This window comes from Mesocricetus auratus, unplaced genomic scaffold (genome assembly GCF_017639785.1).
Source record: "Mesocricetus auratus isolate SY011 unplaced genomic scaffold, BCM_Maur_2.0 Super-Scaffold_100018, whole genome shotgun sequence".
NCBI lineage: Eukaryota > Metazoa > Chordata > Mammalia > Rodentia > Cricetidae > Mesocricetus > Mesocricetus auratus.
In genome coordinates this window covers 26,798,922-26,871,010 of record NW_024429199.1, presented here as the reverse complement: position 1 = coordinate 26,871,010, position 72,089 = coordinate 26,798,922, and the positions used below count along the sequence as shown (strand labels likewise).

Here is a 72,089-nt window from a genome sequence, read left to right as displayed (position 1 = left end):
AAGCAGGTGGGGGAAAGGTTTTTAAAGATGAATACCACAATTACTCCACCTCTGTGGAATTTACAACTATATGAGAAATTGCCCCACTCCCCACCTCACCCCAAAGGAACTGTCTCACTCCCCTGTTCCACCAGAAATTGTCGTTCCTCCTGCCAAATACTTGTGTTTATAGAGGACAGAGCAAGTGGTTAATCATTTCACAACAGTTACACCGCTTAGGGGAGGTAGGCAAAAGGTTAGGAATTTAGGTCAGAGGCCCAAGGCTACCAAAGTCGACCTGGAATGAAATGAAATTTCCCCAGCCATCACGAATGTGTGCTACACACATTAATAACCCTGTTTGTTTATCTCAGGTCCATCTGTCTGTTGTTACAGGGATCCATCCCAAATAAGAACTCACGGAGGCTGTAGAAAAATTACATTTTCTCCATGACATGCCCCGTGTGACTTCTCATCACCTTCCAGCTGCCTCGCGTACTCAGGAGTTACTTCAGAACATTTTCCTCTCTGACCCCTTTCTAGCCTGGGTTTCCCTCAATGTGTTATCTTCTACACGATCCTGCAATCGTGTGCACAACAATGCATCTTGTACATTAGACTTTTACCAGAGACATTTTAACTCATCATTATAGCCAGGAGAACCCATAAACTATTTGACTAATGACTTTATTGACAAAGGATGGTGAATAATTAAACTACAAAATGCATCTGGATAAGAAAAAAAATGGCAACCATCATGGCAAGGATGAATGTGGTAGACAGAACAGTGTCTCTCTCTCTCTTTCTCTCTCTTTCTCTCTCTTTCTCTCTCTTTCTCTCTCTCTCTCTTTCTCTCTCTCTCTCTCTCTCACTCTCTCTCTCTCTCTCTCTCCCTCCCTCTCACACACACACACACACTAATGCTTAGAATCTTTTTCCTTACTTTTGCAGATGTTGACTCAGGGGAGGTAGAAAGATCAGGTGACTCCAAGAGAACTGCATCTTCAATACACAACAAGGATGATGCACTTACAATTGAACTCACAATGACAACAAGTGTCACGGGCTATAGCAGCCACACTCCAGGCAGGTCTCATGCCCAGGAGTGGGGTTTTTTAGTTTGCTTTGATTTTTGTTGTTCTATTTTTGTTTTTGTTTTGTTTTGGTTTGTTTTGAGAGAGAGAAAGAACCTGAAATTGAATGGTTTAGAGAGGTGAGTAAGATCTAGGAGGAGTTGGGGGAGGTAAAAGAATTTGATCAAAATACACGAAAAGACATTTTAAGAAAAAAATGAATTAACTACAAAAATAAGGCTAAAGAGAAAAGAACCCTGAGGTGGGAATATTATTATTAATTGCTCAAGTGGATCCAGTGCTGCCACAATTAACCTTAAAAATAAAAGAGAGAGAGGAAAGGGAATGAGGGAATCACACTGTGAATGGGATTAGATCAGGATTTAAGTATGAACGACCAGGCTAGACCACACAGCAGGGGAATGTTAGCAGTAACAAGGAGTTGAAGATGCTAAGAAACAGATTCTCCCCAGGGCTTGCCTAACCCCAGTGAGGTCCAGGTCAGACTTGCCTTTCAGAACCACCAGATTATAAACTGGCATCCTTGTAAACTTCCGTATTTGCAGCAACTTGTCAGAGCAGCAAAAGGAAATTAATGTGGTAGTGTTCGGAAGAGGAAGAGTTAAGAGAAGGAGAAAATATGTTTGAGTTGGGAGTGCTCAGAGCTGGGGTCCCAGGATCCAACAGCTCAGAGGGTGGCTAAGGAAGCAGGACAAGGACACCCACATTAACTCCATGGTCGAGGGTGCAAATGGGGTTTTGGCTTTAGTTATGTCTCACTGTGTTTCTTTTTACTTGACGTACCTTATACAGCTAATAAACTTGATTGTTTTACTCCTGTCAGTCTGAATGCATAAGCATCCCAACAAGCAGACAGATAGGGAAAGAAGCCACTTGTAGGAGGAAGCCTGTATGCCACCATTGACCATGTGACTTACTAGAGGCGCATACAGATGAGGTAAGAGTGGCTTACCACACCGCTAACCACACCCACTTTAGGCATGACTAAAGACGTATACGTACGTAGGCGGTGAACTACATCACTAGCCAGGCCCACTTTTGGGCATGGCTGGGGGCGTTACGGGGGAAGGCATAAAAGACAGCACACAAGAAGTCTTGGTCTCTTTTCCCGGAGTTCGGCTTCCGGTTCGGCAGCGGGAAAACTACTTGGCTCATCTGGGTTACTTGTTTGGTATCTTGTGAGTAATTTCTACAATAAATACTTAGTTTTACTTTCAGTAAGTGTGCTGTTTATCATTACAGCGTCATTTGGAGCCTCGGCCACTGGTAAATAAGATGGCAAATTTCTAATTTCTTCACCTAGGACAAAGAAATAGCAGGCTTCCCCCACCTGCCCAGGCACACCCAAGACCAATTCTGGATGTATCTCAGCTTGCATGAAGGGGTTGGGCATGTTGGGTTCTCTCCTCTTTGTTTAAGATGACCAATCAGAAATAAGAAAGGAAGATCTAAGCTGGGAGTTGATGGTGCAAGCCTTTAATCCCAGCACTCGGGAGGCAGAGGCAGGGGTATCTCTGTAAGTTCGAGGCCATCCTGGTCTACAGAGAAAGTTCCAGGACAGCCTCCAAAACAATACAGAGAAACCCTGTCTCGAAAAACAAAAAAAAAAAAAAAAGAAAAAAAGAAAAAAAAAAAAGAAAAGAAAGAAAGGAAGATCTACCTTATACACCCAAATCACTTTAAAGAGCCCAGGCGTCCTGGAATGAGGTGACGGGGAGCAGACAGCAGCTTCTGAGTGCCCCCTGCTCTTGTGGGGAATCTGCCTGTATGCATGAGCACATGTACTCCTTCACTTTTAGTAAAACCCATTGCCTGCTGTGTCTAAGAGTCTTTCTGATCAAGAGCCCTAGAAGGAACCAAGTTTATGTGTTGTGAAAGGTCTCCAGTATTTGTGATGTTCCTCAGGTGGAAAACAGTTGGACTACACTGGCTAGTGAGACCAAGACTAGACTATCTTTAAAGTTAACAAGTATCTAGCCTGTCACATGACTTAAACAAATATTTACAGTGTAACCCATAAAAGGATACTGGAACTATCAAAGGATAGCCTGACAAGACCAGAAGAAAATGTATTTTATGCAGTGTAAACAAAGCAAGTTGCATTATAACTGTATCCATACACGCAATGGAGAACCTTCATGCAGAGAAACTAGACATCTACTATCTGGTTCCTATTTAGGCTTTCAATATCAATGGGTAAGTTCTCAGTGATTTGATGCCCCCCCAAAGAATTACCTAACATATAGCTTTTATTCCAAGAACCATTTAAATCCCTTGGATGGAGCAATGAGAAGAAGAATTTTTAAAGACCTGTGATGTCAGGGACAGACCTGTAAAGCCAGAAGCTAATACAAAGTATTGGCATCTTGGTGAGGGTTCGGAGGATATGATGATTTCTCAAGAGAAAGCAGCGATTAAGCCATAGCTTAAAGGAGAATCAGGTATCTTTCAAATGGAGAAGATGAGGTAACCATTCCATGGACACTATAAAGCAAGAAGGTAGCGCTGGCAGCAGGTGTTTGTCCAGCCATGCTATCAGGGATGAGCTGACTCGGTCACAGGTATTCCACATTGTAGGCTCAGAATACAAGGGAAGGGTGAAGGGTTTGGAAGATGGAGACAGGACAGAGCAGCCTAGACTGCTGGGGCTTCATGTGCAGGCTGCCAACAGGACTCTGAAGGCTTTAAGCAAGAGAGAAACACAATCAGATGAGCACCTTGGGAAAGGCAAGCTGACAGGAGTGTCCACCAGAAGGCTGAGGAAGGTAAGGAGACTGTCAATGGTAGAATCTTCATGGGTGGGGAATGAAACTCATACGCTAGAGACATTAGGGAGGGTCACCTGGAGAGGTGAATGACTTAGAACTTGATTAGGGAAAGAATTAAGTACAAGGGGGAATCTCCACTCCTTCATTTAAATTTGATCTTCAGAAAGAACTCATTCATTATGCAATCAAGTCTCTATGGAGGGTGTTGCATACTAAGGACAATGACCCAGAAAAGCAAAGCCAGACTGACTTCTTACCTAATGCAAGTACAGTCTTACAAGTCCCCAAGAGTTTGCAAGGGCGGCTCTGAACACTTCTTCTTCCCATGCCCAGCTCAACAGTGTTCCGTCCCTGGCCAGTTGAAAGCCGCTTCTCTCTGGAGGACGGCAAGACTCCCCAGCCCTGGGTGTGGAACCCTCAGCTCTGAGCTGTGTTTCCTTTTGTTTCCCACCATATGGTAAACTACTTAAGGCAGATGTGTAACAGGCCTTTCTTTGGACGGCCAGCCCACAAATGATGACAAATGAGACATATTAATTATAAAAGCTTGGCCTTAGATTAGGCTTGTTTCCAACTAGCTCTTACAAACTAACAGTTTCTATCAATCTACATTTTGCCACGTGGATGTTTACCTCTCTTCCATTCTGTGCATCGGACTTGCTCCCTGTCTCACTGACAAAATCCTACCCCTCTTCTTCCCAGAGTTCCTCTCTCTCCCCAGAATTCCTGCCTAGCCCTTCTTGCCTGGCTATTGAATATACATATCTTTTTTTAAAGCAACAGAAGGTACCTAGGCAGGCAAGGTTAGACAGTGACACATTTTCATACAGTGTAATCAAACATCCTGCAGCACAGAAGATTTCCACTACCCTCCTGAGCTTACTGCAGCTTGCCACAATGCCTATTAAAAACCACTAGTAGGTGCTTAATTTCTATTAGTCTAATTTGCTTGTACATCTTGCAACAAACAGGTAGATGGTGAAACACCTTCACAATATGGAACATGCTGAGAGACATACAACAGGGCCAGGTATGCAACAACCCCATCTGAACGAGCCACACCCTCAAGGATTTCCAGGCTGTTAGCAGCATGGACTTTAATCAAATGCCCGTAATTGCATTTGTGATTCACAATCCAAAGGTCAGGGTTAGGTTTCTATCTCCCTAATAAGGAATTTGCCCAGCCTTGGAGGCTCAGGAAGGTAAGCCCGAGGAAGGGATGTTGTCCGCTGGGATCTCAAAGGATACTGAGGGATGTTGTGCACTGGGATCTGAAAGGATACTGACAGTTAAACAAGACAGTGGAGATCATGCCTGCTAAGCTGTGCCCCACATGCAGTAGTCTTAGGGGAGGCCTGGGGAGCAAGGGAGTGGCTGGTTTTCTTTCCTAGCGGGTGAGTCTCCAGGGAAGAAGGCCAGGGTGTTGATTTTCAGCCCAGCATTGCTTCTCCATTTCTTTACAAGACTATTATCATTGTTAGGTGGTGGGCATCCCTGCACCATACCTGTCCAAAGCATGCATTTTTTATGAAAAATTTCTACTTAACGGCAATCCTAATTGAGGTTTCCTAATAATAGGGAAATAAAGTACCAACTAACCATCTCTTGTCACCAAATAAGGCTTCCAGTACTAGGACTGGATTATATTCAGTTGAGTTGCTGGGCAAGGGTTCCCATGGAAATCCCCAAACAGCCCAGTCTGTTGCTAAGACAAATGGGTTGCTCTCTGCAAACTGACAGCAAGGTCCCATTGCTGAGGGCTACACTCACACAAATTATTATACACGGAGAAGGCAAGCTGGTGCCTACACGGAGCCTTCACCCCTATGTTCTAGTATCTTTGGGGTAGGAAGGTACTCTGCAGATACCAAGAGAGAAACATGAACAACCCAACCACAAAACCTTTGACCTGTAATCTGTCTAGGGCCATACTGGCACAGAACGTGTGGGAGAAGCCAATCAATGTCTGATCTGTCCTAAGGCCCAATCCACAGAGATGGAAACCAAGCCCAGCAAGCACTGCTTGGGTGACCAAGAACCAGAGATTAGATAGTCCAGAGACCTAGGGTAAAACCAAATACTAGTGGTATAAAAAGAAAAAGAAAAACAGGTATCAATAAAACGACTGCTAATGATATTCTGCTACATTCAAAGACCAGTGCCTTGTTCAGCCATCATCCGCAATCTTCCTCCTGCAGCAGATGGGAACAGATGCAGAGACCCATGGTCGGAGATTAAGCAGAGACGGAGTCCTTTGAACACCAGCTGTAAATGAGATGTCTTTATCAAATCCCTCCCGTCGGGATGGAAAGAGCCAGAGGGGATGGAGGACACCAGGAGGACAAGGCTCATATGAACCTCTAGAGACAGAAACAGCAAACACAGGGCCTATACAGGTCTGCACCAGGACCTCTGTGTATATGTTATGACTTTCAGTTTAATATTTTTATGGGACTCCTGGATGTGAGAATGAGTGGGTCTCTGATTCTTATGCCTTCTCTTGTGGCTCCTCTCCTCCTGTGGGGTTTGCTTGTCCAGCCTTGGTGCAATGGTTTTTGTTCTTAACTTATTATATTTTATTTTGCCATTTTTTATTATCTCTTAGAAACCTGCCTTTCTAATGAGAGACAGAAAGGGAGTGGATCTGGAAGGGAGGGGAGGAGAGGGGAGGAGTAGGGAGGAGAAACCGTAATCACAATATATTATATGAGAAACTATTTTCAATAAAAAGGAAAATAAAAACTAATATCTCTACTCACAGTCCATAAATTTTAAATTACAGATTTACACAAAGAAACAATCAATACTGGAGAACCAAAAGAGCTACATTCTAAATGACTGTGTAGTTTTTACTATTTATTTAACCTTCTCTACCTCATGGTTTTTTCCTTTGCATAATTAGAAGGTCAATCCATAGGGTATCCTGGGAGTTCCACTTAACACTGAAGACTTTAAAACATGTATCCACATGTTATAACAAAGTAGGACATTATGACACAGGTGGTGTCCAAGTTCTGACACTTACTATCTTGGCCTTTACCAAGTCACTTAATCATGCCACCCACAGTAACAATATCCACCCCGGATTATCCCTGACTCACAGAAGGAGCTACTACAATGAAGTACAGACTTAACCACTGTGTTAAGTTCTATAACCTTGCTTTTAAAGAAAATTGTAAAACAATGCATAGCAATTTCAAAAAACTAAACCTTATCAGAGCCTTTCTAAGGAGAATAATAATTTGACTTTTGCAAACATGGGGCATTGTCGTTGCCTCTTGTGACGATCTCAGACATAGTTAGACAGACAGTTATATTAATGACTGACCTGAGAACTTTCAAGGTCTTTTCTCATGAAGCAAGGAGTAAGCACAGAGGAGGTTACTATCCATGAGGAACTGATATCTACCACCTAATGGGTTTTGTTTGTTTTGACTTTCATTCTAAGAGTCACTGTCACAAAGATTTAAGGAACGAAATGTAGGAAGTGAACCCACCATCATGATGACCATTTCACTATTAGTGTGGTTTTTGAAAAACTATACCAGAAAAATAATTCTTCCATCACCTGAGACCCCACTCATAAGCACACTCTTCGGAACTTTTCTGAATAATACAACATACATAATAATATAATATCAACAGAGCTCTGTGCATGTTCTTTACTGATTGGTGAGATTAGATTTTGAAGTCATTTTCTTCTTATTACTACAAGAACTAATATGATTGAGGCTGGAGATATGGCTCAGTGGTTAAGAGCACTGGCTGTTTTTCCACAGGACCCAAGTTCAATTCCCAGAATCCAAATGGTGGCTTGCAGTCGTCCCCTCCCCTCCCCGCCCATCCAGGGTCTCCAACATCCTCTTCTGGCCTCTGATAGCTCTGTATACACGTAGTGCATGAACATACATTCAGGCATACATAAGCTAAAGACAAACAAATCATTGTTTCTCTTTTTTAAGGAAGATTAGTTCAACGTAGACAGAAAGGTCATAAGGCAAAAATTAGAAAAGATAAAGAGTTCTAATTAGTTTTTTAGAATGTGCTATTACAGTGGGACAGGCATATTTACTTGTTTGGTTGGTTGTTTGGTTGCTTGCTTGCTTGGTTTGTTGCTTGCTTGGTTGGTTGACTGGTTGGACCAAGGTCTGTGCAAGTATGTTTTCTACCACTGAACTATGTCTCGAGCCACTGAGAAATTTCAAGGCTGAACCCCAAAACCTTACTAAAAGTGATTGGATAATATTTTATTTTAACTTAAAAATACTCAGATACTTTAGTTAAACTTTTGTACATATTTATTAGCACTCTGCTCAAAATGGAGCATTTTTGTAAGTTCACAGGATACAAATATTCCCTGCTGTTAACTGAGACTATACACACAATTTTAAAGTGCCAGATGCTCATGTAGAAAATTTTACTTATTATTTGCGAATCATGAAGTAGATGTTGCTTGCCAAATTGAAGGAAATGTATCCCATCCTTACAAGGAGGGGAAAATGAAACTTTACCCACAGGCAGCACTCCTCCTTTTCTGCCTGAAATATCAAAGGGACATGAATCAGGTCACCAGGCTTGGTAGAATGCACCATCGCCCGCTGAGTGAGTCATCTCGCTGGCTGAGCCATGTAGACTTTTGCTAAAACAGGATGAGAAAGTTTTGTTACACAACCAAAGCTTCTGCAATCGACTTTGAAAAACTCACCAACGGTTGGTCCAAATTAAGACAAAATATTTTGAAATGAGAACCCCCAAGCAACAATAAAAGGTATTAAAAGATTTAGTCACAATTGACCTCCAGTAATCTTTTCTTCCCTTGAAATAAGAACATTACCTCCACAATACTAAGAAATAATTCTACAGAAGGGTTAGGTAGCCTATCCTTCCTAGTTACCTAATTGCTATTTATTTCCTGGTCATTTACTAAGCACTTATTGTGTATTAACTATGCTTAGTTATTCTAGTGTTTTATGTTTTTATACTTAAATTTTACAAACATAATTGTTTATCATAATGAAACTTCATTATGAGTTTGGTAGTGAGTCAGTCCAGGTCAGTTCACAAACATCGCCTAAGCACCCACCATGTGCAGAGTATATAAAGAGGCAGGAGGAACTCTAGCCTCTCAGAAGTTGGTGAATAAATGCTCATGGTCATCACTGCCCCCAGAAATGTCCCAGTGAAAGGAAATAGATGACGACCAGGACTTGGAAGTCTTAGGTAGGATAACTGAAACTGCATCCCAGAGTCAGCACAGAGGGGAACCAACTGTAGAAGGGTTCCTTCCGGTAACTCTTCTCACCCCATGTGCCTTGGCTGGGCTGTTTCCAAAAGAGTAGAGAGCACACGTCAGAGGATCTGAAACAACCCTGGGACATCCATGGTACAGAGTGGCAGCAGGCAATGACTGGAGGCCTCCTACTCATTATTTCCCCAGCTCTACCAAGGTCACCTCTTGGGTCCAGGGGCTATCAGCTCAGGAAAGCAGCCTTTGGGAAAGGACAGGGCTACCCAGCTGACCAGGGAGATACTCTGAGAGATAAGCTGAAACCACAATAAACACAACCCCCCTTCACACCAGAGCTGGCCACGATGAAGAAACTAGCCCTTCCTCACTCCTTAAACACACTACGTGTGCACGGAGGCTTTGTCCCATCTCCCAGGTCCACATAGTGAGCACAGGGAAACACGTTTGCAGCCTAGACAGACAGTGAGAAGGACCGGCCCGACTTCTGAACTCACCCATCCTTACCTTGTGTACGCTGCCACAGAATGGATTGATGCAGGCATGTGCATGGGCAAAGTTAGTAACTCTCACAGGCTTATAATTGTAATGCAGACCTATAACAAAGGACAGAATAGGAAGGAGAACATGAGCAGAAGTTTATTACATGTGTATTTCATATATATATATAATATGCCCAGGAAATAAGTCAAAGTGGCAGCTTTGAGTTCCAGTTGACATAGCACGTTTGACAAGGAACAAGAAATTTTTTTCAGAAGTGGCAGAGCAAAGGGTAAGAACTCTGGGTCTCTGTGAGCATCACAGTGGATGAGACAAGTGATGGCATATAAAGGCTAGTTAGCAGAGCTTGTTGACATAGGTTCCCCTGGTACCCGCAGACACCTCTGTGTCTTAGTGAATCTAGTAACTTTAGGCAAACAGAGCTTTCTGTAAGCCTTTTGCTTGACTTCACCCAACTGTGAGAGAGGCTTCCCACATGTCTTCTAGATCTAATATTCTTTTTCCACATGTTGTGAATGAACACTTGACCCCACCCTCTTTGTCTCAGTCCTGAGAAGGACTTGCAAATTAAATAGATAGAAACTAAAGATTAGTGAAGTGAGCAGAACAGACTTCATTCAGTTTCTTAATCCACTTTTTACTTTTTTGGTGTGTGTGTGTGTGTGTGTGTGTGTGTGTGTGTGTACATCTTTGCATGTGGAAGCCAGATGTTCAGATGTTGAGATGTTACACCCAGCTTTTACATGGATTCTGTAGATCAAACTCTGCACCTCTTGGCCATGCAGCCGACATGTTACATGTCTCCCAGATCTCTTCATCCATTTTCTGCTGCTATACCAGACTAGCACAGACTGAATAAAGTATAAACAATAGAAAGATTGGGGAGTTTTGTTTGTTTTGTTTGCCTCATTCTTCTGGAAGTTGAGATGTCCAAGAACATGCCTTGTCTGGCAAAGGGGAGGAAAGGACAAAATTCATTAGAACTTATAAGTAGCCCACTCCAAAAATAACCAGTTCACTCTCAGAATGGCCTCATAAATCCATTCCTGAGGGCCGAGCCTTCTCCTTTGTATTTCTTGGCTCATGCCCCGACACTAGCCAAGTTGCACCAGAGTTTCCACTTGAGTTTTGAGGGGACAACCTGACAGCAGCACAGGAGTTCCTAGGGAACTGAGACTCAAAGAGGCAGCTAGAATTCAGGCTGAAATGCTAGCTTAATAGTGAATGAGTTTTTGTTTGCTTTTTTAATTGGTAAGTTTGAGCCTTTGAATGGGTTATGATTGGGTTATGATTACCATTGGGCAGGGGATCTTCTCTGTATCTCATATTTCCCATTGGCCAAGATTTTTATCAGAGATATTTTTTCCTAGATCGTTCAAGTTACCTTGTGTTGAAGTTCGCACAACTTTTGCTATGTAATGAATACCCCTTATTAAATGAGGCCAATGTGCATACTTATTTTCCTCAATTTCGTTCTTTCCCCTGTCAGTTTCTTTGTAACAAAGACGCCTTGCTTGGCCGTATTTAGTCATGTCCCTAGACCCATCCCTTCATTTATATATGAAATCCAGTTTCAGCAACTTAGCAGTCACATTAGCAGGAACTCCCAACCTTCCAAATCCGGTCAGTATGAACATCTCTCACCCACCTCCTCACCCACCCCTCCCCTCTGCCACACCTACATCTCTCACCCCACCTCCTCGCATACCACTCACCCTTCCCACCCCTGCAATACCTGGTCACTCAGGCCTGTACCCAGAAAAAAATCTTTTTGGTGAAATTTAGATAGACTTTCTCTTTCTCCTCAGTGCTTCCTCATAGTTAATTCTACCCATTCAACCAAGTCCTGCTGCTTGGAAACAAATCCCCACTTGCCCATGAGTACATTCAGGGATGTACTCAGTCTCTTGCCCTCACTGCAAGACGGCATCGATGATCCCTATAACCTATCACAGTGGCCCAGAATAAAGTTGGTGTGATTGACTTTAACAAATGTCACTGAATACATTTTTTAATGGTTGTCAAGATACCCACTCCGCCCCGGGGAACTGGGCTCTTTCATCTCCTGGTTCTACACACATTCTTCATCCTGTTACTTCTTCTCATATAGGCGTATTGAACATTTCCACTCAGGACTGCAAGAGCTACCTCTGTGTTTGGGGAAGGGATGTCTCTCTATTGTAAGGAGCATTCCTGTAAGGAACAGTCTCAGGCATACTTAATTTGGATTAGTCATAACATTCCCAATATTCCAGATCAACTGTTCTTCAAGTTTCTATAATTTGTATATAAAAGCGTTACATAATGCAATTATCATCCACAAGCCCATCAATTCATAGAGCAGTACGCTTTCTGTCTACTTGACTGCTGCTTCCTTCGGTTCTAGTCTTATTTGCCCTCAGAGGAAATAGGTTTCCTAGATTTCGTGTTGATGGTTTCCTTGTCTTTGTTGGTCCACACTAGTGTGCATGAACTAGAACTGTACAAAGGTAAACCCACTATGCTATTTAACTGTTCCTATTGCTAGTTCAATGGAGAAAACTTGTGTTGTCTTCTTGGCTTTGACACATTCACTCAATGTTTATTTCTAAAATACACTAATGTTGCATATAGTTCATTTCCCATGTGATTACTTGGGTTTTTAAAAAATATTAATGAGTTCATTTTAATTTTATTTTCCATTCCAACCAGAGTTCTCCCTCCCACCCCTCCTTCTGCCCACCTCTTGCATCCCAGCCACCTCCCATCCACTCCTCCCATGGTAAGGGCTCCCATGAGGAGTCAACAAAGTCTGACACATTAAGTTGGGGCAGCACCAAGCCCCTCCCCACTGCGTTAAGGCTGAGCTTGGCATCTCACCACAGGGAATGGGCTCCAACAAACTAGCTTATGTACCAGGGATAGATCCTGGATATACTGCCAGGGCCCCTCAGATATCCCAAGCTTCACAACTGTCTCCCACAAACAGAGGGCCTAGTTAGGTCCAATGGAGGCTCCATAGCTGTCAGTGCAGGGTTCATGAGTTTCCACGAGTTGGGTTCAGCAGTCTCTGTAAATTACTTCATCATGATCTTGGCAACTCCCCCCTCATGTATTCCCTCCTTCCTTTCTTTGACTGGATTCCCAGAGCTCAGCCTGCTGTTTGTTTGTGCATCTCTCCATCTGGTTTCATCAATTACTGGATGAAGGCTCTATGATGACAGGGTATTTACCAATCTGATTATAGGGGTAGGCCAGTTCCGGCACCCTCTCCACTATTGTTAGGAGTCTTAGCTGGGGTCATCCCTGGGGATTCTTGGGAATTTTCCTAGCAGCAGGTTTCTCCCTAACCTCTCTCTCTATCAAGATATCTCTTTCATTGCTTTCCCACCCTGCCCCCCCCACTATCCCATTCCCTCATGTTCTCATCCCCCTCCTCTCCCCATTTACTGCCCCAGCTCATCCCCAGTCTACCCAGGAGATTCTGTATCCCTCTTACCCCTAGCAGCTAATGAGATAACAGTTGTTTTCCCTTGAACTCTTACAAGTTCCCTTCTGAATTCGTTTGTAGAAATTATTTTATTAACGTTTCTGGAGATCAGTAGAATGGAATCCTGATTTATAAGTGACAACTTGGGCATCCAACTTGGGTTAACATTAAAGAGGGTCCTTTGAAGAAAGAACAGGTGGCTGTTCTGTCTCTTGACTCAAGTCAGCGCTTTCTGGTGACTCAAACTCCTGGCAGTTACTTTGGGCTAAGATTCCTTTTTGGAGCATTCATTCTACAGACTTTGCCTTTCTTTCTTGCCTCGTGTAAGTCCTTTCCTTGGATACCCTGCCTTACTGGATAAAAGAAATGTCTTTTCTTTTCTCCTCCTCTCCAAAGTTCTCTCCCTTGGATGGCGACAAGACATAGAGGTTACACACAACGCCTTTCTTTCTTGGGTTGTTCATGGTATGTGGGGGGGTGAGGGGGGAATAGCCACATGATGGCCTCTAAATGGCACTAAGTTTAATCCTCTCCATTTTCTCACTGGCTGCTGGGACTCCCATTCATTTCCTTCGCCAGTACTATTCCTTCCGAGCCAGAGACTTCAGATCAAACTAAGGGAAAGAAGGGAACAAAGAAAGCAGCTTAGTAGGTTTGGGCATAGAGACCCCTGACCAAAATGGAGGGCATAGTAATCACGTTGTCTCCATTGTGTTACTGTGCAACTGGATTTGTGAACACAAGGTCTCCAGGAAGTCACTTCTAATTGTGTGGAGGCAACACACAAAGATGATGGTGTTTTATATCAGGGCTGTTTATTTTGACAGTTTCGTTTCTAAGGGTCTTGAGTGGGCTGCTGCAGAGGTTCACAGGCCTGTCCTTCTCAGCTCATATCATCTTCAACTGGTACTGTGGAGGTCACACCATCTGTCACTCTCAATCCCTCCCTGTGTTCCCAAATGCAACACAGATGCATGCTATGTGTACTTCCTTGTCCTATCTGGGTATTTCTGAGCCTCGTCAGCAGATTGTTAAACCAAGAACCTAGAGACAAAGAAAAATGAAATCGAGTTGACTTCTTTTGGTATTTCCAGTTATAACTGGATTCTTGTCATCTTCATGGGAAATTATAGCCTCTTCCTTCATAGGTCAAGACCATGAAATTCTTACTCTTTTCTGCCTACAACGTCTCTCTGTGTGTGCACTTCTGTGCTTGGCAACAGGATGTTCCCTATTTTCTAGAAATGTATCTCATGTCACTCCCTTTGCTCAATATCTACTTCTGCTTTCTGATATGTATTTATGCATATATATGTAATATGATATATTAAATGTATATACCATATATACATATACGTATATATGTATATATATGAAGATTGTCTATAGCCATCACATGCTTTGGGGGAGTTTTAGTTGAATATATGAGTCTCATGTTTGGCACATGTGTGCCCACCCTCACTCCCTCAAACACAGTAAAATTATAATAAATAAAATGAATAACATTATGGTTGTCACAGCTGTGTTTCCTAGTTCTCTCTTCTAAGATTGGTGACTGGGAAGGTACTATTCAATATGCTAATATATTATGATAAGACTATAGCTAGAGTTTAGGTGAAGAAGTAAGTATTTCCCAATAAGTTTAACAATAGCTATTCTGTTACCAGGGCAACTATAAAGCTATTCATAGGCAAATAGAATGTCACCTTTGCTTCCACAAGATCAAAAGAAAAAAAAGTCAACGAAAGTGAGCAAGGACTTCCACGAATCACCTTAGACTCGAGCCTTGAGGGGGTAACGGGAAAAAGCACAAATATTTTAATAACCAGCCGTGAGAAACCTAGAGATTTTGCTCCATGAATTGGGTCAATTCTTAATGTGCTGAAATTGTGCATAGGAGAATTGGGATACTGAGATTTAAAGAGCAAAGATCAATTTTTATAATGAAGAAACAGGCAATCGACAGCAATTAATTGATTAAACAACTAACTGGGCTAGTAATGACAACTGGGTTATTAACCAACCTAGTAACTAATGAAACTGATCAACAGTATTAATTTCTGGTTGCCTGAATCATACTTTCCAGTCCTAGGAACCAACAACAGTTGCCCATGCTTAGACACACACAGTGGGCAAATGGCAGAGTTGTCATCCGAGCTCAGTTCTAATAATGGCTCGGTAACACCCAGTTAGGATCATGAGGTAAGGCGTAATTGATTCTCATTTCAATCCAAAAATGTTCTTGACCCTATGCTTGTGTAAATCTAGCAAACACAGAGTGGCACTAATTGTCGAAGCCAGTCAAAAGGAGCCTCCAGGAAGCCGTAATAATGCTGCATTCTGTGCCTTCAAATATTTGACCAGCACACACTAGATTCCTGATGAATACACAGCCCCTCACACTTGTCTCCAGTTAAAGCTTTGTCAGTGGCCATAGTTTGTGACCCAAATGTTTCTCAGCCACTTCTAACAAACCACAAATAGTCTCAAGAGGAAAGCTGGATTAAAGAACTTCTTTCTCTTCTGAAAAAACCACTCATGAACAGAAACCAGCATCCTAGGGATAGGATGCAAGGACCTCATTGTGGGGAGATGCATCGTCGGGATAGCACAGAATCTTCACTTTATATCTTCTAGAACAATAAAGCAGAGGGAGCTGGAGTGGGGCATTTGTAGACTTTTTCTCTTAATAAATACGATGTTTTACAATAGATTCATCCATAAATATGTTCCATACAAATAATAGCGACTAGCCATCTTCCTGTTTTAGACAAAGTCATAACCACTGTGCAAATTAAAGTCAAGGGAAGAAGACGCTGCCTTCCGTGTCTGCTCCCTAGAGTCTGGGCAGCTGCCAATCCAAAGTTCTTCTTTTCTTTTATATACACCAAGGACATACACACAAAGAGACGTGTGGTCTCTCAATAGCCAGAAAGTCCAGTTTTCAAATGATGTTTTAGGTTATTCAGAAATTTTCATGTCTTTGTAACAACAGAAATTTCTTTAGTGATCAGCATAAAACAACTACGTTGTGTAACTTCCCCTGAGCCAAACCACAAAGAAATATAACTTAAACAGTCACATCCTTCCAACAATCGATTGGAGATGTTGTGCCCTAACTTGCAATATGAATAAAGAGTACATTAAAATAATTTCTTCTATGGACTATAGATTTTTTCTCATATAATATATACTGATTATGGTTCCCCTTTCTCTACTACTCTGAGTTACTCCCCTCTCATTTAGATCCACTCCCTTTCTGTCTCTCATTAGAAAACAAACAGACTTCTAAGGGAAAATAATGAAATAAAATATAATTAGATAAAATAAAAACTAACATATCAGAATATAACAAAACAAACAAGCAGAAGGAAAAGAACCCCAAGAGAAGGCACAAGAAACAGATATGGACAGTGACCCACACTAAAAAATACCATAGAGACACTCAACTGGAAGACATGATACATAATTAAAGGACTTGTAGGGTAAAAAGAGAGAAGAAAAAAATACAAATAAAATAAATTTTAAAATAATAATATATTTTTTAAAAAGGAAAAGTCGTGGCATGACATCATGAGACAAAGAACTTCCAAATATCTGTTGAGTTTGTTTCCTGTCAGCCATCTGTGGCTGGGCATTCAGCCTGCCCTTAACCATACTTTGTTTCCCCAGTAAGATTCCCTTGGAGGAAACTAAATTTTCATTTGCAAGTAGATATATCAGTTGGAGATAGTTTCTGGGTTAGGGATGGGGACGTAAGCCTACTTCTCCTTTCAGTTCCAGGACCCCATCTGGTACAGACCCGTGCAGGCCCTGACCATGCTGCCTCAGCCTCTGAGTTCACACATGCATCACTGTTTTCTCTTGGTGTTCTTCGTTCCCTCTGACTCTTACACTTCTCCACCAAAGAGGGCAGGTTTTTTCTCATGTAGCCTTTATGAATTTTCTGATAAGGATTATCTCTGTAAGCTAAACAAATGCTGAACAAAATCTTGGGGATAAAGAGGTGGCTCAGAGGTTAAGAGCTTTTGCTGCTCTTGCAGAAGACCTGGGTTCAGTTTCCAGCACCCACATGGTCCCCATCAGTACCCCCAGCTCCAGGGGATCCAATGCCCTCTTGCGACCTCCTCAGACACCAGACACCCATGTGATACACATGCATGCATAAAAGCAAAGCAAATACATAGACCAAAAATAATTAAGTCTTAAAAATACTAAATAACAACCATTTAGAACTTACTATGTTCAATACGCCCTATTGCTTTACCTAGGTCATTGTACCCATTCGTCACAGAAATCCCAGGAAAAGGTTGTTACTGTTGTTCCCACTTGCAGCAGAGGGAAATAACTCCGAGGGTAGTGGTTCTCAACCTTCCTAAAGCTGAGACCCCTTAATACAGCTCTTCATGTTGTGGTGACCTCAACCATAAAATTATTTTTGCTGCTACTTCATAACTGTAATTTTGGTACTGTTATGAATCATAATGTAAATGTCTGATATGCAGGATATCTGATAGGTGGCCTCTGTGGAAGGGTTGCCCGACCCCCAAAGGGGTCTCGACCCTCAGGCTGAGAACCACTGCCTTAGAGAATCAGTGGCGTAGCTAATGTGTCAGCAAAGACTCCATACCACACCCCTTGACCAGAATTGATGTGCTATCATTTCACTTCATTTATCTACAAGCCCTCTGTCCCCATAAACATGAGCATTTCTATGTGGTAAAGACCTAGGCTTTTGCTCTTTTCCTTCTTTGTTGCTACACTTGATTTAATTATTGTGTTCCAAATCATTTCTCTGGTGAGTATCTGAGAATCAGATCACCCCTGTTCTTTAAGAATCGCAATCTAGCGAGGTCCCATACATCTTCCCCTACTCCTGTGCACACGCTTACCATCTAATGGCGCTTGCTATTTTGAATGTCACATATGCAATCCCCTAACCAAGAGCTGCACAAGTTTGGGGAAGAATTTAACTTCTATTATCTTAGAGACTGTGTATGTAATTACCATTATTAGAGCTCTAAAACCTAAACTTGTTCTAAATTTGGGGCTGAACCTCATTCATTGTATTATCTCTCAAAGAGCTCATGCCAGCCCATGAACTTTTGAGCAGAGACCTGAGGAACTGGGTTGTACAGACATGTAAGGAAGAGAAAGTTGAGCAGAGGAAGCAAAACATGAGGTTGGAACACACTCGTCTCATTTAAGAAACCCAAAGAAAACCTTATAGCTTAAACAAAGTAAGACAGAGAAAGGGCATGCCAAGAGCAGGTTCAAGCAGAGTCAGCTACACTGACACAGAGTCATAGGGTCCCTCTGCTCATGAGAGTGTTGCACTTGCTTTAACGCGGGACTTTCAGCACTTTTAAATACTTAATTATTGTAGTGAGGAGTTTGCCTTTTCATTTTGCAACGATCAATGCAAAGCACAGTAGTTTCTCCCCCATCTGTGGCTTTCCTCATTTGCCCATGCCCAAGCACTACCCAGGAAGTATTAAATGGGAATTTTCAGAAAGACACAAATGGAAGGTGTGTTTTCCATTATGAATTATCGAAATGGCATGATGAAATCTCCTATGCTTTTCTACTGAGATGTGAATTATGAATTGTGCATTGTTTCCACACTTTATATGCTACCCACCCACTAGCCCCCTAATAACCAGCTCAGTTGCCAGGTCAACAGTTGTATTACATAGAGCACTTCTGCTCTAGGTACTCTTATTTTATTTAATAATGGTCCAAAAATATAAGGCTGGTGATGCTGGCAATGAGGAGATGCAAAAAGAAATGATAATCTCTATTAAGTGAAAATATAAAAATGTGCAGTTGGTATACATGTATAATGAAAAATACTAATTATGGGGTTTCAAGTATCCACTGGAAATCATGGAAGGAGTCACTACCATATGCAACTAGTTCTGGGACAGAGCAATATCAAGGAGTTGATCGCTGTAGAGTTTTAGCCATTGGCCAATTCTAAGAACGTTTACTTTAATGCTGGATGCCACGAGAAGCCACTAAGGTGTTTTTAAAAGGGCGATGAACAACATCTAATAGTTTGCTTCATTTAAGTTACTCTGGCTTTTGCTATTAGATTGGATCTGAGAGATGAGAAGAAAACAACCAAGAGGGGCTGGTGAGCTGACCCATGGACAGAAAAAAAAAGCCACAGTAGGTTTTCGAAGATAACTAGAAAAACATATTGTGGGTGGGAATGGTTGCAGGTGCCTCTACTCTCAGCACTTGGAAGCAAGAGACAGGTAGTTCTTTGTGAATCCAAGGCCTTCATCATAATAAGACGCTGACTCAAAACCTAGCATGAGATGATGGATGGGAACTAGGATATGAGACAAAGAGAAAAGTCTAGGAAGACTTTCAGTTTGAGACCTGAGCGCTTCGAATAGTGGAAGATCACAGAAAAGTGGGCTTGGGGTTGCAGAGACCAGAAGTTTCGCAAGCAGACATGCGAGTCTGTGGATGGGTTAAAACGTTCGGGCTAGAGATGTAGACGCTTCGAGATGGGGAAACGCCGAAATGGAACTGGCGAGGATCCAGAGCAGAAGGAAAATCACAGGAAGTGATAGCCTGGGGTTAAGAAATGAGCAGCTCCATTTGTGTCAAGAGGTCATGTGTGTCAAATGTCAATACTGCAGAGGAATCTCCTCAGATATACCTGGAGAATCGCCTGTCCACAGAATTAGCAAGGTGGGGATTTTTAAAAAATGCCTTACTGCATCGCTGGAGATGTGGCTCGGTGGTTAAGAGCACTGGCTGCTCCTACGGAGGACTGGAGTTCAAGTCCAAGCATCCAGAGGGTTCCTCACAGCCATTTCTAACTCCCATTGCAGGGGGGGATCCAGCGCCCTCTTCTGGTCTCCATTGACACTGCATGCACATGCCGAAATAGTCATACACATAAAATAACAATTAAAAGAAGTAAATAAAAATTCTTTATTGTGCTACTGGGATCCTTTTAATCAAATTGTGAAATTTAACTGTGTCAACACTTCAGGATTCTTCACACCAATATTCAGATATTAACTTAAGGAATCCTTTGCCTTTTTAAGTGTTCACCATAACCAGACTTACTAATACTACAAAACAATTCAGGTCCCTGTTGTCCCAGGACTGGATTATTGAGTAAACCCTAAACTTCCCTTATTTGTTCCTACCAACGACCCATCCTGATTAGTCATTCTTGAACAAAACTCTTCTTGATGAGGTCCCAGAATCTCTGGCTTTTCTCCCAGCATGCTAAGAATTTTCTCTCACCCATTTCCTCACTGCCAGTTTTGTTTTTTTCTTTTCAGGAGAAAAGTCCCTTGCACAAGATCATGTGTTTGAACAATTGGTCTCCAGCTGGTAAAGCTGTTTGCCAAGATTGTAGAACATTTTGGACCTAGACTCCAGCCAACAGACTGGGTCACAGGGCTGGGTCCCACATGAGGAGCCCCACATGGGGCCTTCTTTCTGCTCCCTGACCTCAACAGCAATGCCATCCATGTCCTGTGCTCCGACGGCTGCAGCTGTGGGCTGTTTACCCTCCCATGCGTTCCCCATAGTTGTGGATTTTATTTCCTGACCCACGAAGCAAAATGAATCATTCTTCCATCAAGGCATTTCTGTCATAGCCACAAGAAACACCACACATCCCTGTATGTTTGTCAACATCGTCTTTAACACCCGAGAGAAGAGCCCTCCGGTACAGGCACAATGAGAATGATACAAAAGGCCTCCACTAGTCATCATAACTTGATGGGTTCAGTCTTTGTTAATTTAAAAGGAAATACAAGATAGTGAAAAAATAGCATTAACTAAGTAGAGCAAAGAACTGATGCTTTCCAAGAAAACATAAGCTACGTGCATTCTTAAAACTGATCAAATACCAGCAGGGTTGCACAAGATTCAGGACTCTCATTTGATGTTGCAGGTTTGGAACGTCGCGGCGTAGTCTCTTGTGAACATCTATTCCATACAGGACCCAGTGATCTTACTCTCAAGTGCTTGCTCCAGGGGAATTCAAACAGACCTCACCACCCAACCCTACACATAAACCCACTACAAATAAATGTTTATAATAGCATTATTCACAATCTCCGAAACTGGAAACAATCCAAATGGCCATGAAATGATGAAGAGATAGCTGGAATTCTCCTCTTTAAAAAAAAAAAAAAAAAAAACTAAGCCCAAGTCTACAGGGCAACATGCGGAATCCCAAAACAACATTCTAAGTGAACGCAGCCAGGTCTAAGGCCACAAAATCCAATGGTTCCCTTTGCCTAGCTTTTGGGAAACACTGACCTGTATAGACAGAGCACACACAAGGGTTGGCCAGGGTCCAGTGGAGGGCGGAGTCTGTGACTATGAAGGAGAGCAAAGGAGCTCTCCAAAGTTATGGGAAACACATAGCAAAAACTGACTGCCGTGGTGACTCCACGCCTGAATCGATTGTCTGGAATCATAAACACACACTTACAAGCAATGCTGCTTATAAATACTTTAATGAGTCTAATTTTAGAAATAAAGTTCCATGGGGGCAACACATTATTTACTGGCCTATCTTTAACATCTGTAACTGTAAAGGAAAATTACAAAAATCGCTAACAAGAAGAAAGATAAGGAAGAGCAGGGGAAAGGAGGAAAAGAAGGAGGGGAAGGAAGGAAGAAGGGAAAGTAAAATGAGAAGGAAAAGGAAGGAGAAAGGGAAGTCTGACTGGGGATTCTGGTTGGACAAGTCTTAAGATTCTTAAATCCCTCAGTTCTGGAAATAGAATATAGCTCATCCCATACATGAGTTTCAGAATTTACTTATTAAACATTTGCCTTGAAGTCTATCAACTGTTGTGTTTTTGGTTTGGTCTCTATACTCGAGTATGGAGCAACTACTTGACTGGAAACATGGGAAACTTGGGAAAGCAGACTTTTACATATCAAAATAGAGTAATCTACAGATTTAAAACCAGCAGTTCAAGCACACAGTCAAGCCTCTTGACACAGAACCTTCTAAGGAACATTAGTGACTTCAAGCAGCAAGAATCTAAATATTAGAGAGAATTGCTTCTGAATAAATCACCAGTGTGTCTTGTGCCAAACGTCTGCTATCTTGTTAAAGGACGTGAGGTGTGGAGGATACTCCAGTTAGAAGCAAACTTAAAAGGAGAAACTGCAACCAAGGACACCTGACCTAATTTTAAAAAGAGTGGGAAAGAAATATGCCAGCAGCTCAGCACTCATTATCAACAAAGAAGACTGGTGCTGGAGCCTCCCAGGACCAGGGAGGGTGAGCCCTTCCATTTGAAAAGAAAATGGAAGCCAGCGGAAACATTCTGTGACATGGGGTGGTTGAAACATCTGAATGCCTGATTTTAGAATCACTTATCATTGTCAGCCTGTCTTTCAATGTCAGGCACAGGGTTGTTACTAGTAAATCAAACCACGTCCATCCCCTGGAAGTTACTTATTTGTGCCACAGGCCAAACCTCCCTTTCGGACTCTGTGCAGAAACACAGACCCTGAGAAGGGACAGTAATAAATAATGCAGATATATACACCATGGTTGATGATCACACAACGTGACCAGGAAAATAAATGGACTTTTGCGAGAAGAGCAAAATCAGAACTCAAGAGGCAAACAGGCATGAGAATATCCAACCTCACTTGGAACTTGAGTAGCCCCCACCCAACCCCACACTTTGTTAGCAATACAGGAATCCCTAGTACTGTAAAGGTACCCAGAGGCACTTTTCACATGTCACTGTCGGGAGTACAAACTGCTACAGTATTCCCGAAGACATTCTTGGAACGGTTTACCTGGTTTGTCTATAATGTTCACATATTTGACAAGTCATTGTATACTCAGATGCTCACCCAGTAAATAATCGGGGTATAGGAAAGTAGCAAATGTCAAGAACTGAGGGGTATTTTGGGGGGGTTGGCAGAAAAATGAGAAACAGTTTAAATGCTCTGCATCAGACCAAAAGACAGCACATGAGTCATTTATAAAAATCACAATTTGTAATATTTTCAAATGATATTTTAAAAGCCATTTAGGAGAAAGAAATTGTTAAAATACAATACTGAGTCAGGATTCAAAAGTAAGTACTTGACCTATCTTAGCTACAGAATATTCTAAAACAGTTCACATAAATGGCTGGAGGGTTGGAGAACAGGTCAGCAGTTAAGAGCACTGACTGCTCCTCAGAGGGCTGGGGTCTAATTCCTAGCACCCACCTCCTCTAACTCTATTTCCAGGGGATCTGGTCCCCTCTCCTAGCCTTCACAGGCACCAGGCATTCACCTGGTGCACAAATTTGCATGCAAGCAAACACACACATTAAAAAATAAACTATTTTTAAAGATTAGAAAGAAATAATTAAGCACCTAACAATCGCTCTCTATGGGTACCAAAACAGTGTTTACCGACTCCCTGGTATTTTGTTTTCCTTAATACCTCTATTTGTTACATGGGAAAGCATGAAAACCCGTGTCATAGACCATATTTAAAGATTACTGATTAGCAGAAGAATCCACAAAAAGAAAGAATTGCACAGCATGTGCTAGGATGTAGACCAGTTGCTGAGTGCAAGCCTAGTAGGTTCAACAACCAGCATATAAAAGACAGAGGCATACATAAAGTGCAATGCCACCATATAAGGTGCAGGACTGAGTAAAATCCAACTCCATTAGAAGTGAGAACAGAGGCTCCCCTTGCAGTGGAGGGCAGAGAGGAGCAGGGAGTCTGAAGGAGACCGGAGGGTGCAGTTCCTTAGGAGTATTCCCTTTCCAAAGATGAATAATTGGCATTTACTTGTGACAAAGGTATGTCTCTGTATTTCATAACTAAAATTTGCTTTAAGACAGGCATTCTAGGCTACTTTTCAGGAAAAAAAAGGCCAAATTGTACATTGTAAAGATAACAGAATATCACCCAATTAACCTATTTTGTTAGTAAAGAGTTTAATTCATCCTACCATAGAGAGCAACTTAGTTACAATACAGCAAGAGAGAAATGAAAGTCCAGTACTTAAAACAAAGCAGCTTCCCAGATTCTCACACACGATGCCAAGTGAACATCAAAAGGCTGACTACATCATGCTTAGTGAACCTAACTGTGCACTGAAAAGAATCAAGGTACAGGCTTGACTCATCTAAGTGCTTGCACTGCTTGGAAAGGGAGCAGCCGCTTCCTCCTAAGGAGGTGAGGACACTTCTTACAACTCTTTCCTGCAAATGGGTGGAGAAGGGGGAATGAGAATGAGCAAACAGAGGGGGGGGGGAGAATAAGCCTCAGTGGGGTTTGGCTAATTCAACCCCATGCTGGATGCCCATGGGGAAGGATTCCTGAAAACACAGGTGCTAAAGCTCAGAGGCCAGCTCCAGTGCTGGCAGAAGCTGGCAGCAAAGTTTAGCAATGAATAGTTTTATATTTGTGAGGCATGCTGCTTCCATGTCCCATTATACGAGTGCATGTGTGTGTAGGGACCAAGGGTCAATCTCAGCTGCTTTTCCCAATGGCTTCCCACCTTGCTTTTTGACACAGGGTCCCTCACTGACCCTGGAGCTGATGAGTTAGCTAAATTAGCTGACCAAGGAGCCCCAGGAATCTTGCTTGCACCACCCCAGCCCTGAAGGAATCCAAACTCAGGTTCTCAAGTTTGCACAGCAAGCACTTGGCTGACTAAGCCATCTCCACAGCCCCGGTGTGATGCTTGATTCATGTCTATGTTGAATGGCCATCAGCTCTGGGTAATCATCTTATCCATCTTTAACAGAAGTTATTAAATTAGAATATAAGAAATGGGAAGATATAATAGATAGAATGATGGCGAAGGGAAGAGTGAGAAGCTGTCTTTTCCCTCTCTCTCTCCCCCTCACCTTGTGGTTTCGGTCAGGAAACCACCCCCTCCTGAAAGTCCCGAGATAAGTATCTTTGCTTCCTCAATCTTGAAGGAGTGACTCATCTGTTCAGTACAGCTAGTCACTTTCCTCATCTCATGGTACAAGTGCTTCGAAAGTGGACAGGAGGCTTTCAATGACAAGCTTTGGCTCAGAAGTCTAAGCCCAGGGAATTTTTCCTGGGGAATATGAGCCTGGAGTGTGTGGGAGCAGGAAATGTCTGAGTCACATAGGATTAAGCTTGAACCTGCTAAAACAGGACAGCTGGCTTGGGAGTGTGGGAGGGACACTTCGTGAGTTGGCCTGCCTGTCTGAAATAGCACTCCAAAGTGACAGTCCACATTGGTGCAACCTACAGTTTAGTATTGTGGGAATCCTATTGTAAACGCACTGCTTGTAGGAGCTTCCCGGACTGCTAAGCAAATTGTGATACATACTCTTTAACTATTGCTACGTCAGAAGGAAACATGAAGAAATGGCCCAAGCCTTGGGCCAGCTGCAGGGCAAAACACTGTAAGAAATGCAACCACCTTGCCAGGAAAGATATTCCAGTGTGATCAAATATCCTGCAGCAAGATAGACAAACAGAAGTAAAGCACACACATTTATTTGCCACCTACACTTGACATAGGGGCCCTCATAAGGATCTAAAGGTGCCAGGTAGTTAGAGCAGATCACATCTCACATACGTACTAAACTGGACAAAGAACACTGTGAACAAGCAACAAGCCATATGGAGAGAATTGGAAGGTCAGTTGTGTCAACAAAGGCTGTTCAGAATCCTCCCCATGATGATTTCTTGTCCTTAGAGATGGGATATCCAACTTTCCAGTGTAGGGAGGGTGTCTTTCAGATGAGAAACTCGTTTCTGCCTTTAAGAAAAACAACATGAGCACGGTGAGGTGGCTGGCATTCTAGAGGCTGAAGTAGAAGAATCACCATGAGTTCAAAGTCAGCCAGTGCTGGAGTAAGATTCTACCAAGGCGGAGTGGGGGAGTGGGAGAGTGGGGATGGGCAGGAAGGAAGGAGGGAGGGAGGTAGGGATGGATGGAGGGAAGAAAGGAAAGAAGGAGGGAAGGAAGGAAGAGAGAGGGAGGGAGGGAAGAAGGGAAGGAAGGAAGAGAGAGAGAGGGAGGGAAGGAGGGTGGGAGGGAAGGAAGGAAGGAGGGAAGGAAGGAAGAGAGAGAGAGGGAGAGAATGAGGGAGGGAGGGAAGGAAGGAGGGAAGGAAGTAAGAGAGAGAGGGAGAGAATGAGGGAGGGAGGAGGGAAGGAAGGAAGGAAAGGAAGGAAGGAGGGAGGGAAGGAGGGAAACATCAAAGCATACCTGTTGCTTTGCATGTCTTTAACCTTAATAGTAAAGATATCAGATGTGTAGCTTGAGGGACTCATTACTGGAAAGTGCAGATTAAGGAGCAAAGGAGAAAAGAAAACCCATAGTATCAGATGGCAGGCTGTTTCGGTGATTAACAGGAGAGTCCAAGACCAACATGACGGCCACAGACACATACAGAAAAGGGCAGAAGGGAAGGCCATTGTTTTGCAGCCCAAATGGCTTCATTTAAGGATTATGTATTTAATTTTCTTTAAAAATGTTTATTTCATACTTATTTATTCATTATGTGTGTATGTCTGACTATATTGTGTGTACCTGTGCATATACATGTGTCCCAGCCTCCTTGTGGAGGTCAGAGGACAACTTGTGGGAATTTCTCTACTTCTACCACTTGGGTCCAGGTAATCAAACTCAGAGGCTTGGCAGCAGGCATCTTTACTGGTTGAACCATCTTTTGAATTTTCTATTAGCCACATGAATATAAAAAGAATAAAGACACTAGTGAAGCTGATTTTGGTTGTCTAGTGTATTTAAGCAAACAGAAAGAAAATACAATTTTACAGTACTCAGGGAAGGGTTTGCTTTTTTCCTCTGAACAAAATGATCTAGATACAATTTCATCCTTTACACTCATAATGCATGACTATTCGGCTAGCCATATTGGTCAATGGTCATAGGCGGTGAGTGGTTACCATCTTGGATAATGAAAGCTTAGACTACTACCTCTTCAGATGTTTTTGTTTTCTGACCTACAGCCTGATAAAATTTACTAATTATTAAACCCAAATCTTCAACTTTTAAAAATAGATTGTATGCATGCATCAGTTTCATTTTCCAGTTGCCAAGACAAAATACCTTGACAGAGAAACTTAGGAAAGGAAGGGCTTCTTCGAGCTCACAGTGCCAGGCTACAGTCTGTCATAGCAGGTGAGTCACAGTGGCGAGAACTTGGAAGAACTGGACATACTACATCTGGAGTCAAGAGCAGAGAGCAATAAGTCAAGGCTTGCTTGCTAGTGCTCAGCTCACTTTCTCCTCCATCCTTACATGGTTCCCGGCCTAGGGAATGATGCCACCCACAGTGGGCAAGTCTTCCCATACCAGTTAACCAAGATCATTCCCCCACAGAGAAGCCACCAGTCAAACCTGATCTAGATTATACTTCACTTCGATGCTTTGTGAAGTAATTCCAGACTATGTAACACGTAGAAACACATAATTTTAATTAATAACCTCCCATCCCTTGTCTCTGAAGTCACCTGTTTAATCTCATAATATAAAACTCAGTCTTACTTCAAATGTCTCCATATTCTTTCAATTTTTCATTATTTAAAAAAAATTTAATTGTGAAATGCCAAAAAATCAAAATCAAGTTAAACACTTTCACCATGTAATGGCAAGAATATATATATACTTATCCCCAAAGGGAAGAATCAGTTAACAAGAAATAATCACAGAAAAAAAATCCAGCTGGGAAAATACTAAATCATACAGCTATGTGTCTGTCCTCCGGGGTTTGTAATGATTTACCTGAGCTTCAAAGGGCTTAGGTAGCTTCACTCCTCCAGATCTGCTGCCTCAGCCCACACAGGTTCTCCATTAGCCTGCAGCTTTTCTCGGGTGACATCTCAAAGTCTTGGGTTCTCTAATATTGGAGTCCCCACTGCAACCGAGTTGTCACCTTCAGGGATTCATTCACTGGCCTCTCAGGGCCTTCTCTACCGTGACTACAACCTTGCCTCACATAACGCCAGGCCCCGGTGCCTCTTCATAGCGGTCTTCCCTTTGCACCTCTTACGGCCTTCAAGGCCAGTACCATGCATATAACACTTTCAACATCGTCAAATTCTGCTGCCAGCTTCAGAGGTACTCCGGGTCCTCTTGGACCACAGCTGTGTTGGCTTCTGGGTACTAACTCTAGGGTAGCTCTTTACAGGACACTCCCCTGATGTGGTACTGGTCTCCTTATCAATTGCAGCTGCTTCTTCAGCACCAGCCGGAGTACCATCCTGTCTTGAGATTTCATCAAACAAATTAGAACTTTAACACTCAAGTTCTCAGGATAGTGGAAGACAGATTCTTGACCAAACTGTCACAAGAATAGCCCCTATTCCGGCTCCTAATTGAGTCCTTGTTCCCCTCTGAAACCTCATGAGCTGAACCTGTACTATCTGTATTTCTCTCGGAAGTCAGCTTCCAAGCTTCTACTAGAATGGTCCACTAACCTCTCTTCCAGCATTCAACAGCTTTTCTAGCCCCAAATTCCAATCGCTTGCAATTTCCTCCACAAAACAGTTCAAAGGACCTAAAAGCCATGCAGTCAGGTTTATCACAACAACAGCCTCTCTTCTCAGTACCAATTCCTGTCTCAAGTTTGTTCCCTGTTACTGTGGTAAAATCACCTCAATAAAATGCCAAGCTGTTGCAGAGTATTTCTTTACACCGTGTGAAGATGTGTCACTGTGATTGGTATAATAAAGAGCCAAGTGGTCAATAGCTAGGCAGAGAGATGTTAGGCAGGACTTCTGGGGACAGAGAGGACTCTGGGAAGAGGAAAGGCAGAGGTGCCAGCCAGACACAGAGAAAAAACAGGAGGTACAAGATGGAAGAGAGGTAGTGCCACCAGGCAGAATGAAGATTAATAGAAATATAAGATAATATAAATTTAAGTTATAAGAGCTAGTAGTACCAGCCTAAGCTAATCACCGAGCTTTTATAATTAGTAAGTCTCTGTGTCATTATTTGTGAGCTGGTAGCCAACAGAAAGGCATGGGATACGGAGCCAGTCACAAACCCTTATCCATAGTGGGGCACCTGGTGTACCAGCATTCAAGACACTCTGAGCAATGGTGGCACAAAGCATGTGAGAGTAACCAATCAATAATTGATTTGATTAAAGGCCCATGCCACAAGATGGGACCCACACCTAACACTGCTTGCATGACCAAGAGTCTGAAACTAGGTAACCCAGGGGCCTAGGGTGAAACCAAATACTACTGGTCTTAAAGAAAAAAATATTTGTAGTGATAAAATGACGCCAAATAATATTCTGCTACACCTATAGATCAGTGCCTTGCTCAGCCATCATCAGAGAAGCCCCCCCCAGCAGATGGGAACAAATACAGAGACCTGCAGCAGACATTACACAGAGAGTAAGAGGCCTTGGAACACTCTGCCATAAATGGGTGCTTCCATCACACACACACTCACACACGCACACACCCACGCACGCATGCACACACACCAGGCCTTGTAAATCAACATGAACAAAGCTCATATGAATCATAGAAACTGAAGCGATATGCACAGGACCTACACGTGTGTCCTGGCTGGTTTTGTGTGTCCACTTGACACAACTAGAGTCATCAGACAGGAAGGAACTTCAGCTGAGGAAACACCTCCATGCCATCCATCTGTAAGGCATTTTCTCAATTAGTGATCAATGGGCTAGGGCCCAGTCCATGGTGGGTGGAGCCATCCCTTGGCTGGTGGTCCTGGGTGCTATAAGAAAGCAGGCTGAGCAAGCCATGGAGCCAGGGGAGCCAAGTCAGAAAGCAGCTCCCCTCCAGGGTCTCTGCATCAGCCTCTGCCCCCAGAATCCTGCCCTGCTTGAGTTCCTGTCCTGACTTCTTTCAGTGATGAACAGCAATGTGGAAGTGTGAACCAAGTAAACCCTTTCCTTCCCAGTTTGCTTTTTGGTCATGGTGTTTTGTCACAGCAGTAGAAACCCTAACTATTAGAACATGTCTTCACCAGGTCCTCTGTGAATATGTTATGACTTCCATTTTAGTAGTTTTATAGGTTTCCTGAGTGTGGGAATGAATGGGTCTCTGATTCTCGTGCCTTCTCTTGGGCTCTTTTTCCTATGTTAGTTTGTCTTCTCCAACTCTGATGTGATTGTTTTTGTTTTATCTTATTGTATTTTATTTTGTGATTTTTTAAAAAAAATGAATAAATAAATGAGGGAATGAATGAATGAATGAATGAAAGCCTAGCCACTAAGGTAAATGTTAACTGAACTGCCATTTATACCTGCTGGGAGAGGGAAAATCAGTTGTCTCCAATGGAGTGACCTTAGTTACATCAATCACCTCAGGGCAGGCCTCAGGAGTAGTTGACCAACATAATGGTATCCACAGTTTTTGTGTTGTGCTTTTATTTGATTATAGTCTGGTGGATTTTTTTTCCTTTTGGGGTGTAATTTTGTTTCCTTGGTTTTGATGTTGTATTGTGTTTTGTAGGATTTTTAGAGAAAGAACTTTAAGTTGGGTGGGTAGGGAGGGGGAGAGGATCTGAAGGGACTTGGGGGAGGGGAAGAATACAATCAAGATATATTTAGATTTTTAAAAACTGATCCAAATATTTAAAAATAAATAAATAATCAAAACTTCAAGATAAAAGGGAAAATAAATAGGTAAATATGTAAATCATAATGAAACAGGAAAATATCACCTCAATAAAAACAATAGGAAAAGGCTTATTTTGGATCAGAATTCCAGGTTATGGTCCATCACAGCAGGGAAGTCACAATAACAGGACATAGAGAAAATTAGCCATATTATATCCCAGTCAAGGGTAGAGTGCAATGAATTAACGAACACACCCGCTCAACTCATTCTCTTCATTCTTATACAGTTCAGGAACCCCCGACAAGAAAACGTACCACCCATGCTGAGTGTATTTTCCCACATCAATTAATGTAATCAGTATAATTCCCAATAAACTGTGGTAATTCAATATCATGAAAATATTTCTTACATTCTAAGAGACTCTAACTTAAGACTTGAGACGGTTCTCTCACTGCACACTCTTAAGACTGTGGTTCTCAACCTGTGAGTCACGACCCACAGGGGTTAAGCAACTCTTTCACAAGGATCACATATCAGATCTTTACATTACAACTCATAACAGTAGCAAAATTATAGTTATGAAGTACCAATGAAAATAATCTTGTTGTTGGGGGTCACCACAACATGAGGAACTAACTGTATTAAAGGGTTGCAGCGGCAGGAAGGTTGAGAGCCACTGTTTTAAGAGGACAGTGAAATCATCAACCTTACTGGCCTTGGATTTCCTGTTTAATCACATTTACCACCTAAGCTAATGCATAGCTGTACTGCTATGTTCTCACTAATTCATTTAATCTTTGCATTTATAAACACACCCACAGGCAAAGCTGATCTAGATAAGCCTTCTGAGACTTACTTCCCAAGAAATTCTAGACTGTGTCAGGCTGGCAATTAAAACTGGCAATCACAACATCCAATCTACTTTTTGTTCTAAAATCTTCCACTGAGATGAGCCTATTCCTGTAAACTTGATCTAAAGCAGTATTTACAGTGAGTGAGTGTTCCAAGAAAACCACAGTCATAGCTCACCAAACCCTTACAGACAAATTGACGCACATTTTTCAAACCACAGAGACAAAAAACAAATCTTTTTAAGTAATAAAAAGTAATGAATAAAACTTAACACCTTCTAAAAAGGAAACCCTTTGATGTTGATATTTAAACTTCTAGACTCACACTCAAATCCTCCATAAGGTTTGACAGAGGGAAAACAACCAACTCTACCATCCAAATATTATTTCCATAATTCTATTTTTTTCCTGGAGGAAACATAAAATAACTTAAATTTAATACAGTCATCATTACCACACCACTTTGTAGCAAAACCAGGCAATGAGAAGACAGGGAGCACAAGCAGTATGGCCTGCAGAGCTGGGATTCATGTTTGTCCTCACAGTCAGACATGGTGCCCATGTCTTGCAAAGCAAGATCCTCCTTTTCTCAACTTCAATAATTCACTGCTTGCCTCTCAAATTTCCAGTCTTCGTAAGGCAACATGCCTAGAGCATATTTCACAACTACACACTGCACACAGATTTCCTGCATTTTTACCCCCTTTGGGGACATCTTACCTCCTAAAGACCATCAACACAGCTGGGTAGTCTGGCATGTGCCACCAAGCCTACTTCTGGAAACCTGGCTGTGTGCCAGCACCTAATTCCTTCCCTAGCTCACTAAGCAGTGAGTCCTCCAAAACTTTACACAAAGATGCAGCAGGAGGATTCTGGAGTAGGCAGGTTCCCCACTGGAGCTGGGACCCCAGCTCACCCGTCTCCAGCCTGCATCCGTTTAGTCCTGAACTAAAGAACCATTCCTGCAGATTTGGCCTCACCAAAGCCTGAAATCATGTCAGCTAATTCCTTAAAGTCTCCGCTCCCCTCCCCTCCCCTCCCTTTCCTTCCCCTCCTCTTCTTTCTGATATCCTACCTTCCCCTCTCCTGCCCGCTCCTCTCCTCTCCCCTCGTCTCCCATTCCAACTCCTACACACTAAGTGCTATGCGCTGAACTATACCCCCACTCCTCTCTGCCCATATATCCATATCCACACATATATCCCATTGGTTCTCTTTCCCTGCAGATCCCTGACTTATCCAATCCTGCTCAATATATCACAAGTTTACTTGGCAATTTAATGGGCTTAGCTATCATTTATATTTCACTAACCCTCAGAAATCCCCCTTGAACAGGTTGGTTGATCTCCCCTGCTGTGTGGTCCTCAATGAGGTCACAACCTTCATACCAACTGGAACAACAATGATAATTCACTTCAAAGCTGCTACTTGACCTCAGTTTCTGTCCCCAGAAAGAGTGTTTGAAATCTGTGGCTAATACCCATCTTTTGATGTCAGCAGGAAGGAGTCTCGTGGCTAGGTTGCTTCTGCAATCCACCCTGTGATCATGGGGAAGTCTGCCTTAAGACGAGGAAGGACAGAGAAGCGTGAAAAAAAGCATGTAGATATCTGAACCAGAACATCCTTAGTCCTTGTACCAAATCCCTGGATTAAACCTTATCTACTGTCCATCAACTCATTCCAAGAGTGGTGTGTCTGAACACAGACTTGTTCGCCACAGTGTGGCCTTTGCCTTGCATGCTGACAGAATTCCCTACAGCTAATGTTACCGATCCCCCAACTTTAGTCTGCTCAATCTTGTTTGTCCTCTCATTTCTCACCAGAACTTGGGCACTGCCCAATATAATGACTTAAAACCCTGACCAGTCGTGTCAACAGAAAAAAACAACAGAATTCCCCCGCTCACACCCTGACATCGTGCTATCATCTACTGGATAGCATGTGAGATAGACTCCTGGAATTGCAGAGACTGCTTTGCCATCAGTAATTTTCCTAGCACCTGTCAGTGTTCTTATCCACCTCAAAAGCCAGCCTGCAGTACATTTCTTCTCAGCCCCACCCTTGACATTCTGACATTTCCAGCTGAAGATCCACTGCGTTGCTAATTCAACACTTTGGGCGGCGAGATGCTGGGAAGGACTAAAGCTAGGAGGACGGTTAGAGAGAGGTGGTAGTAAGTTATTGAAAGAGGAAGAAAACATGGAGATTTCATGATCTGGACTGCCATCCTTAATCAGCAGAAGGGCAATTCTTCCACAATCTTCTTTCCTTCCTTCTTTCTTTCTTTTTATTTCTCTCCCCCTTCTTTCTGTTTTTTTAAACCAGTAAACATTCATTAATTTTGTTAGAGCAATAGCAACAGAAAGTTTCTAATATCTCAGAAAGAAAATTACATGCAGCCAGGGTCACTTGAGAACTGTCAGAAGGCCTCGAGTTACTGTTCTGATGGCTTCCTGCCACACTGGAGGTCATCAAGGACAAATGCCACCAGAGCCACTGAGAAACCAGTCTTTTCATTGGGGGCAGCTCTGCTGTCAGGGCCTCAGACAGGAGACTGAGAGGGTGCACCTTGTGTTTTGAAGGTTTTGATGCAGAAAGAATGAATCAAGGTGAAGAGCAGAGCCTCGCTTCTCCAACATAAAACAACAAAAGACAAAAAAGCAACAACAACTGAAATCACAAATCAACCTAGGAGCATTCCTTCCATAGTCTGAAGGGTACTCTACAAAGAATGCATTTTCATGCCCACCCTCCTTGGTGAAGCATAGAAAGGGTAGCAAGGGGCCAGGACACTAGCAGATGGCTGGGGTGACACTCTGAGCTCCTTGGTTCCCTTTCTGCTGGAGCAGTAGGTGTCCTTTCTGGTGGCTGCAGCAACTTGATGGGGTAGGAGGGAGCCATCCACCCACCGCCCCTCCTTTCTTAAACCTGTATTATTTGTGTTCATAAACAGATCTGTCTTAGGGTTCGCAAAATTGGCAAGCCTCGAGCAACTATCTCTCTCCTTCTTTTGAATGGTGCAACATAGACTACAGGATCCATAGCTGTGACAAGATCCATAGCTACACTCACCACGAATGTGTACCAGGGTGCAGGACTCACAAACCACTCCCTTGCCATCACTTTTCCTGTTTCCAGCAGCTGGCACAGTCACTCCGGGCAGCTTTTTCCACTAAGGTTTGCATACAGGACTGTGTCACTTACCAGGACCCCAAGTATAGGGGAGTCTTGGACATGCAGTATCCGTTTATCTCAATTCTACCTTTTGACCAATACCACTAGTCAGAGTCTCATCTTAAATGACGAAAGTTCAAGGTGGGCAAACACAAAAAGAGTGGACTGTATATAAAGTGTTCTGGGACCTAGGCTGAAAGAAAGTGGTTGAAGTTGTGACCAGCAATTAGTGGGCATGATTTTTCCAGCAATTTCTCTCTCCAAGGTCCTGTACAGTTTTTTAGTTCACCAGACTCTCACATCTATCTATTCCACTGAGGCAGTGCAATGACTGAGCAAGAGGCTCAGAGTGTAACAGCGGACCAAGGCCACACAACTATCAAAAGGCAGAGCTGTAATAGAATCCAGACATTGTTTTCCTCGCTGTTAGTTAACCCCTGCATTCTGTGGCATGGATACCTCATTAGGAAATGGCACCCTTATCTTGGACGTTTTAGAGACACACTGGGCAGTTTTGCCTCCCCCAGTGCCATAGTTTTGCACTCAACAAGAAAAAATCCAAATCACCCATTTTCTTTTTGTGTTGGGTTGGTGTAGCAGTTGTTTTTTTTTTAATGCTGTGGTCTCATTTAAATTGTTCCTCCATTTTTTAATTGTTTTTAAAAGCACAAAAGCATGCACACACACACACACACACACACACACACACAAGTTTTGTTTTATTTTGAGAGAGGAATGTTTTGTTGTTTGGACTGGACATGAATTCCTGGTCTCAAGCATGTCTCCTCAGCCGAACAGGTAGATGCCACCACATTCAGCTTGTTAAATTTTGGTTGCAAAAATGCATTTTTATAACCATCTACCAAACTGTGAATGTACCTCAATCTGAAATGAATGACCGGGAAATTAGGTGGAGGGACAGTGCTTGTTCAGTGGTCAATATACGGGTTGCAAAAGACAAAGACAGAAAGCATATCCTGCTGCCCTTGTCGCGTGCAGTAAACTGAAATGTTAAGTAAGGAAATGCAGTTAAAAGGACTCAGTCTTCTCTGTTACTGTTTGGCAGTTGCTAAGAACCCAAGGTGAGAGGAGAAACTGGTTTCAAGATTAAGCCTAAAGGTTCTTCCTATTGCAAAGGATTTCCTGACCACTCCCAGCCCACTGGGTTAGAACTGACATTTCCCTGCAGCAAACTCACCAAAGGTGCAGCCTGCATCTACTGCAATTCATAAAACTGCAGCAAAAATCTTCCACTTTATAAATCAATCTCCCCTCCCCGCACACACACACACAAAAGGCTATCTTGTTCTCTCTTGAATGACAGCCAGAATTGCCATGACCACGTTAACGTATTTTTGTCACCTCGTGAGTGTCCCTGAAGACAAAACGGCTTTCAACATCGTATAGACTAGCAAGACCTGGCCTTCTCATTGCCCTCTGATTTCAGGGCAAACTTTATGTTTGAAATACATGTTCACACAAACTCCATGAGGTAACTCTCTCTTAGAGGTCTACATGTTGATGCATACACATTCTTAGATCCTCTAGAAACTTAGAGGTTGGTTTGTGAGGGGGTGGGATGGGTGCCATTTCCTGCCCACCTTTCATCTCATAAGAACCCTCATTGGAAGGAATAAACCATGGAAACTGGAGCCTGGCTGTTCTGGTGCTGCTTGGAGAGAAACTGGTTTGGATAACGAGGGTGTGTTCTACCAGCAATAAAGTGGGAGGGATGTAGCAATGTCTGGTCGTTCCCACTCTGCTCTTTGCCCCTGTCTGTGCCTGCAGATTCAATGAGCGTCTTTTCTAGCAGACAGCAAAGTTCTACCTCTGCAATGAGGCTCTCATGACTTCAGCAGGTCAGAGAACGCTTTCATGGTCTATGCCAAAAGAGACAGACAGGAAGTCACAGATCCTTCCCTTTTCCTGCTTCCTCTCTCTTCAGCTGCCAAAACACCACATTCCACATATCCTGAACCCAACCAGTGGCAAATGCCTAAAATAAAAACCAAGGAAGTGACCTAAATCAAGAGGTGTGTGAAATGATTCGATGGCGACAGAGATGTAGTCATTTGCAGAATCGCAGGCCACAGAGAAATATTCTCATGTTTCTGCACAATTAAATTTTTTTTGGGAAAAGTTTACTGAGACATGGGACCTCAACTAGAAGAACAAGTCTTGACGTTAGGAGTGACTATTAAAGGAGAATTCCAGAGGCATTTACCTCCTCCCCAAACATGCCTTTTCCTGCCATGGGTTGGGGGTGGGGGGTAAAGCCTCAGGACCTGATAGGTATAAAGCTTGTGGCTCCAGTCTTCCCTTCTTTGCAAAGAAATCTATTTGGACTCCTGACACAAGCAACTAGGTCTTTCTTTGTATTTCCAAGGAGTGTTTGTCTATACTAAGGAAGACAAGATTTCTCTTTATGTCTCAAAGAAATTAGTGCCTCTTTCCTTAGGTATAAATGGCCAGGCTGACTTTGGAAGGTGTCCTTGCCTGCCTAGGCACCTGGGGTAAGAATTTAGAGGAGAGGAGCCAGGCTTAGCCACACACATCTGTATCCTAGGCTGAGACAGGAAGATTAACATTTGAAGCTAATCCAATCTTATGCCAAAGTTTGTCTCCATAACAGACAAAGGACAAACGAAAGCTTCTTATTTGCTACAAATAAAAAGAATATCTCCTTTAGAAACCATCGCCGACATTCAATACAATGATAATAATTCAGATATTAAATACTAAGCAGGAACGTGTGCCCTCCTTAGCCTCTGTCGACCAAATAAAACACGTCTCTTGTTTGACTCCAGTCACCAACCTGCTAATGTAACTAAGAAAAGGTTTGAGCTGTCACATCAAGATTTGATAGCTGTTCAAAGAGTCCTTTGCTTAGGGAAAAGTATATTAATTTCTGCTTCCTTTTTAAGACTCCCACTCGCCAATACCATTTCTGAAAATTCATTCCTCGGCTGATGGAGAACTATTTCAGTGTCAAAGTGCATATCTGGAGTGCTGGCCCCAAAGTTGTCAAAAACCGATATGTCAGTAAATTAATTTGCTTAATCACGACCCAGAGCCAGGTAAAAACATCTGCCTAGATGTCAGTGAAAGGTAAGAGTGGAGAGAAACTTGAAAGCTTTGCAAATCAGATGAGCTCCAGCTAGGAGGAGGCTCCTTGTCTGCCAGCAGCGAGAGAAGAGAGAGCAGTATGGGGCACAAGCTTGCTGAGTTCCCTTTCTGGTGTGTAGAGGGGATGGGGGTTGGGGGTGGCACACACTGAAACAGGAAGTACAGGGCACTGGGGACAGGCTGTGTGCTTCTTTAGGTCGCTCAGTTCTTTTCAGCAACATTTGTTTTTCAGCCCCATACTTTGAATAATGCTGGGAATTGTCTTCTCAAAGTGCTTGGGAGCCATCCTTTTGGGAGACTGACCACACCTGAGTGCAAATTATGCTCACTGAGCTCTTATAGAGCAGGGCTCTTGAAACTGAAGGTGGCAGGGGATAGCATAAGATGGGAAACCCAGAAGAGAACAGCAACCAGTAACCCAGTCTCAGGAGTTCAGAGTAGGCGACAGTTGCAGCTGCTGCAGCTATGACAACCTGACAAGGCCTTGTTCTTGTCCCCCATCTTCCACCCAGACAAAGGATCCTCTTTGCTTTGCTAATTTTCCGCCCTCTGTGCTTGAGCTGTAGCCTCTGCTTCTGCATTTTCTTCTTCTGCCCTGTGGTTTACACCCCAACTGTTTCTCTGAAAGAGAACTTAGTTAGGATGGCCTGACACTGAGTGAGAGAAAAAAAAAATCAGTACAACGAACAGAAAATCAACCTGACAATTGTTTCTACTAATAAGCATTTATTTTTCTGTCTGTGGCAAACATGCCGAGGTGAATGGTTATAGACATTCACTCCACGGCTTAATGCTAACACTGATGACTCAGGCTTCTAGTATCCACAATCTTTCATTTGTGTACATGGTGTGTGTGTGTGTGTGTGTGTACGTGAGCATGCATGTGTGTGTAAGAGTACATAAGTGCATGCATGTATGTTCTCATTTGGGTGTGTAAGTGAGTATGCTTGTGTGTTTGTTGGCATAGGGAAGCCAGACATACATTGTTTTCATCAGTCATTCTCCACTATATATTTTTGTTTCTCTGTGTAACAACCCTGACTGTCCTGGAACTCACTTTGTAGACGAGGCTAGCCTGGAACTCACAGAGATCATCATGCCTCTGCCTCCCAAGTGCTGGGATTAAAAGCATGTGTCATCACTGCCCAGCTTCCACTATATTTTTTGAGGCAGGGTTTCCCATTGAACCCGGAACTCATCAGTTTGGCTACACTGTCTAGCCAATGAGCTCCAAGGATCTGCCCGTCTCCTTCCCCCACCACATCCCCATCACTGGCCTTACAGACTTTTTGCCTGCTGCACAATGTGGGTGCTGCAGATCTGAATCAGGCCCTTATGCTTATGCGGCAGGCACTTTGCCCATCTCTCCAGTCGCAGTTCCATTTTTAGCTGTGGATTTGTTTTCTCCTAAGACTTAGTGCATGAGAGGTGCCAATTGCCACTGCCCAGTAGAATCACTGTGTGTGCCATCAAAGCCAGGAATTGGAAAGGGTCAAGGCTAGTGAGTTCTCTTGTTGTATCTGTTCTTATAAAGCTCTCCAGTCACGCACAGACTGATGGGAGTTCCACAAGGAAAAACACTTTTTGTTTTTACTCCCCATACCTCTCTCATCCATCATGCTGTTATCTGATCATGTCATGCCATCCCCTGCCTCAAAGTCAGTTATTTGCAGGATAGGAAAGTCACCCACTAAATGAAAATGAGGACATGACTGTTTCAAGGTATGGTAAAATTTCTGGTGACTTTCAATAAAAGGTTTACCTTTCTAGTAAAAAGAGACAAGTAAAAGAAATGTGTGTGTCACACATTTACGCACATATGAATTTCTTAAATCTTATATTAAATCCTTTTTTTTTTGTTCCTACAATCCTGCTGCATTCTTTGGTAGTTATAAACACAATTTCAATAACTATTTGTGGCGATTGTGTCACCTATGTTTATACATTTTGCAAAACAAAAAAACATAGTACATACACAACACATGTGCTTTGAAGGTGTATAATTTACAGCGAGCTCTCCAGATGGTGATAAACACTACACCAAATAGAAAGTTAGATATAGAGTAGTGTGGAGACAGAGGCCTGGGGAAGCATGTGGAGTTAAGGGTATTGGCTATAACTTATAGAGTGGCAAAGAGAATGTAAACTTCTGTGCTCTAGCTACAGACCCTCAGGATCTCTGCTTCAAAAGCAAGCAGGCAAACATCCCTGCACTGATAACGGGGGAAGGAAATGCCAAAGCTTGGGCACACTGTGTGTTACTCCTTGTTGGCTCTGCCTCATGCTTTATGTCTAGGCTTTTAGTTTATTTACTTGGAAAGACTGCATCCCACTTGCTCCCTGCCACCAGGAGTGCTGCTGGTAATCAGTCTAAGCTGCCAGTCTTCTTTGGGGAGGTGCTTCGGGTGAAGTCACAGGAACCCCAAATCATGTCCTGTTCAGGGCTGGTAAGGCATAGCTTCCATTCTCACACCCATCCAGCCACCCCAACCTCAGAGAGGCTTGTGAGGTAGGGATGTCCTCACACATCAATTCTTGCTCTTCCTCCTCCTCCCTCCCTTTTACAGGGCTTTATCCCAGCAGCAGCAGCAGTCCCTAAGAAATGTTTTGCATCTTACTTTCCAATTCCTATAGCCACTACAGCAAAGGCTGAAAAATCACATAGTGTGGTCTATCCTGCTATATACTCCTAAACAGCAAAGTGCAGTAATTTATCCTTGCACCCACACAATGACTAGAAATGTCTTTCACCGGGTGTAGCTCATAAGCACACCAAAGGAAACAGTCTTGCAGTCAGTGTAAAGCCTTCCTATTCCTAGCACCAAGGATGATGGTATTTGGTGTGTGTGTACCTTTTCCAGAAATGCAGAAAGCTGAAATTTAATCTGGGTCAGATCTACTGAATACAAACTTGCACAAGATCACCAGGGTCTATACTGACTGTAAAGTCTGAGACATACTGGGCTGCATGATTAATATAAATAGCGAGCTTTAGCTGGTAATCCCTAGTCTGCACAATGCTTTCATAGCAGTTTGCTTAAAGATAGGACTTGGGTACAGCAAAGACTGATTGAATGTCATGCTGAGATTTCAGACTTATTGAGCTTGCACTCTAAGAAGCAGAGACAAACAGTCAATGTGCATATCTGTAGTGTATGTGGTGGGAGAGGTGGAAAGTTGTTATTAAAAATAGACTGGGATAAAGAGAAGTGGAGAGTGGGTTGCAATCTAAAATTTTTTGCAAAGATGGTGATAAGCAGAACTAAAGCAGGGGAGGGAGTTTGAGGATGAGTCGTCTTGGGTTTTGTCGGCATTAAGAGGAAAGACAACTAAAGTGAATGCAAGGGTTTGAGAGAGCTGCAAACTAATGGATGCATTCCCAGAGGCAAAGGGGCCGATCTCTTGATGAGACTACATAATACTTTGTCATTTGACAGTTCAGTATTAAAATGGACATGCACTTTTTTGTGGTAGTTGTTAGTTTGTTTTTTCTAAAAACAAAGTGCTTACTCAAGCACATTGGGTTTGTGTGGTGGGAGTCTGCACAAACATAAAAAACAGAGGTTCAAATTCCGAAGACTAAACCGACAGGAATTGGAGGAGGCTTATTTGAACGCTTCCAAAGCCTCAGGCTCCAAGATGGTAGATGGATGAGATAAGCGTGGTGTCTGCAACCCCAGGTCACTACAAAAACAGAAAGAGGAATAGCTGAAGGTGGTGTCAAGTTGAAAGACCGTAACCTTCAGATCGGTGTTCTTGTAACCCAGAGGCCAGGCCCTGAGGCGCAAGAATGTTCAAGCCTTAGGCTAGCCCACCTCCAACTTAGTCAGGCTATTCCGCCCACGCCCTGCTCTGCTAGCTTGCCTAGCCAGACCTCGCCCGTTCCCGACATCCCAGTACAGGACCCGCCTCCTCGTGGAGACTCCGCCTCAAAATCCCACCCCTGTCTGGTATCATCCCCAGTCAACGCTTACAAACCGCGTGTTCTCTCCGCCCCCTCCTGCCGAGGCTCCGCCTCTCTCTAAAGCCACACCTCTCAGAGACTGTAACTTCTGCTTTGGTGCCGCCCATCCCTCGGGCCCCGCCCCCCTGCGGACTTAAGCTGCGCGGCGGACGTGACGCCAGGCCCGGGCCACAGGCGGCGCGGCTAACCTGTCAGTCCGGTCTCTGGCACCGGGATGGAGCCGCAAGCCGCATCTAGCAACATGATTCTGCTGGTGGTCCTGATGCTGTCTGCGGAGGCCGGGAGCGGAGCCGTAACAAGCATCGAGGATCCAGAGCCGCCCTCGGGTAATGACTCTGAGCCGCTGCGGGCAGCGTTGGGGCCGGAGCCCAGGCGGGAGACGCCCGGCCGGGAAGTCCCTCCTAGTCGCGCTGCACGGCTCCGGGCCAGGCATTCCTGGGTCCCGGATCCCGGGACCGCAGGGGCGCCTGGCTCACCGCGATCGACACGCCACTTTCGCCACTTCTTCTCTGCCAACGCAAACCTTTAACGTCTAAAGTTTAGTCTGTTATCGTTAGTTTCCAGGGCAGCGTTTGGCATTGCATGTACAACTCACTGTTTACAGACTTTATTTTCCGGGTGTTGTCCAAGTCCTTTGTGTGGGAGAGAAGAAAGGTGTGCCCGCTGATATTCTGGTTTGTTAGACAGGCTTTTAAGTGTGGAAAGTGTTGGGTTCAAGGGTTCCTATCATAGCGTAACTCTTCAGAGCCTTTGATTTCACCTGCCTGTTCACATTAACCAGGGAATACATCCTGGGGATAGTTTTCCGTTATAGACTAGCTCTAGAAAGAGCAATAAAGCTTTTCATCCGCTCCCTTTCAGTCTTAAGAGTCTGAGATGTTTCCAGTTAACAGCTGCGGGAGGCATGGAGATACCCAACCTCTTTAACTCTAGGCTCTATGCTTAGGCGTGCAACATTCCCATTTAGCCCTGCCTTGACTTGATCCTCAAAGGTCAAGCAAAACTATTCACAATGGCTGGGAAACAGCCACCTGGATGTCAGTCGACAGAAGAACAGAGAAATAAGATGAGGTGCACGTACAAAATGAAATTCCATTTAGGTATAAAGAAAAATGAAATCATAACTATAGAAAAAAATGGAACCAGAAGCAGTGTTAGTTGTATTAAGTGAAATAAGCCAGATTCAGAAACTCAGGAAGACAAATACTATGTTTTCTTACTATATGTAAACCTAGATTTAAGTGTGTGTGGGGGGGACCATGAGAGGGGAGGAAAAGATCTTGAAGGAGAGGGGGAGAAAATAAAAACATGGGATATGAATGCAGAAGGGAGGGTTCTTGGGGGAGGCAGGTGACCAGAAACAAAGAGGCAGGAGCACCTGGGGGACAAATTAGAAAGTATGATGACAGGTGTGCAGTATGTGTGAAAATGCTGTGTTAAAATCTATGACTTTTGTAATTTAACATTTTTTAATTAAATAGAGAATGTACTCATTAAAAAAATGTCAAGAAAACAAATCCTTGGTCATCCCTTAGGATAGACAAGGTGCCAAGGGTTAGGAAGACTCACAGTATGGTTAGGACATATTGAGTCATAACAAGTCTATTTTCATAGCTACCTCCAACGTAGTGTTGCTGGTCTCAGCATCTATGACGATGAGTCACACAGGGTTGCCCAAGTGGTAGAGGTCATTTACTAGGTGGTAGAGTCCACACTCTAAACCACCTTGCCAACTGCCATTACTCGGGGCAAGCTGACTGTCATTGTGGGCAATTGCCCTATGCTGTGAAGAGAACTTGAACTTGCAGTCTGCTGGAAACCAAAATAGATGTCCCAAACCCAGAGAGAATGGTGTCTGTAGGGATGTAAAGTGGCATGTTAAACACTTAGGCTGTGTGTCAGGAGAGCGGGAGGAAGCAGTTAAACGACATGCTGTGTGTAACAGCAAGGGATGGGAACGTTGCTTTAACTGACTTAACCTGAGAGAGAAGTTTATTGGTTCGGAGAATCCAAGTCTGAGTTAAGCAGAAAATGAGAGATATCAGCTTGGCTTCAGGAACACAAGAAGGCAACAGCTTACCATTTCTTATTTCTAGTGCCCTGGCTGTGGACAAATTCCCTACTTGGCAGCAGTCATGGCTTTCAAAATCTTGCAACTTCTACTGAACAAAATCCCAGAGGAGGACTGTGATTTCCCTAGCTTGATTGGGTGCCAACTGGTGTGGGAAGTACATTGTTGAAAGGTGTGGCATGGACTTTTCAAAAATAACAGCACAGTGTTCCTGACAGAGGTGCAAGATCTGATCCAAGAAAGTAATGTGCCCCTTATTCCTGGTGTCCATGGGTGATCTTGGGAAGGGTTAGATAATGCTATGTAGAAAGGCCAGGCATCATGTAAAGTGTTTGAGGAAGAAAGCCCATTAGGAGACGGGAGCTCAAGGGCCAGGAGGATTCCATGAAAAATGGCTGTGTAATGGAGGAGAGGGCATCTTCTGAAGGACCATTGAGAAGGCACAGTCGGTTGAACTCTGGGTGTGGGTGGAGAAAAGAGTAGCACAGCTGCCTGGTTCGGCAGCATCTCCGGTGGAGTGCCAGACACTCCCTTCTATTGAGGTTCCTCCTGTGTGGTTTCAAGTCTTCAAAGCCTGCCCGCTATGGTATCTGCGCCCTTCTGACCTGAACCCTAGCATTTTATAATACAGGGTGGGTCAGCCCTCCCATGTTTTTTTTCCCCTCACTCTCTTTTCAATACATTCTGTAGATTTTTCTTAAGCGCATTTCTTTAGATTTTTGTTGTGTCCCTTATGCTGGTTATTTGTTTGTGTATTTTTGTCTGAGGTAGTAGTTTATTACATGATCCAAGCTAGTCTCAAACTGTACTTCCTGGCTCAACCTTCTGAGTGTTGGGATTATAGCCTCAGACCATACACCAGTTCCCTTTGCTTAGATTCATTGAAAGTGTCCACTTCTGATTTACAATCCCTACAGATTTTGGAGGGTGATGTTTTGATTCTAAAACAAGCCCTAAGAGATGGAAAACAAATAATAGTTTTTAAAAGCTAACATACAAAGTTTAGCAATAGTGTAGGTGGTTTTGTTTCCTTCGTACAGGTACTCAAGATGAGGTTTTGATCAGTGTGGAGTGAGAGACAGGAGTTGGTTTATATGTAATTTTCTTACTAAAGGGGAATCTTTATTTTAGACGTCCCAGAGATTCATAATCAAAATACACCATATCCATTTTAGTCTCATCCGAGTTATGGAAGTAACTTACTGTTATGTAGTATTCAGATTTCACAGTGGCTTTATACAGTCGTGACCAAGCCAAAAAATAGCACTGTTGCATGAAGTAGACTCTTGTGAAAAAAATCAGAAAACTGTCATCTCCACCCCACTTTATATGTGGAGGTTATAACCCTTGTTTATTAAAGGATCACAGGGATATTTAATTGAAATGAACAGAGCATTGTGCATAGTCATCTTTACGTACCTTCCCCAAAGCTTTGTTTTCTCCTTGATAAAGTAGACACTGTAATCCTGTGTCATTCATAGGACGGCTGTGGGGACTGCCAGAGATGTGTCCTGTAGAGTTTGATATACTTGAATCACTATCATTACTTTAACAGATAGTATTAAATGTTAATTGTTTTAGTTAGATGTGAAGGTGTGTATTGGCCTTAAAAAAATCCAGGTTAATATAAAAAATGTAAAATTTGCTCAAGAGAGAATACTCATTTTTCTAGCATTTACTTGTTTTCTGTTTTGTTTTTAAGCAGAAAAGGCTATTTTTAATTCAGTTCCCAAACTATTTTCCAACTTTAGAATAAATTAGTCCAGGGGCTTTGGCTGTAGTTCAGTTATAGAACACATACCTGACAAGTCCCTGGGGCTCTCCCTGCCATGCTGCTGAGTGGTGAGGAAGTCTCAAGACAGCTCTTTCAACTTAAACCTAAGGCATGCTGCTGCTCCCAAGTTAGAAGCTGAAATGCACAAAGAAGAACATCTCTTCCCACAGATTGTGAATGACCCATTCCAGAGGGAGAAGGTAGCCATAAATTTATCTTGATAAAAATAACAAACCCTTGGTATTTTCTCTCAGCTTACAATACAAAATCACCTGTGTGTCTCCATGCAGATCTTCCTACCTGCAAGCCAGCAGATCTTAGTTCCAAGAGTCAGTCATTTGGGAAGGGACAGATGATTCATTTCATTTGGTTTTGAGTTGAAGGAGTCTGGGAATGAGATCGTCAAATAATTCTGAGCCCCTCTCTAAAAATAGCAAGTTACAGAAAAACTGTGTTTTCAGGAGACCACAAAATCTGTAAGATAGTTTTAGTCTGTGAAACCATTCTAGCGTCATCTTAAACTCCATAGATAACAATGCCTCTTTGGTTTCTCTACATGTCTTTTTATTTATACAGTGTAAATATATCCTTAATAGAGGTTTGCTGTGAGCCTTAATTATTTTAACTACTCTACATTGTAATTTAAAGGTCAGGTGATAAAATGTGAAACTTACTGACAAATGTGACAGTTGTGTAAGTTTGGCAAAGACAAAAGTGATGTCTAATAACCTAACCACATGGTTTCTCTTCTGGTTATATTAAACCACAGGTGATGCCTTTTGGTATAAATCAAAAGTTTCTCTTTAGTAGTAATTCATGCTACAATTCACTGAAACTTCTTCCTACCACCCATTTGCTTGACGTGGGCTATAGAGTGATTTGAAGGCCAGCCTGGGCTACTGCCTCCAGCAAGAAGGTAGATACGTGTAGTTGTAAGTTATATTTTATTATGATGAGGGTCATCACACAGGATTCACACTCTAAATTCTGAACTTTGGTCCTAAGCCTATGGCCCCAAGGCTGCTCACCTGTGGGTCACATCTCAGCTGAAGTTCAGGCCAGTCTCTTAACAGAAGTCTCTGATTAGAGGGTCAGGATCCTGGGGGAGACTCTCCAGCCCCAGGGCAGAACAAGGCGGCATCTCTCCGGATGTGCAGAGCAGGGCATCGCTCTTGCTCTTCTGCGTATATGCTGTGCAGTGGGTGTTGTGGAGTTGTAATCATGTGTCTGTTATCTTGAGTGAGTGATGTCACTGGGTTCTGGTTATCAGGGGCAGCCTTGGCTGTAGTGGGGATGCTGACTAAGCTATTTTTACATGTCTAAAAGGCATTTTTGACTATGCTCATTACATCTACAGTGTGATCCTGTCTCAAAAAACAAATCAAGCTATCAAACAACAGCAAAGCACCTGATTGCTGCTGCACAAGTCTGTTATTGCTTATGGCTCTATGTTGCATGACTCAATGGCTTCTTCCTACATATAAATGAACTTGGATAATCTGTTGAAAGTTTTCAGAATGACTTCTATGTGGCTTTTCCTCAAGGCAAGAATTTCATATTGAATACAAATTGAATAGAAACTTATTTCTGTTGGGAAGATTAAAGAGGATCTTAGATGTTAGAGAGATGGCTCAGGGGTTGAAGGTATTTGCTGCTCTTGCATAAGACCCAGGCTTTGTTCCCAGCACCCATAAGGCAGCTAGCAACCATCTATAACTCCACTTCCAATGGATCCAATGCTCATTTCAGGCCTCCACGCACTCCAGGCACTCCCGGGATGTACATATACACATGCAGGCAAACACTCATGGGCATAAAGATAAATCTTAAAAAGCTGGAGCGATTTTAAAAGGAAGTAAAGAGCTCGTTGTTAGAAGTTGGAGGAAGGGGATCTTTGTGCTCTGGAGGCTTAGGGGCTGTTGCCTTTAACGATGTGTGAGCAGAAGATGTGCTTCTGGAGCTGTGTGGTGCAGCCCAGGAGGGTCCCAGGCAAAGTGTTGAAGGCACCACCTGGGTTTTGTTCATTTCTCGTCAAAATGTGGATGCTGACCGATCAACTATGGAAAAGACTGTTTAGTCTTAGAAAGCCGGGTAGCAGACAGGTCTTTTGATGAGGTGCCTGCCCCATTTGCAGTTCTGTGCAGGGCGAGGGGTGAGGGTCTAGTGTCATTCTTCTGCATGCGGCTGTCTGGTTTGTCCAGCACCATTTGTTGAAAATGCTGTCTCTTAGTCAAAATTCCGGTGGCTAAAGAAGCATGGGCTTACATTTGAATTGTCAGTGCTATTTAGTTGATTGATGTCTCTGTTTTATTCAGGTGCTGTGCTGTTTTTATTTTGATAGTTTTGAAGTATAGCCAGAAATCAGGGAATGCGATACCTCTAGCAGTTGTTTCTATTGCTCAGGATTGTTTTGGCTATCCTGGGTCATCTGTGCTTCCATATGATTTTTTTTAATATTTGCATATTTTTATTACACTTTTTTATTATATATTTGAATTAGGAACAAGCTTGCTTCCCATGTTAATCCCAGCTCCCTCTCCCTCCCCTCCACACCTACTCCCTCCCACCAGCCCCCCACCAGCCCCCCACTCAATCCACACTCCATTCCCTAGGGAGGGTAAGGCCCTCCATGGGTGATCTCTAGATTCTGTCATGTCGTTCCTGGGAGAGCCCAGGCCCTCCCCAAAGTGTCCAGATTGAGAAAGCATCCCTATTATGGGATGGGCCCCAAAGTCCATTTGTGTGTCAGGGATAAATACTGATCTATTACCCCAAAATCCATAGATTGCCTGAGTCTCCTCATTGACACCCACATTCGGGGGGGTCTGGATCAGTCCCATACTGGCCTCTCAGCCATCAGTCTGGGGTCCAAGATCTCCCCTTTGTTCAGGTCAGCTGTTTCTCTGGGATTCACCAGCCCAGTCTTGACCCCTTTGTTCATCACTCCTCCCTCTCTGCCACTGGGTTCCAGGAGTTCAGTTCAGTGTTTAGCTGTGAGTGTCTGCCTCTGCTTCCTTCTGTCACTGGATGGAGGTTCTAGGATGGTATGTAAGACAGTCGTCAAAATCATTATTAGGGAGGGGCATTTAATGTAGTCTTTCCACTCCTGCTTAGTTTGCCAGTTGGTGTCATCCTTGTAGACCTCTGGAGATCTCACTAGTGCCAGATCTCCCTTCAAACCTAGAATGACTCCCTCTATTATGATAGCTCTCATCCTGCTCTCCTCTATTCTTCCCCAACTCAACCTTCCTGCTCCCCCATGTCCTCCTCTCCCTTCCTCTTCTTTCCCTCTCTTTTTCCTGGCTCCATTTCCCCTCCCCCACCCTGTGCTCCCAATCTGCTCAGGAAATCTTGCCTCATTCCACCTTCTCTGTGGTGCCATGGATATCTCTCTTAGGGTCCTTCCTGTTTCCCTGCCTCTCTGGCAGTGGGATTGTAGACTGGCATTCCCCTGATTCATGTCTAACATCGAATTTTAAGATCATTGGAATCTTGATGGGGATTGCATTGAATCTGTGCATTGCTTTTGGTAGGATGGCTATTTTCAAAATATTAATCCTACAGATCCATGTGCATGGAAGGTCTTTCATCTTCTGGTGTCTAATTTCTGTCTTCATTGTTTCAAAGTCCTCATTGCACAGGTCTTTTATTTCCTTGGTTATGTTTATCGCAAGATAAATTGTTTTGTTCGGGTTTTTGTTTGCTTGTTTTGTTTTTGTTTTAGTTTGTAGGATAAAGGTCAAGCCATTCAAAATCCCATCCTGGATGGAAGAAGGGCTCATGAAATTCCACTCCTCACCCACCTCACTGAGGAGCTGTAGGCAGCTGATGGTTACTAGGGGAAGGAGACTGTCAGTTATATTCAAGGCTATCCCTCCACTGACAGGGCGCACATGCTCCCAGGAGATGGCCCTACATCCATGCCCAGCCAGCACTAAGGGACTCAGTGCTCCTAATAAATAATTAAACAAGCAAACAAATAAATAAATAAAAATAAAAACACACCAGCTCCTGAAATTGGGAGGGAAACATAGTGATGAGGGATATGGATGGAGGGAGTGGGGATAGATTTGATCAAAACATCATGGGCATGTATGAAATTCTCACAGAACTGCATAGGAGGAGAGTGAGAAAGAAGAACTGATGGCTTGACATTTTCAGGCTCTCAGAGGCAGCTGATGCTAACGTTGAGAAATGGCTTCTGAAAGTAATTAAGATTCAACATGAACCCCAACCTGACCTGGTTTCTTATATTTTTTTAGGCTCCACATACATGTTCCACCACACCCGGTTCAGTTAGTGTGTTAGTTTGGTTTGAGGGGTGTGTGTGTGTGTGTGTGTGTGTGAGAGAGAGAGAGAGAGAGACAGAGAGAGAGAGAGACAGAGAGAGAGAGAGAGAGAGAGAGAGAGAGAGACAGAGAGAGAGAGACAGAGAGAGAGAGAGAGAGAGAGAGAGAGAGAGAGAGAGAGAGAGAGAGAGAGAGAGAGAGCGCTGATTGGCTATTTGACATTAATGTTGAATTGTTTTTGAGAGAGGGAGTAGTAGCTATTTTGTTTGTTTGTTTTTGGTTTTTCAAGACAGGGTTTCTCTGTGGCTTTGGAGGCTGTCCTGGAACTGGTCTCGAACTCACAAAGATCCACCTGCCTCTGACTTCCGAGTGCTGGGATTAAAGGCATGCACCACCAACGCCCAGCTAGGAGTAGTAGCTTTTATTTCTTCTTAAACCATGGATTGTTAACAGGAACAAGGCTGTTAGTGAAGGCTGAAGTACAGACATACCCTACACAAGAACAGCTTCCTAAGGGATCCCCAGGTTTCTGTGCTGTGTATGGTCATGGGCAGTCATCCAAAAACAGGTGAGGAAGAAGCCAGGCAAGACCAGTATTTTTAGGCTTGCCCTCAAGGAAGTTGCTTAGAAAACCAAAGCAGATAGGTACAGATGTCCCAGCATGCATCTGTGGTATTTTGGAAGCGTAGTAGAAACTTTGCAGTTGACTGGTTAATGATCAAAAGATCAGAAAGTCCTGTGAGTGTCTGGATCTGGGAACAGACACCCTACCCTCTGTCTTCATAATCTCAGTCTCTGCCACAAGCTTTACCCCTCGTTGATAAATTATATAGAAGCTAGATATTTAGGCAAAAAAATCTACTGGGGAGAATGAAATACAGTAATCATAAAGCATTTTAAGATAAAACATTTTACCCTCCCAAAAAGTAAAGAGTTACTTAAAAATTATAAACATACAAAGCAGTGTCTCTCAACTGCTCTTCTCTTGACCTTTGGGGCTGGCTTATTTCTTGTCGTTGGACTGCCTGAACTGTGCATTGTTGGATATTCAGCAGCCTCTCTGAACCCTTACCCTCCAGAGGCCTGTGGTGTATCCCTTCCCAACTTGGAGTCCAAGTTATCAGGACCCAAAATGTGTGCAGACATTGCATAATGTCCCCTGGGGAACAAAACTCACATCATGTTGTAAGTCACAACTTAAGAAGTTCTTAAGGGGGAAAATGACAGTAGAATTTGTTTCCTTTAATTATGTGGCATGGGGTGAGGGTGTTGGAATATCAACCTACAGCCTCCCTCATGCTAAGCAACCTCTCTGTCACTGACCTTTAGCCCTCTAGATGGAAAGATAATGCATGTGTTAAATAATTATAAATTAAAACAGCAGACCAGTCTGGTCTTAAATATTAAAAAGGTTTATTTTAGGAGAAAAACAACCTGGTAGGTGTTCCCAAGCAGATGTCTTGCATGTGAATTAATAGGTGTCCTACTTTCATTTCTGTTGCGGTGTTATAAACGCCTGACAAAAGCAGCTGAAAGGAAGAGGGTTTATTTAAGCTGACAATTCCAGATTTCGGTGTGTTGTTGTGGGGAAGTCCAGGCAAAAAGAACTTGAAGGAGCTAGCCGTGTCATATTTACTCTGACAGCAGAGAGAAGTGAGTTAATGCATGTGTGCTAATTGCTCAGCTTGCAAATCCAGGAATTGTGCAACCCATTTTTAGGTTTCTTCACACATAACCAAGACAATCCCTTACAAGCCATGTCCACATAACAGCCTGATCTATACAATCCTTCACTCAGACTCTCTTCCCAGATAATGTCTAGGTGTGTCAAGTTAGATAATTAAAACTCACTATCACAATGTCCCACTCAATAGACGACAAAGTCCAAAATAGCTATTTGACAGATAACCAGGAGGGACCTGGCTTTCTTAATGATTTGACTTGGGGTGTAATTATTAATGAGAGCAATCTAAGTAAGCATCATTAGTATCAGTATGTTGAAAAGATACACGCATGGGCGTGAGTGCTTAGAGTACTCATGGAAGATGGCTAGGTGTGCTGCGTGGGAGCTGCTTTACCTGCTTACGTTGCCATTCATTGATGAGTTTAAACTTTTTAAGTCAAGTATGCTTAATACCTAAGTAAGAGGGAACGACCTTAAATTTGGGGTCACATCACCATTTGTGTTCATTCACCTGTTCTATCATGTGACTCTCGCGAGTCCTCCCCACAAATTGTTCGGACATGGTTTAAAGGAGAAAAGGCACATCCCAGGAAGCAGTGTTGATGAAACAGAAGTGACCAGTGGATGCTTCAGTTGTAGTCAGGCAGATTACCATGTGCTATTTAGAAAAGGACAGTAAATGTGCACCTCCAACCCCCCCCCCCCCGCAAGGAGGCAGTGTTGAGAGCCCAGTGGTAATCCCTAGTGTGGCAATTTCTCCTGTAGACATTGAGTGCAGTTTGTGCTGGCAAATACTGAACACTCTAGTGATTACAGTGAAGTGAATAAATGGTGGTTCTTACAGTAGGCAGTGTGTTTATTTATCGGAACCACTAAAACGTTGTGGGAACTGATTGTCTTATGTTGTGTTTGTGTTTCCTGCATATATTAGTTCATTTTCCCATTCCTGCTTCAAAATACCCAACAGAAGCAACTTAAGGAAGAAGATGCTGTTTTGATTCACAGCCTGAGGATTGCAGTTTGTAATAGTTGAGGAGGGATGGCAGCTGAGAGTGGGAGTCAGCTTGTCATATTGAACCCAGTCAGGAAGAGAGATGATGAAGATCCTCACTTCCCCACACCCCTTCTTCTATTAATTCACTTAGAACACCGCCTCTCAACCCTCCAACAGTGCCACCCTTTAATACAGTTCCTCTCGTTGTGGTGACCCCCGGCCGTAGAATTACCTTCATCGCTACTTCATAACTGTTAATTTTGCTACTCTTATGAATCATGATGTAAATAGAAGGGGAGAACCACTGCCTTAGAGCGATGCCTCCCACACCCAGCCTGGGTCTTCCCTCCTCAGCTGAACTTCTCTGGAAACCACCTTCACAGACACATGCAGAGGTTCCTCTACCGGGGACTCTAAACATACTCAAGAGCACATTGAGGATTAACCATCACCGCTTGTGTCATGACAGTCCTTACACAGCTTAAAGTGGTACAGAGCTCTTTGTGCATTTTCAACAGAACACATCCTGTGAGTCTGCTCTGATCGAAATGGTTTCAGTATCTGCAGTACTGACTTCCAATCTCATGTACATGTTTGTCTAACATGTCATCGCATAAGGTTTTCTGTTGCTGATGTTAGTTTCTTACGGTGACCCATTTTGTTTTTGAATCTCTTACAGTGCCTGTGCCAACTAATGTTCTAATTGAGTCTTATAACTTGAACCCTGTCCTGTGCTGGGAATACCAGGACATGCCACAGACTCCCACTTTTACTGCACAGGTAAAGAGCTATGGGTGAGTATTGCTCATTTATTATTTCTCTGTGTGTTAATCCTTGCATAGTCCGTAACTCTCTGCGGTCCCCCATCATCCCTCCTCCCGACTCACTAAACTTTTATCAGCTGGTTGCAGATGTTGCAAAATGCTAAGGATGTAGATTGCTTCTTGTCGGTAGTGAAGTAGGGAAGTACTACAAACGTGCAAGATTCCCCTCTAGTCTCTTAGTAAACTAATATTTGTTAGCTGTTAGCAAAGAAAACCCAGATGCATTGCAGTTAATGTCAGTGAGGACAGGCACCACCTTACAGTAGTTTAGCATTATTTCAGAATAAATACTTTCAGATCAAATGGACTCAAATGGAAAACAAGACCTCAGTGTGGATTTGTCTTCTCATGAATTAATCCAGGAACTGAGGTTAACAACTTTCGAGAGGCGTGCTACAAAGGCAACCTTTGTGTCTACCATACAGATCATAATGAATGCGCATCCCAGGCTTGGTATCATGCAGCCTGGTTATTTGACGAAGGTGTTAGCACTCACATCTATCCATTGTACATTCTTTTAAATAAATAACCTGTGGTGAAAACTGCACGAGGACATGAATATCCCGTTCTACACGAGTCCACAGATATTTCAAGACCGGCTAGCTAGAGTTTCCATTGCTGCGATGAAGCATCGTGACCAAGGAAACTTGGGAGGGAGGGTTTATTTGACTCACACTTCCTTATCACTGTTCATCACTGAAGGAGGTCAGGTCAGGAACTCAAACAGGACAAGAACCTGAAGGCAGGACTGATGCAGGGGACATGGAGGATGCTGCTTCCTGGTTTGCTCCCCATGGCTTGCTTTTTCCAGTACCATCAGCCCAGGAGTGACCCCAGCCACAGTAGGCTGGCCACTCCCCCACCAATCACTAATTAAGAAAATACCCCACAGGCTTTTGTTCAGACCCATCTTATGGAGGCCTTTTCTTAGTTGAGGTTCCCGCTCTCAAATGACTTTAGCTTGTGTCAAATTAACATAAAAACTCTCCAACACAGTCACTTAGTAAATTGACTGAAACATTAAACTCTGAAAAACATATTCTATTTGAAAACTGTGGGAGACAGAAACCCTTATACATAATTAATGTGAATGGTAATAGATCTTGCCCTGGGGAAAGAACCTTTATCTGACAAAACTTAACATGCTTACCTTGGCATGTTTTTCACTTGTGGTGCTGGAGATCACACCCAAGGCTTTGCACTCACCAGGTCCCATGTTGCATGTATTTGTTGTATGCATGGGTGCATGTTCCTCTGTGTGTGTGTGTGTGTGTGTGTGTGTGTGTGTGTGTGTGTGTGTATGCAGGAGTGTGTGCATATATATACACATACATGTAGAGGGTGGGAACAACTCAACCGTCATTCCTTGTTTATTTTTTGTTTTGTTTTAACATGGATTCTGGGGATTGAACTCAGGCCTTCTTGGCTTTGCATAGCAAGCAATTGATTGGCTGAGCTGTCTCTCCAGCCAGTGTTTGCTGTTAGATCTGTTGATGCCACATTAGGAACTTACCTGTAAGATACACTGTTATAAAAATACAGCTTGAGTTTGAATAGGAGATTAAACACATGACTGCTGCAAAGTGGATTTCTGTAGTAGCTTTATAAAATATGAATGAAATCTCATATTTTATGGATCTGAATGTAGTGATTCCCAGACTATATTGTTCAATGAAAAGAAAAATTAAGTTCTGTAAGACATATGCACTGCGCTCCTTTGGAGAAGATGAATGAGATGAACTGTTTGTGTGGGTGTCGTCTTACTCTGGAAAAGCTCAGGGAGTGAAAACCCTGAAGCTAAGGAGATTGGCTTCCTGCAGGAATGGGTAATAATGTTGTAAAAGCCAATAGGAAGAACGTCCTATTTTCCTTGGAGAAATGCTGATTCCAGGGTTAAGTCAAGAAACAAAATGAAGATTTGTATACGTATTTGATAAAGTTTGACTTGCCTAGTTGGTTTAGTGGGGTTTTGTTTGTCTTTGTGGGGCAGAGGGCCAACTTGTTCACCTAAAGGAGCACTGTACCTCCAAGCAACAACCCCAACAAGAGAAGACAGAAAGGTAATTAGAAAGTATCCCTTGTGGCAGAAACAACTGATGCAGACATATCAAAAGGCTCCAAAAAGCATCTTGAAGCAGGCTCTTCCTGGCCAAAGAATGGGACAGCTTAAGCAGCAATATCAATAAGAGCATGATAAATAAGAAAGAAACCCTGTATCTACATTTTCATGAACCTGCAATGATGTTGGGAGAATGAGAAGATCTTGTGTGGACCAGGAACTTCTGAAAGGTTTAATTTTGGCAAATGAAGCTGATATCTTAGGTTGATCTCTTCCTGTAATACCTGTAAGTTTTGTTAGAAAGATAAATTTAAAAACAAAACAAACAAAAAAGCCTAACCACAATGAAGAGCTTTTATAATATGTCTGATTTTGTTATCGACTCACATCTGTATTAACGGGATCCACAAGGGTTTAAAAGTGAAGTTTAAAGCTTAAATGAAATGTATTGTATGAGTTCTATCTCCTACAAAGGAATCTACAGCAAGGGCTATAGATTCCTTATCTCAAATGCTTGGGACCCGAAGTATTTGATATTCTGACTTTTTTCAGATCTTGAAAGGTTTATATATACCTAAGTAGATATGGTAAGGCTGGGACCTAAGTCTAAACATGAGACTTAGGTCATATATACCTTATCCACATATAACCTAAAAGTAGCTGGTGTAAAAAATTACAACACGTTTTAAAATACAATTTTTGTAAGGATGAGGCCTAGGCCTTTCCACATGCCCCACATATTTTCTATTACTAAGTTACTCCCCTAATATATATGATATTTGAATAATGAATTTCGTGCAGGAAACAAACAACTTTTCATGGTTTAGCATCTTTCCCTGTTAGATCAGATGGGTGCTCAAAAGGCTTGGATTTTAGAGCCATCAAATTTTTGGCTTTTTGAATTAAGGATGCTGGTTTGTACCTACAATTCAAGAGTAAGGGTTTCTTCTTTCATCTGGCTTCTCTGTCTTGTTTTATTTCAGCTCTTCCAAACAGCTGGATGCAATGCAAAATACAGATGGATGGCTGAAATTTGTGTGGTAATAAGATTTCCCATGTGTCTCTCTTCCTTTTCATTTTAGGAAGGATGAATGGATTGATTCCTGCACCAACATTTCTAATCATTGTTGTAATATCTATGACCAAATTATATATCCCGAACTATCTGTCTGGGCCAGAGTTAAAGCTAATTTTGGACAGAAAGAATCTGCCTATGCAGTGTCAAGAGAGTTTATTATGTGCCGACAGGGTAAGTAGATTTTATGCGTGGGTAACTTCTTATAACTTTTGTTTGTGTATTTATTTTTGTGTATATGGGTGCTTCGCCTGCATGTCTGTGCACTGTGCAATGCCCTGAAGAGGGCGTTGGATATTCTGGACTGCCATTACAGGTCTTTGCTAATTATCATGTGGGTGCTAGGAACCATGCCTGGGTCCTCTGGGAGAAAAGCCAGTGCTCTTAACTACCAAGCCGTCTCTCTAGTCCCTCCATGGATGCGTTTTAATTTTGAAGCACTTACACTTCTGTGTATATTTGCTTTTATTGATAGTTGCTACAAGTGTCTAGTAAATATATGGCAGAATTTAAGGAGCCATTGTCTTTTCCTTCCAGACCTACAAAACAACACTGAGCTGGCCTACACTTGACCACTTTAAAGTCATTTAGCGTCCCGTCCATTCACATCCTGACCAGTGCTGTTCAGCATGGCTAGACATCAGCCTTTCCCTCCCTGTGTAATGTGGAAGTCATTTCAAAGTTAGATCACAGAGGATTTGGCCACTGAGCTCATTCCTCTTACCTCCTTTAAGTCCTTGGAGACCTTGGATGCATAAATACCAACATAATAATACATTAATACATCAGAGTTTCAAGCAGGCTATGGTGGCCCATACTTGCCACCCAGCAGTCAGTGACCTCAGGCAGAAGATCAAGGGTTAGTGAAGAATTTGAAGCCAGCCCATCCCAAAGAAACAGAAGCTTAGAGTTCTTTCGTGTCTCTTGAGTCCAAGGTTTTAAGCTGTTTGTCCTCCCAGAATCCCATCCTATAGTTTACCTGTCTCAGCTCTCACTCTAACTCCAGAATGTTCAATATCTGTTCTAATCTCTGGTGGGGCATTCCAGCTTAACCTGTGCCCTAGTCCACTGGCCCCATGACATCTCTTCCAGCTTCCCTTCCTTCCTAGCTCACCCTCTGTGCCTGGTTGTTTCCACACTGCCATGCCTGTGGTGTCCCCCTGCTTTGATTCTGCCCCAGCTTTTTGGGTATACCCAAGGCTTTCCCACTGCCCACCCTTTGCTTACTTTAGATATTTTTATTCCCTGGGTTCATATGGTACATGCCATCTTTATGTCAGATTTGTCTGGCACTGGCTTATCAAGGATCTGTTGTGTCCCAGAAAGTATGCCTGAGATACACTGGAGCGTCGAAGCCACTCAGACCTGGGTGGAAGACTGTGTGTGTGGTACATGTGAGAAGCACATGCAGATGCTCACTGCACAAGCCCCAGACACCAGAGACACAGAGGCTGTGCATAGATGACTGGGTCTCCAGTTCTGGTGTTCATAGTGAACACTGAACCATTAGCAAATTTCTTAGAACCATCCTGCCAGACACCCAGTGAGTCTCAGTGAGGAAGATAACTGAAGAACTCTCCAGGAGCGGGCCGGATGGCTGTATGGTTAAGAACACTGGCTGTTCTTCCAGAGGACCTGGTTCAAATTCCAGCATCTGCATGGCAACTCACAACTGTCTGTAGCTTTAGTTCCAGGAATCCTGGAACTCTTCTGACCTCCACAGGCACCAGGCGTGTGCATGATATGTAGACACAAATGCAGGCAAAATACTCATGCACATAGTAAGTCAACAAACAAACAAATGAGGGCATTTTCAGAATACTTTTAGAAAACAAGTTTCTTAAGCTACAAAATAAAGAGAAAGAGAAGGTATTTATTTAAGTTTCTGTTTTGTGTGTCTCTGTGGGGGCAGAGTGCTCCTTATGTCCACAGGCAAGTAAGTGCTCTACCATCAAGCCACATCTCCAGCCTGCTGTTTTTACCTTTTATTTTGACACTAATTTGCCTAGGCTGGTTTCACACCTGTTGTTTAGTTCCAGCAACTATTGAGCTCAATGGTCCTCCTGCCCTACTCTTGTAAATAGCAGGCATTACAGGCCTGTATCACTAGCCCAGCCTTTTCATCTGAAAACAAACATTTATGACTAATTGTACCTTTCTAAAGACAAAGTCAGAAGTAAACTAAATCACTAAAGCAGAGTTTAAGGAAGAGCTTCTTGTCTGGGATTTATTAAACACTGTTTTCTTAGAATGTCTTCTAGATCTTTGCAGAGTTGTTCAAATGTGTCCATTGATTTGGGTAGATGTAGTAGTTGTGCTAGGAAGAATTATACTTTCCCTTTCTCCCCAGGAAAAGTTGGAGCACCGAACCTGGACATCAGAGAGAAGGGAGACAAGCTCATTCTCAATGTTTTTCACCCTGAGGTCATTATAAACGGAGAAAAGCATGGGATCATGTTTGAGGATGACAGCACCTGTTACACATTCCACTATACCATATATGAACAAAAAAATAGAAGTGGGGAGGTGTGTGTTTCTCTCTTATTTTTTTTAAATATAGGAACCACTCTATTGCTTGTGCAAGTTGTCATAAACTATAATGAAGGTAGACTGTTTGTGCATATACAATAAGATTTGTGGGTCATAGATTTCTGCTAAGAAAAAAAAACTATGTAAATACTATTGAAGGGACCCAGTATGGAGCTAATTGCCAACATTGGCCAGATGATGCATTTATGTTTACTCTTTGGTTAATCGCAGGACCCTCTCTAGAATGTCACCTTTTCTATATACCTGTTTCTCTACTAGTAAGATGGAGATCATATTGGGATTTTTTTTCTTTTTTACTGGTAATATGTAGCTTATAAAATAATATACAGCTATGATTTATTTCTGAAAGGTAAGCTAACAATACAATTACAATGATATAATTACTCTGGTATCTAGTGCGGATACTTTGTTTCAAACTATGCTCCCTCCATTCTGCATGATATTTCCATTTATTTATCTGTTTGTTTAATATTTATCAAAACCCTACTATGTGTCTTCTAAGTACCCAGAATTACAGAAGTGAACGGTACAAACAAAACTCAGGATAATCCCAGTGAAGCAGAGAAGGGTCTGAATAGCCTGCGGGGATGGAATAGTGGCTTTCAGTGGAGGGGGTCAAAGAACCCTGGAGTTAGAAGCTGGCCCCTGCAGCTGTACATGGGGCATCATTTGAAGCATAGGACCTAGGAAAGGCAGAGATCTCAGCAGAGGCACAGTTGGCATGTGGGGACACCAGGGGCCAGTGAGCTTGGGGAAAGGGTACAACGGGCAGGTAGAAACAAAGCAGGCATCGGAGGGGCTGAGTTTTGTTGTTGTCTCTTGAGTGAGATGCTGCTTGCCCGTGGCTCATTGGAACTTTCCCAGAATGCCCTTCACCATTTCCCTCTGGCGCGTTCCTGCTTCGTCTTTGGGTTCAGGGGTTGTCCTCTCCTCTTCGTATTCTTTCCACACTCGGCAGGTTATTTCATTTCAGGTGACCCAGTTCCTTACAAGATTCACCTTGCAGTACTCCTGACTTTCTGCTACATTTCTTACCTCTTATCTGCAACAAATTGTTGGCGTGTTAAACAAGCACTGTAATACACATGCTTACAAAGTGGGAGAGTTTATTTAGGTCACTTTAGAGACACAAAGGGAGGTGTTTACATCCACTCAGATCCAGTGAGGGTAGCAGACGGGTCACATAACAGCAGCGCATGTACAAGTGATGACCACTCTTTCTCACTTTCTCCTCCTGCTGGCAACCAAACCCATGACCTCACACACACAGGCATGCACATTGCTGTCCACCACTGTCACAAGAGAGCTCATCTCAAACCAGAGCAGAAGCAAGGGAGGCAGTGGCAGGGGTAGGGGTGGGGGATCTCAGCACATTTCAAGGGCATTGCCACTACCACGTGTCTGACAAATGCCTAAAGAAGGAAGGGTTTCAGATCTCTGTGAGTTTGAGGCCAGGCTGGACCGACAGCCTCTAAAACAATACAGAGAAACCCTGTCTCATAAAAACAAAACAAAGAAAGAAGGAAGGGTTTATTTTGGATCTCAGTTTCTGAGGGTTCAGTCCATGGTTACCTGACTTCATTTCCTTGGACAGGACATGTCAGAGAATGAGACAGGAGTGGCCAGGACAAGGCACCCCAAGAACTAAGCCCCAGATGACCCATTTACTCCAGTTAGACTCTACTTCTAAAACTTTCCAGAACCTCCCATAAAATCACTACCTACTTAGGCCTTATTCCATAAGCCTGTGAGGGACATTTTATACTCAGAGCTTAATCATTTCCCATGACGTGTGTTTAAGGGATTGCTTAAGACTTGAAGAGTGTAAGTGTCCGGGGCTGAGGAACTAGCCGATACTTGCTTCTCCAGTTCTTAGAGTACTAGAAACAGCCGGGGAGAGAGGAAAGTGTTTCATAGGAGGCATAACAAAGCAGCTACGTGACGCTGCAGCTGCCCTGTGCAGTAAGTACATAAAAATGCCCCAAGGGTCCCCTGTGCACCTGTACTTCATTCACGCTACAAACTACAGCACGTGATCACCTGTGCTAGGGGCTGGGCACACGAAGGCAGTGTTGTTAGCTTGCTTAGGTACCAGTGTGGCCTGTATATCAAAGGCCTAGCCTCTAGTATTGGGGTGTGCCTGGCTGAGACCTTGAGCCCCGTTCCCACTGAGCCCTCGAACACTTCCACCCTTCAAGTTTTAAACAGTCCTGTTCCGATTGGAGACATTTTAAAAGATGTTCTTCCCCATGCTGCGTGACGTCACAGATCGACTTATTATTTGATATCAAAGCGGATTTTCATTTCCTATTCATTCTATCCATGTTTTCCTTTGTGTTTAACTAGGATAATGCAACGGTTTTTCCCCTCAGGTTGAAGAGACCATACGCTTTCATACTGTTGTTTTTCCGTGTAGATCCTATATACAACCCATCAAATCAATGTAGAAGATTGCAATGACACCCTGTGCCAATTCAACATTTCCATGTCCACACTGGATTCCAGATACTGTGTCTCAGTGGACGGATTCTCAGAGTACTGGGGCATTACAACAGAAACATCCAAAGAAGTCTGTGTTTCTCCTGTCCGTAACAACAGAAAAGGTAAGCTTGTGCCTTCCTCCAGCTGAAGACAGAGAATGCAAATTGAAGTAGGGCAACGTGAAAAGAAATGGGCTGATTTATAACTTAGGCGTGTGTCTTTTCTTTTAAAAATATCCCATAGTCCCTTTTCCCAGGGAAGTTCATAACTAAAAACAAGACAATTTCTCTGGCACTGAAATATACTATAGCAACCAAATTAGAACGTCACCAGATGATTGACCCAGGAAAGAAAAGATATGTAACAAATGTATAAAATCATGTACACAAGCATCTGTATTTCAAATGGTAATCTGAAAATGTGTTAACTTGAGAAAAGCCTGAAGCGGACCATGAAGATGTCACAGTGGGGAAAGTCTGCCTCCAAGACTGATGGCCTTAATACGGTCCCGGATATGTATAGTGGAAGAAGAAAACTAACTCCCTCAAGTTGTCCACTAATCTCCACTCATGAGGGTTGGCATGTGCATGCAGGTATCCACACACACACAAAATGAAAATGTAGCTTGTTTTTAAAGTTAGAAGAGACAATTGCCTGGAGTCCTGTCCTTGGTCACAGTTTGGGGTTTTCTGTGCATTCTGGTTTTATTTTGGGTTTCTCCATGTACCTGTGATCATATTATGTAGTGTACACAATTTTGTGTACTAGCCGGGCGGTGGTGGCGCATACCTTTAATCCCAGCACTCGGGAGGCAGAGGCAGGCGGATCTCTGTGAGTTCAAGGCCGGGCTAGACTGATAGCCTCCGAAACAATACAGAGAAACCCTGTCTCATAAAAACCAAAAAAAAAAAAAAAAAAAAATTTGTGTACTGCGTGCCTGTGCTCTTCAAATTTCAAAGGGCAACTCTTCCATAGAGAACATTTTAACAGATGCACGTCACAATTGACTTACTTGCTATTAAAGCTGATTTTAATCGCATATTCATTCTATACAGGTTTTCCTTCAGTGTTGACTAAAATAAATGAAATGATCTCCCCACACCCCCAGAATAAAGAAGTCATGCACTTTATTGCACTCTTTAAATATAAGAATATTTTAAACTGGTTAGTGGTGGTGCACACCTTTAATTCCAGCACTCAGGAGGCAGAGGCAGGTGGATCTGTGAGTTCGAGGCCAACCTGGTTTATAAAGCAAGATCCAGAACAGCCAAGGCTACACAGAAACCCTGTCTCAAAAGAACAAAAACAAAAATTTTAAAGATTTATTAATATTCTATCATTATCTTTCATATACTTTGTTAACATTTTTAATCTGGAGGATATTTCATCTTGTAAATTGTATTCTTGTTTATCTCCCTGTTTTTAAGGTTTTTTTTTTAGGATTTCCTTACTGTGCTAAAAAAGGTGCTAGTTTTTTTTTAATTAGTTTAAATGACTTTAAAAAAAAGTGTACCTTTCCAGGGAAACAATGAAAGGCAGTAGAAAGGGAAAAAGGAGTGTTATGCAAGCTGCCAAGAAAGAAAAGCAACCAGCAGTCCTACCCAACTGTGACATTTATGAAACGGCAATCATCAGCATGGAAAGATAGCCCCAAACTGAAATAGTGGTATTGATGTCTTGAGGATAACCAACAGCCACTGAATTGGAACTTAAGACATGCTAAATCGAAGGAAATTCATGCCTGGCATGGTAAATTTAGCCAACTGCCCATGCCTAGTGAGGCCATGGAACCTAGCTGAGAACCTGCTACTGCCACTTGCCCAAACCGGTATAATTGCTAACTGTGTCCTAAATACCCATGCTCATGCACCCACAGAAAAGTATAGCTCTCACCCCTCATCAAACAAGCTTTATTTTTCAGCAGAGACCATTAGAAAACAAAATGTTACTACAACTGGTCATAATGCAGAGAACAACTGACTCTGGGCTGCTAAGCACCCATTGATACGACTACAACCCCTTCACCTAAGGCTCAGGGAATGTTACAGAAGATGGGATGGAACGATTTTAAGAGTTAGAGGACCAAGCTGTCTGCTTTTATATGTCAAGGAAGCTATACCCAAGAAATCTCACCACTGTGGCTCCCTGAATAAGACCCGAATAATGACAACACCACTTGATAAGCCAAAATAGATGGGTGGAATCTTAGAAGTCCCCACCCCTGGATGAAGAGCTGCAGGCAACTAATAATGACTGCTGACAGAGGGGCAATCAGTCTTCCCCAGGCATGAACCCCCATTTGTTTATTCAATATCAAGTGGTCTGCCCTAAAAATATACACATTCAGGCAGCTCTACACAGACTCAGAAGGTTGTTTTTTTTAACTTTTATTTATTTAAATTAGAAACAATCTTATTTTACATATCAATCCCAGTTCCCTCTCCCTCCCATCCTCCCATGCCCGCCACCGACTCCCCTCGCCCCCTCCTCCCCATATTTATATATTTGTATGTATTATAAAATGTATATGTGTAATGATAATAAAAAGAAAATAATAGAGATATTTGAGAAAATCAAAGGAGAGCTTGGAGGTAGGCAAAGGAGAAAGAACAGACAGGCTGGTCTGTGGGAGGGAGGAACTGGGTAATACTTGTTGGAGATTAGAGATGATCAAAATATTAACATATATGCAATGTCATAATGAAACTCATTATCCCATACAATTGATGAGTGATGGTGTAGATAAACTCCTGAAAAGAAGCTGTGTCTGCAGAGACTGATGGGAGTCTCAGGACTGTGGAGGGACCGGAATCCTGTAGTGTCAGAGGTTAACCACTCTATCTGGGACTGGTTTTAGCTTTCTGGAACAGACATGCCTTGTACCATGCTGCATGTGAACTAATATCTTTGATAATAAGTAAAACCCTCCCAGAAGCTGTTACCATAGAACACAAGCTCCAACCCAAGAGATAGGACTGTCATCAGCATCGTGGGCCTATAAGATAGTGCCCACATCTGAATGGACTTGCCTCTCTGGTGCACACACCAATATATTTTAATCTTGCCTTGATTTATGACTTTCTTTGCTCTGCAAAACTATAAAAACCCTCTGAAACTGCTTCTACGTTGGGACGTGGAATTTGAGGCAAAGCAAAGCTATGTTTCTGATCTGTTGTCACTCATAATAGCTCTAGAATAAACTGAAGGTGGGGGTTTAAATGAGTTTGACAGACACAAGACAAATGGTAAATAGGTGTTTATTAGGGAAGGACTTATACAGATAAGCGTAAATAAACGCCAAGGTCTTCCTGCTCCAGAAGATGCAGTCTCTGCTCTTCCACCGCTCTCCATGACCCAAGAGAGAGTGTGGCCACTCCTCCTCTATCTTAAGGGTTCCTGTCTGCACCTGAAACCACGCCCCAAGGGTGTGGTCACTCCTCCAGGTTCACTGGCAAGGCAAGATGCCACTGTAATTCCCCTTTCTATCTAAAGAAGAAAGTGTAAGCCTGATACAAAACTATATACAATGGTAATAAATATCAAGTATATTCCAAGAGAAGGAAAGGTAAAAACATACACAGATTAAGACCTACAACCAGCAAGAGCAACAGTGAGCAGTAGACACATTCTACATGTCCAGCTTTAGCGTGATGGCATATAACAGAGATTACTCCGACAGCTGTCCTAATCTGGAAAGTCTAAGTCTTGTATCTAGTATTCTCTAAGATAAGAGTATATTAGCCGTGACAGTCTAAGTGTTCTCTATCTAAGATAAGCGTATATTAGCCGTGACAGTCTAGTCTTCATCCCCCTCTCAGGTATTATGAGTAGTCTGCAGTATGCATGGACATGCAGTGATCTCTTTACTATTAAGCTTCTTTTTCTCTCAGTGCATACCCAGGAGTGAGATTGCTGGATCACATGGTAGATAATTTTCATTTTTTTCTGGCCTCTGTACTGTTCTTTATGATGTCTATACTAATTTACATCCCTGCCCATAGCCTCCAAGATTTTCTCTTCTGCACACTCACCTGCATTTCTGTTGTTGTTTTGCTAATTGGCCCTTTTAACTAGAGAGATTTGCATTTTCCTTGGGGCTAAGGACATTTAATATTTTTCCATGTATTTTCTGACCTTTTTCTTCTCTCAGGAATGTCTATTCATCTGCCCATTCTTTAACTGGGTTACTTGTTTTGTTAAGTTTTTAAACTCGTGGTATTAACTTTGTATCAAATGAGCGAATGGCAGTGGTTTCTCCCATTCTCTTCACTTTGTCCATTGTTTTCTGTTACACCTGAATTTATATAATTCATTTGCTTGGTCTCTAGTTGCTGCCCTGTCCAGAACACCCCTATTCCTTGTCTTCAAGTGTTACTCCCGTTTTCTAGTCCTCCATCCAACATTTTGGGTTGGTTTCTGTGGGAAGTATGGCCAGGGTTGTCCTCTGCATGCTACTGGTGGGTTTTCCCAGCACTCTTTATTGAATAAAGACTCTCCTCGTTAGTGGTCTGTAGCTAGCAGGTTCCTTTCTCGGACCTTCCGTCTGCTGCATGGCCTGAGCATCTGCCTGTCTGCACCTCCCATTCTGAGCTTTGCTTGCTGTCCCTGTAGTTTGAAGCCAGGCATGTTGATTCCTTCAATTTTTATCCGTTTGTTCAAAATTATTTCAGCTATTTTGGGTCTTTTGTGGTGAATTTCATATGAATTTTAGGATTTGAGATGAATGTAATTAGTGTGTTGATGGAAATTGCATGCAAACTGTAGACTTCAGTGCTAGTCTGTTTTCACCAATGTTCACTCTACCATGGATTTGGGCAGTCTTTCCATGTTTTGTTCTATCTGTTTTGCCTGTGTTTTGTTTTTAATTTTCATTGGCAGGGTCTTGTACTTCCTTGGTTACATTTATCCTTAGTTTTTTTTAAAGCTATTGTGAAAGGGATTGTTTCCATAATTTTTTTCACCAAATTTAATATTAATGCTGCTGTTTTTATATATTGATTTTGTAGCCTGGCCCTTTACTGTTTTCATTTATCATTTTTAAAAGTTTTATGTATATGGGTATTTTGTTTGTCTTATGGACCACATGTATGCAGTTCCTGATATGGCCAGAAGAGGGCATCGGATCCCTTAGGGCTTGAGTCATACATAGTTATCAGCTGCCTCGTGGGTGCTGGGAATTTAACCCCCAGGTCCTCTAGAAGGGTAGCCAGTGCTATTCCTTCAGCCCAACATATGTCTTTTTGAATAATGGAAATCTAGGCTGAAATGTTAGAGCATACATGTAAAATTTAATATTAAGAACTTTCAGGCCATTCTATCAAAGCTTTAAATGTGACTTAAAATACTGTACTGAATTTTGTGTTGATTTGCATTAAGCTATTTGGAAAACAAAATCCTTCTTTATATACAAAATTGATGCACTTATCCCAGACCCAACTATGTAAAAAGCCTAAATACAAAAAAAAGGGGGTGATTTAATGGTCACATGGTGGCAGCACCTTAGCTAGTGTTTTGTCCCCCTTGTCACATGAGTAGTTGAGATTTACTGGGACTTCTAATACAACACTGATAGTCATTATTTTGTTTCATTTATTGACTGTTATTGATTGTTATTGTGATAATTTAATTTGTTTAACCACAGCCCATATTGGACATAGTCCAGGCATTCATTCATTAAGCAGTAACATGTAGTTACTATTCCAGAGAGGTAGTTTTAGAGCAGAAATAGAGTTATGAAATGCTGTTACAGAGACACACACTGTCACAACATGTAGACTACTGTTTATTTCTAGAAGAGAGGACTCTGGGAAATGCCGATGGTGAGGCTTTGTAAATGAGAAAGCAGAGTAAGAACAAAATGCACAATGGATGTGTATTTACTGCCGTCTGATGCACCTCTGTGGGCCTGGGCATGTGTGTGCAGGCAGCTCCTCTATGTGTTTATAGGCACGTGAGTCTTCAAATGGATGTGTGGTAAGGAAGGAGCAGGGCTCGCCTGTCTTAAGAGTTTTCAGCAATGTTGCTGGAATTTATTTCTTCTAAGGAAGGGCATTTTAAAAATGCCTTTTAGCTGAGGGGAAAGCACCCTGCCGCGAGGCTGTGGAGATGTTTAAGAAGCTATTTCAGCTACCGTGAGTCATGGCAGTGTAGTCCCAGGGTGCTTCAGTGCGACAGCCTGGGAAGAGCCTGACTTCTAGGATGCGCGATGAGCTTTCCGTCATACTGCCCAGTTCTGCTCCAGTGTTCTTTCAAGTACACGTACAGCTGCTAAAGAGTGGTGCTGAGATTATGATTCGTTATAGAAGTGTTCTCACCTTATTTGTGACTGTTCCTTTTTCTTTTCTTTTTTTTTTTTTAGATTCAGTTTGGATTCTGATTGTTGCTCCTTTGCTCCTCTTTCTAACGGTTATTGTGGTGTTTGCATATTGGCATATTAAGAAGAATCCATTTAAGAGAAAAAGTGTAATGCTACCTAAGTCCTTGGTAACATAATTATTTATTTAATTATTCATGCTAGCATTAATTTGGATCTTCTTTGACTGTCCCTTCAATACTAAGTATCATTCAGGAAAATGATGGGCTGTGAAGAATAGCATTCTACTTAATCTTATTATAGCACTTTTCATTACAAAATAATCTTTCAATCTGCCATACACCCAAAGTCACTTACATTTCACTATGCACCAGGTACCTATTTTTATAATTCTCATGATGAACACTGACAAGTTTGGTAAGGAGATAAAGGTCCAGAAGGAACAGTACACTGTAGTACAGTCAGTGTAAGTTTACAGTGCAATAGAGGGTTATGCTTGAGCCAGAGAGGCCTTGCCCCACTCTGGTGGATGCGAGATAGTCACAACTCTCCAAGAGGCAAGGAGGCTTCAGCCCTCGGGGGCAGCATATGGGAGAGCCTGTTGCTGGATTCTCTTGTCCTGCCAGGTCCCGCCACCCATCTCAGCCCCAAATAAACACACAAAGACTTGTATTAATTATAAAACTGTTGGCTGATGGGTAGGGCTTCTTATTGGCTAGCTCTGTCTTATTAACCAATTTCTATAAATCTACATATTTCCCTATGGTATTGGCTTACCAGAGAATACCCAGACCTGTATCTCCTTTGGTGGCTACATGTGGTCTGTCCTTCTGGAAGGTTCCCCCTCCTACCTTTCCCAGAATTCTTCTCATCTCCTAGTCCCACCTATCTCCCTGCCTCTATTGGCCACAGTGTTTTATTCATCAGCCAATAAGAGAAACATATACACAGAAGGCCATTCCCTATCAAGAGCCAGCCTATAGCCCCCCCCCAGAAAAACTGGGCTTCTGAAGAGATGCAAACATTTCATCACAGTTGGCATCTAGAAGGAAAGATGGTCCAAAGTGAAATGATCACATTTGACATTTAAGTGTTGTCGCACTCCTGTCTCTTGAAATGGTTTAAACAATGCTTAAAGGTAATGAAATGATGACACATTGACTCAGACATGACAAGAATACTATGTGTGATGCTCAAAGGGTGCAGGGGAGTTACTGTTGTAAAAGTCTCTTTGGTGACCAGGAACTATCAACAGTAAGTAGACAGTACATATGTGTTCTATATGTCCTCTTCAGTAGTAGGTAAACAGGAGACCACCTGTGTTCAGCCATCCCTTCTTCATTAGAGCAGGAAAATGAACCTGACCCTGCAGCAGGGGCAGTAAAGATGTAACTGTGTGCCCCTTGTCAGGAAACCCCTGGCACAGCAGCCTTTGACATAACTCTTCCAATCATTTATCCTGAGGAAATAATTTCATAAATAAGAATGTGTGAAAGATTGAACACAGCACGTTCTGTGTCTGTTAAAGAAAACATCACTCTAAAGAAATGCTGAGTTACTGACATGAAATTTACATCGGTAAAACACTTTGCTGTAAAGCCAAGTATTGGTGACACACGCCTTTAATCCCAGCACTCGGGAGGCAGAGGCAGGTGGATCTCTGTGAATTCGAGGCCGGGCTGGACCGATAGCCTCCAAAACAATACAGAGAAACCCTGTCTCATAAAAACAAAAACAAAAACAAAAACAAAAACAAAAAAAACAAAAAACTTGGCTGTAGCATTCCCACAGACACATAGAAGATGGTGTGAAAAAGGCAACATACATTTATGAGATATTTAATGCTTTCATATTTTTAGTCTTCAATAAGTCCTATTAAAAAGAAAAGACAAGGGCTAGAGAGATGGCTCAGCGATTAAGAGCACTAGCAGCCCTTCCAGAGTCTTGCATTCAATTCAATTGCCAGCACCCCCATGGTGGCTCACAGCCATCCATAATGGGATCTGGTGCCCTCTTCTGGCCTGCAGGTGTACATGGAGATAGAGCACCATATACATAAAGTAAATACGTCTTTTAAAATTATTTGAAAAAGAAAAGAAAAGGCAAGCTGGATGTGGTGGCTCACACTCAATCCCAGCACTTGGAAGGCAGAGGTAGATAGATCTCTGTGAGTTTGAGGCCAGCCTGAGTTCCAGGTCAATAAGAGCTACATAATAAGACCTTGCCTTTAAATAAATAAATGATGAACAGATAGATAGATAGATAGATAGATAGATAGATAGATAGATAGATAGATAGAATAGGTATATAGGTAAGATAGGTAGGTAGGTAGGTAGGTAGATAGATAAGATATGTAGGTAGGTAGGTAAATCAAGCCCCATGGCACACATTTTATGTCCTAGCACTTGGGATGTGGAAGCAGGAGTATCACAAAGGAGTGACATCCTCTGCTACATGCTGACTTCAAGGCCAACCTAGGCTATTTGAGCCCTGTCTTAAACAAACAAGCAAAGATCAAGAAAAAAAATGCAGTGAGCTTATTTTAATTATGTTTTCTGAAATATATTATTTGCTTTTAAGACCTTTCTTTTTTAACAGGCATTTAAGCACAATAATTTTCTATCATGCTTTCTTTCACCCTAGCTCTCTGTAGTAAAAAATGTCACTTCAGAGACAAAACGTGACTCCAGCGATGAAACACTTTACAAATCGCACCAGCCAACTGTCCTAGAGAATGAGAAGGTGAACTGTGAAGAGAAGCTGTCCACGGTGACACTTCTAGACAACCCAGGAGCATCAGAACTTGGAGAACTTTTAAGTGAAACTGAGGCTATGATCCCCAAAGGAAGTACTTCCACTGTGGCCCCCGACAGCCCTCCGACTCCAGTACAGAGGAGCGGTTCTTTCCTCTCAAGTGGTAGCCAGTCGGAGCCCTGTGGCATCACCACCTATCACTCCAGAAACGGCTCCGACAGTGGCCTCGTGGACTCAGGCAGCTCCATAGCTGACTCGGAGTTCCTCCCACACAGTAACCCGGAAACAAAGATCACAGAGCCAGAGCCCACCCCCGTGAGGAAGGCCCCCACCTCCTATGGCTATGATAAACCACACGTGCTGGTGGATGTGCTGGTGGATGACGACGGTGGGAAGGAGTCCTTGATTGGGTATAGACTCACAACAGATGCCAAAGACACCTGAGGCCATCTCAGTTCTGCCAGAGACCAAGGGTCTGATTTTCCTAGGTGGTTTTCTGCTTTGATTATATGAGAAGTGGTTCCTTTGATGATGTTAAACACATGGATGTCTTGATTTAGATCCATGTGTGAGGGCACTGTGGGCGCTACCAGGTTTACTCTGCAAATGCCAAGACTTTTTCAAAGGAATGTATTGTTGCTGATGAACTCCTTTCTGAGTGTGTTAGCAGCAGTGAATTTTCTTCTGTTAACCTTGCTTCTCTCGCAGCTGCTGCTGGTTCGTCCTTATCACCTCAAAGGACATGTTGGACAATTTTTTTATATGCCTTCATATTGTAAGTTCATGTATACAGTATGTTTACACGTTTTACTTTGAAGGAAAAGCTGAAAGCTACTCAAAGTTGGGCTTGAAGTTTAATTCAGATTGATAGAATTTGATAGAACTTGTCAGTGGAAGTTTGTACATATTTTTTTATGGAGCATTACTTGATATTTTTAAGTAAAAATGTCTTGAAACCAAAACTTATTTGTGTATTCATTTATTGACGCACTTGGACAGTCTTTCATAGCGATTTGACGTATTTTATATGTTACTTGTTGCTATGCATGAATGCTATAGAATTATTTTCTAGCTTATATATAACCTTTAAAGGAATTCTAAAAACAATCTCTTCTATTAAAACGGATCAGGGGGTGGAGGGATGCTCAGCGTTAAGAGAGCTTGCGGATTTTGTTGCAGAAGACCAGGGCTCAGTTCCCAGCGCCCACATGTTGTCGTCGCTCAGTTCCCAGCACCCACATGTTGTCTCACAACTCTAGTACCTGCTTCCCACCCCCATTGGCTCTAGGCACAGACATGATATCCAGACATACATACAGGCAAAACATTCTTATATAAAAAATCTAAAAACCGTTATAGTAAGGAGCCAGTGAGTAAAAGCCTGTTCTGAGTAGTTCAGAAAGAAAAGAAGGTCTCACTGGACAGCAGGCATCAAGCTTCCTCTGTACAGGGAAGGAGGAAGCCCTAAAAGA

The 72,089-nt window shown here is 42.7% G+C and overlaps 1 protein-coding gene across 1 annotated transcript; it reads left to right on the top strand.

Moving 5' to 3' along the window:
• The first annotated feature begins 41,893 nt into the window (after positions 1-41,893).
• Ifngr1 (interferon gamma receptor 1) lies at positions 41,894-71,579 on the top strand. Its single transcript, XM_005065730.4, has 7 exons — positions 41,894-42,075; positions 53,241-53,355; positions 56,527-56,693; positions 58,870-59,045; positions 61,486-61,672; positions 67,909-68,033; positions 70,507-71,579. The coding sequence occupies exons 1-7, from the start codon at positions 41,964-41,966 to the stop codon at positions 71,059-71,061; spliced, it is 1,437 nt and encodes a 478-aa protein (XP_005065787.1). The 5' UTR covers positions 41,894-41,963; the 3' UTR covers positions 71,062-71,579.
• Positions 71,580-72,089: the final 510 nt, after the last annotated feature.

What these genes read in the sequence shown, in the direction of transcription:
- Ifngr1 (XM_005065730.4), top strand. Translation starts at nt 41,964, where the DNA reads ATGGAGCCGCAAGCCGCATCTAGCAACATGATTCTGCTGGTGGTCCTG. An exon ending in TGTCCGTAACAACAGAAAAG is followed by an intron (nt 61,673 to 67,908) that starts GTAAGCTTGTGC and finishes TTTTTTTTTTAG; the next exon opens with ATTCAGTTTGGATTCTGATT. An exon ending in TAATGCTACCTAAGTCCTTG is followed by an intron (nt 68,034 to 70,506) that starts GTAACATAATTA and finishes CTTTCACCCTAG; the next exon opens with CTCTCTGTAGTAAAAAATGT.